This window comes from Chionomys nivalis, chromosome 2 (assembly GCF_950005125.1).
Source record: "Chionomys nivalis chromosome 2, mChiNiv1.1, whole genome shotgun sequence".
NCBI classification, from domain to species: domain Eukaryota; kingdom Metazoa; phylum Chordata; class Mammalia; order Rodentia; family Cricetidae; genus Chionomys; species Chionomys nivalis.
Genome location: NC_080087.1, coordinates 87024400 through 87096488, shown reverse-complemented (window position 1 = coordinate 87096488; position 72089 = coordinate 87024400). Strand labels below are relative to the sequence as shown.

Below are 72089 nucleotides of genomic sequence, written 5' to 3'. Positions count from 1 at the left end.
TCTTGTACATGTTCATCACTGCCTGCCTTGTTAGAACGCGGGCTACTGGAAAGCAAGAACCAATCTGTCTTGTTCTTTGCCCTTTCTTGAGTCCCCAGAACAGTCCCTGGAAGGCAGCAGAATCATTGGCTGTTTGATGAATGAACAAACGAAATAAGAAATATTTAGCACCATGGGCACGGGGTTATGCTGTTAAAGATGATTCCCTGAAAGTGGAATGCCTGTGCCAGGGGACGTGTTCATCTCACAGTCTGATCCTCAGCATTTCCCCCAGTGACAGAAGTGGGGTTTCTGTCCCCCTGATCTACAGTCGTCATGTATGCACACACAAATAGTCATGAGCACACACACATCCAGGCACATGAAGAGACCTGATACCCCAGCACTGTCATGACCAGGCATTCAGCCTGTGACACTCAGGGGCACACAACTTAAAGGCAGGGGTAAGTGAGAGAGAGGCCCTTCTTACCCAACTAAGGAGGGCGATTGGTCATGGTGCTATCCCCTCCCACGATTCTCTGCAGGACAGACCAAGGTTTGCAAATTACCTTTCAGGTCCCCAACCATCAGACACAGCAAAGCAGCAGCTAGCACTGCCCTGGCCCAATAAATGTTTAATTAATTAATCAATCAAGCCAAATCAAACATGAGTGTGATTACCTAGATATTTCTATCTATACTCCACGAGGTGGCTCATTAATTCTTTTTTCTCTTCTCTTAAGCTTTTCTACTAAAATGAGAATGTGTTTGGGAATTGTGTAGAGGTGGCCTTAGAGATTTAAAAAAAAAAAAACTGATAAGTATGAAATATTCTCAGGGTATCCACCAGAGCAGATTACTGATAAAACAATCGTTGTTATCCTAAAGTCAGTGCCTTACTGTTCATAATGCTGAGGTAATAGAATCCTACAGCTTGTGAGAAGACAAGTTTTAAAAAAAAACCGACAAATATGGGTCTATGAACATAAAAAGCCAAACTCAAGAGAACCTACATCAGCACTATTTGGCCCAGGGTGAATGTCCTCACTTCCGCTAATCACAAGGACAAAGGGATGCTCTGCTGCATGAGATTCTTAATTGTGCCTCTCCCTGTGGGATTCCGTCAAAATCTCCAGCACTGCAGCTCCGTAAGAAAATATTGCATTGGGTCAAATGTAGGAAAGCGAAAGCCTTAGAATCAAATAAGCACACTAGGCAGAAGCGCTGTCTGGCTCCTGTGCTTAATAAACTTACTGTGGGAAACACCCCACAGTTCGAAGCAGCTCCACTGGGTTCCGCGTCTTCACACAGTCACTTGAGACCATAAATTAGCTGCCTTGGTTTCATTTACAGATCATAAGATGCTGGGATTTTGTACTGTTTATTTTGAGCTATAAAAACTAGCCGTGGTCTTTCCGGGTATTAATGTGACGGTAATTGTGTCCCTGGTGGATTTGGGATGGAATAAATGAATGACATTTCTAAGACCCACAAACCAGCGGTACTCAGGGCAGACGCTGCTTCTGCTCTGGCCATGGCTCAACCCAAAAACCCCTGCCCTAAGGAAGGTGCGATAGCATGAAACCCTACCAGGTTTAGTACAGAAGGAAATTTCAGATAGCTTCCAGAAGGTAGAATAATAGTAATAATTCAAAAAAGCATATTTTCCCTTACTCTCTCAAGATTTGCCTTGAATCTTTTCTTTTCTTTTTTTTTTTAAGCTCTTCTGGGTTGAGTTCGAGCGCTCAGTCACTCGCACATTCGTCTGGGAGGCAGTGATCTGGCAGCAGCCCATGGCTCCGAGATGTGCCAGGAGGACTCCAGCAACTCATTGAGGCCTCCGATTCCTCACAGACTGAGCCCCAGCCCAGAGACGCGTGATCCCGACCATAAGCGCTGCCTTCACAGGCTGTCGGGGAGTGTGAACCCGGGACAGCAGAGCTGGCTGGAAGCCCAGCAATAGCCACTTCCTCCCTCGCCTCAGCAACGCAAACACGCAGATCGATGCTGTTGCTTTGGAATCTGCCTCGTTCCAACATTGTCAACACACGTTCAGCCACACATAGTCCACAAATACACATGCCAACACACACAGCCATCACACGTCCATCTCCACCATCAACTCTTTACCTTTAAATGATGCAAGGCGTGTGTCCTAGTTTGCTTTATTGTTCCTGGAATAAACATTGACCAAAATGAAGTTGGGGGAGAAAGGGCTTGCAGGTCACAGTCCACAATCAAAGAAAACCAAGGTAGGAACTCAAGGTTCCTGGAGGCAGGAACTGAAAAAGAGATCACAAAGGAACACTACTGACAGGCTTGTGCCCCGTGGCTTGCTCAGCTACCTTTCTCCTATAGACAAAACCCTGCACAGGGATAGCACTGCTCACAGTGCCCCCACCCATCAATCATTCATCAAGAAAAACCCCACAGGCCAATCTTATGGAGGCAATTCCCCAATGCAGGTTCCCTCTTCCCAGGTCTGTCTAGGTTTGAATCAAGTTGGCAGAAATTATGACAGTGTACAAAGGAGTAGCCAAATCAGGCCTGCCACCATCTCCCAAGGGCTCTAACCAAAAGCCATCCAAGTGCTTGATCTACTTCAGACAACTTATCCCACAGGATCTCAAGGGGTCTGAAATCTAATCAAGTCACCCAGGCTTTGATGAGTAATCTGGGAACCTTGCAACCCTGAAAAATCACCTGTGCTTTTTACAAGCCTGGGTCATGGGTGAAGAACATGCACCCCAAGACCTATCTATGCACCCCAGGATCTGAGCATGTGCCCCAGGATCTGAGCATGTCATCTAGGCTCTGAGCATGCAACCCAGGATCTGAGCATGAACCCCAGGATCTGAGCCTGCCTTTAGTATCTAAGCATGCACTCCAGGATCTAAGCCTGTCTCTACGATCTGAGCATACACTCCAGGATCTGAGCCTATTCTCTAGTATCTGAGTCTGTCCTCTAGAATCTGAGTCTGTCCTCTATGATTTGAGTCTGCACCCCAAGATCTGAGCATGCACCCCAGGATCTGAGCCTATTCTCTAGAACCTGAGTCTGTCCTCTATGATTTGAGCCTGTACCCCAAGATCTGAGCATGACAGGATCTAAGCCTGCCTCTAGGAGCTGCACCTTTGAAGAAACACTGAGGCATCATACAGAGGGGGAAAACTTTGATGTGTGGAACCCCAAAGCAGCCACTTCCCCTCCCATAGGATTTGCATTTTCATACCTGATTCCTTTTCCACTGAGTGTGGTTAATCCAGGGGACAGCACTGGAAGAACTAGGTTCCAGAGAATCTATGTCATCTATGTTTTTTTTTTTTTTTTAAAAAAAAGAAAAAAAAGGCAGAACTAAAAATGGTATTGTACACTTATGCTCTCAGGTCTGAAAAGACTGAAACAAGATCACACATCCAAGGCCAACCTGGAGTACATAGAAATAATTCTTCTCAAAAAGAAAGTGGGGGAGAGGGGATACTAAACATTTTAAATTTTCTTTTTGTTTGGCATGGTGGCATCCATTTTTAATCCTGGCACTCAGGAGGCTGAAGCAGGAGGCTCTCCAGTTTAGGCTAGCTTGGACACACAGTGAGTTCAAGATCAGCCTTGCTACAGTGAGATCCTGTCTCCAAAAATATTTAAAAAAAAAAAAAGATTGACAGATGATTGATAGATCAATCAATAGGTAGACAGATTATAGACAGACAGGCAGCTGGGGGATAGATAATAGATCAATGGTAGATGAGAGAGAGCAAGAAAACAAGAGGAGAGGGTGAGGGAGGGATAATACCAATAAACAAGAGGGTGACAAATAATACCATCTCTCCTGGAGGCTCTAACATAAAGGCGCCCAAGTTCCGTGGAAAGTGTGCAATGTTGGCAACTGGTAGACATGAGTTCAACTCTAGCTCCATCATTAATAACAAACTGGCTGGGGCTGGAGAGATAGCTCAGAGGTTAAGAGCACTGCCTGCTCTTCCAAAGGTCCTGAGTTCAATTCCCAGCAACACATGGTGGCTCACAACCATCTGTAATAGGGTCTGGTGCCCTCTTCTGGCCTGCAGGCATACATACAGACAGAATATTGTATAACAAATAAACAAATATTTTTAAAAAATAACAAAATGGCTTTGAACAACTAATCTTTAAAACGGAGACAACAGCCTCCACGCCTTTTGTTTGTGGTGAGGATTAAAAACGCTGTGCTTGCAATCCTTACCACCTCTCCCCATGGAAGCCTGGCACATGGAGGTGGGAGGGGGCAAACAGTCAACCCACTGAGCAAGTAACTTCAGCTTCCTCCTGCAGGGCCACCCTGCCCAAGGTGCTGCAGAAGCAGGGATGGGGCCTGAACGCAGCTCCGTGGAAGAATGCACTTGCCTCTGAATGTGTGAGACCCCTGCTTCAATTGCCACACACAAAAGCAACTGAAATTAGTAAGTTAGAAGCACAGATAAGAACCATGTACAGGTTTGCAGCTTTGGGACCAACCGTGGAAAGGAGAGCTAGCATTTGGAGTTGAGGCTAAGGGACCCAGTGTGGGCAGAGGGCAGAGAAGGCCTGGACTAAGAACAACACGACACCCTTTGCTATGTGTGCCTCTCGCAGGCTCTCAGTAGAAGACATGGGCGGTGATGAGTGACTCCGTAAAGATGCCACTGAGGCACCCAGGAGCCTCATGACTGGAGTCTTCACTGCAGCTCCCCACTCCTCTGACCCATTCATGCCCACAGGATGAACCTTCAGCCGCAGATCCTCCAGCTCCATTTTCTCATAAAAAAAAAAAAAAAGTGAGGATTGGTCCTCTCTCTGCAGGTCACCAGTTGGCTCTCCTGAAATAATTTAGTCTCTGCTGTATTATCTAAGACTACGGTGAAAACAAAGACCTCTGGAGACTGAGACTTAGCAGGATCATGGAGAAGGAGCTTCCCTGGTAGCATGGATGAATCGAGAGGATGCTGGCACCTCCGGGTGGGCTGTACACACCCCATCACAGAGACAGCTGAAGAGAGGGCCTCTGACATTGAAGATCTAGTCTGATGGGATCTGAGCACACACAGGGAGGTGGCCGGACAGGTTCCCAGAGCAGAGACTGAAAGGCCCCTGGGAACACAACTTAGGAGCCTACATAATAGAAGAGATATATGCAGCTAAGTGTTACACCCTTTCTTGAGCATGCTCAAGGTCCTGGGCTAGACTCCCCAGCACCACTGGAAAAGGAAGAGAGGACAAGAGGAAGGTGTAATTTCATTTTAGACTTTATCCTCCTGGGGTGAGGGGTGGGAAAGCATGTCTGGTTGGGTATTACGGCATACAGCTGTAACTCCAGTGTACAGGGAGCTGAGATAGGATGAGAGTGAGAGCTGGGATATATTATTTAGCAAAACACTATCTTAAAAAACAAAAACAAAACAAAACAATAACCTGCATAGAGGAAATCCTTGGATGGGCTTCATGTGATGTGGGGTGACACTCTAGGAGCATGCTGTGTGCTAGAGATGAGAAAACCTCCCTCTGACATCATGATGTGGGGTGCCTAGAGGATGCTTTCTTCTCTTGGTGTGTGAACATAGGACCAAGGGAAGACCCAAGTCACGTGTTGTAGACAAGAAAGAGATCTCATATCCTGATGTGATGGACATCTAGGTTCATTTAGGTAGTCACTAAAATCTAGAAACATCTGTAGAGGGTTCTACAAAGTCTTCATGCTAAGAATTGGGACCCTGCATGTGTGGGTTCTCCACAGCAAGCCATTTGTCCAACCCAAACGTCAGGCCCCACCAGACCCCTGCTTCAGGCCTTGATTACAGGTAGTGGTAGGAACGCTGACTTACACATACACCAGAGGTTCCCACAGCCCCCCCAACACACACACACACACACACACACACACACACATCTGGCTCATCAATTTGTCATAATGCAACTCAAGGAGAACCATTACTTATGAACGCTGACTTGTGAGAAAAAACATGAATGAGTGACCGGACGAAGGAGTAACACACTGAGAAAAGACTGGGAGGAGGGGACTGCTGCCCCCTAGAGCTGGGAGGAGGGGACTGCTGCCCCTAGAGCTGGGAAGAGGGGACTGCTGTCCCAGAGAGCTGGGAGGAGGGGACTGCTGCCCCTAGAGTTGGGAGGAGGGGACTGCTGTCCCAGAGAGCTGGGAGCAGGATGTGTTCACAGATCTGACAGCTCATCAAATCTCCTTAGGGTAAGAGTTGTTAGAATTTAATCCCAAGGCCTCCTCATCTTCCCAGAGGTCAGTTGGTGAGGCAGAATATTCCGCCCGTCTAATTATTTGGTCTTTCTGTGACCAATCCCTTAGAAGTTCAACCTCAGTCACCTCATCAACATAAACTCAGATGTCACTGACAGGGGCTACTTGTAGATAACCCTATCACTCTGAAAACTCAAGATTTTGGCAGCTCTGAGCCAGGACTTTAGGACTAAGACAAATATTGTGCTGTTTTGTTTTGTTTTGACTTGGGGGCAGTGAGGGAGACAGGATCTTACCATGTGAACCAGTGTGATCTTGAACTTGCTACATTGCCCTGGCTAAACTTGAACTCACGGTCCCCTGCCTCAGTCTCCCAAGTGCTGATATCAACCGTATGCACCCCCATGCCTGGGTCTTGAACTTGTTCTCATTAGCTTACAGACAGTCTTTGCCATCACAGCGATCATTAAAGCTTTGTGGGCTTTCATGATTTAGGGATGTCTAAGAGCAATGGCTAAGTTGCCCTGTGAGCCAAATGCACACAGAACACACTCAGACGAGGAGTCGAGGATAAGGGCGGAGATAACGCCTGCACTGGAGGGAGAGGCAAGTCGAGGACAGGGGCTCCTGTGCAGCCTGGGCTCTGCAGCGGAGCCCTTGGGGTTCCAGAGATGTTCCCAACCTGCAGACTGCAGCGTGAGGCAGTGGTGATTAGCAGAGCAGCCGTATATTGCTATAAAGTGTGCTTAATGCCACAATATAATGCACTCTCTCACCAACTCTGTGCACAAAGCATTGCTCAGATTGAACTGTAAGATCACTTCGGATGCACTATTGATTTTCATTATTTTAGTTTTCTCCATCCCTGAATTCCTTGAAGCCATTCTCCAGTTTAATTTTTTTTTTTATCCAGCAGAACGATCTTCACTTCCTCTTTCTAGTCAGCAGTTCATAAAATCTCAGGACTTGGGAGTCTGAGGAAGGAAGCTGATTTACATGGAAGCTCGGCCTTCCGGAAGGATGATGGTTTCTGATCTCCTGGAGTCTGTGGAAACCTCTCCCACTGACACGATAGATGTGTTGTGTAGCATTTTGCTCCGAAATAAAACATTCTGTTTTGTGGGGAAGCTCATGAAGACGGAGAGTATTCTAAGGGGTGGGGTAAAGCGTTCGGTCCTGCAGGGGTAGCTCCTGAAGCTCCAGAAGAAACAGTTCAAAGGCTTCAGGAAGTCCCTGAAACTGCCCAGACACAGGAAACAGCTCCCTCCCCAAGTGCGCATAAGCAGGAAGGACCACTGAGAAACTCTCTCAGACCCGATGAGCCCCCTGGAAGAGGTTCAGACCAACTGAGGACACCCCAACCTCTGAACTGCCTGCAGATTGTGCGCTGTGCTCCAGGTTGCCAGCTTTTGTGAACTGTCCCCCATGCTGGGGTGATACAGCTGTCTTTGAGTCATTTCTGTTCCTGTAAGTAACCCCAGTAAAGCCCACTGGGTCACCAGTTAGACTTTGGTGGTATCCTGACTGTGGTCTGTCATCATTTCCCTATATGGGAGGAGTAGACCTTTATTCACATCTCCTCAGGAATAGTGTCACGTGACAGAGTGCCCTCAGGGAATCACCAGTCAAGTGTGTGTACACACTCTTCCTAAATAATAATGAATGCAATTTCTGTGATGAAGAAACATCCTCCCAGTTTTCAGGTGCCTCTACAGAGGCATAAAGCCATAGGCTGCCCATAGGCAGCACTGAGCAGCCCTGATGCATGGGGCTCTTGCAGGGCTCATGTCCCCACCCACTCCATCCTTCTTGCCCCGTTTCCTGTAGCAACCGGGACACACAGCATCAAGACAGAACCAGTCCTTCAAAGATAAGCATGGTAATTTCCCAGCAGAGGCCTCTTCCGACTTTGCAGGGGCCATCCAGGAGGCTGGAATCCCTGGGGTACCTCGGCAGTCTCTTCTCTGATTCACTGTCATCGTGGAACAGATTACCTCTGCATACAAGCAGCGAGATATTAAAATTGGACACCACTCTGCCTCTGATATTGGGGAACAATCACAGATGGCTTTGTGCAGAATGACTTCTATGACAGAGCAACAAGATGTACAACTCCACGGCTGTTCAAAATAAAGCCACAGACAGGGAAGCCGGAAGGGCTGTGCAGGCAATGACTCTCAAGTGAACAGAGACTAAGTTGAGAGACTGTGCAGAGAAAGACATCACCGACAGAGGACACCGTGGCTCCCTGAGGGTGGGGAAGCCTGGTGGTGGCAGGGGGCTCATTCATGGCCATCCATCTGTCCTGGGTGCTGCATGTAGTAAGGAGGGGGGGCTGCTTGTTGGTTCCCGGCCCCTAACCCCCAAAATAATCACACAGAAACTGTATTAATTAAATCACTGCTTGGCCCATTAGCTCTAGCTCCTTGTTGGTGAACTCTTACATATAATTTAACCTATTTCTATTAATCTGTGTATGGCCACGTGGCTGTGGCTTATAGGCTAAAGTTTCAGCACATCTGTCTGCAGTGGCTCCATGGCTTCTTTCTGACTCTGCCTTCCTTCTCCCAGCATTCAGTTTAGTTTTCCCCACCTTGCTCTGTTCCTCTATAGCTCTGCTATAGGCCCAAAGCAGCTCCTTTATTAACCAATAGTATTCATAGCATACAAAGGAGAATCCCACATCAGCTGCATCCCTACCCTGCTCAGAGCAGTCCATTCTGATACACACAGCTAAGAAAAAAGAGGTGGGAAATCATGCTGTAAACATACCAAATAACAAGACTTCAAAAAATTGTAAATGTGGGCTGGAGAGACGACTCAGAGGTGACGAGCTCTTCCTGTTCTTGTAGAGGACCTGGGTTCAAGTACTCATATCAAGTGTCTCACAACCATCTGTAATTCCAGTTCCAGGGGTCTCCACAGGCACCAGGACATGTGCACTATGTCCATGCAGACAAAACACTCATACATAGGAAATAAAAAACCTTTTTTTTTTTCAATTGCAAAGGCACCAGGCATGCTGATTCACTCCTTTAATCCCCAGCACTCAGGAGGCAGAGGCAGACAGATCTCTTTTTTTTTTTCAAAATATTTATTTATTATGTATACAATATTCTTTCTGTGTGTATGCCTGAAGGCCAGAAGAGGGCACCAGACCTCATTACAGATGGTTGTGAGCCACCATGTGGTTGCTGGGAATTGAACTCAGGATCTTTGGAAGAGCAGGCAATGCTCTTAACCGCTCAGCCATCTCTCTAGCCCCCCAGACAGATCTCTATAAGTCCAAGGCCAGTCTGGTCTATAGAGGACTATCTAGTGAGACCTTGTCTCAAAAGAAATGTAAATCCTAGGAGGAAAAGAACAGGGTTAAATTATGAGGAAGTACTGGCAAGGTTAGAATGACTGTTCCTATAGTCTGGGAGATGGGGCCATGCCTGTGAGGAGAAAGCATCTAAAATAGATTTGGAAAAAGAAAACAAATTCAGGGATTTGTGGTGTTTGAGGGGATCTTGTGCAACTTGCTGGAGACAAGTTCTGAATGTCAAGGTTAACCATCAACCTTTCTTAGGGTCTGGAGGCGGCTCAAAGGTTAAAAGCACTGACTGCTCTTGCAGAGGATGTGGGTCCAGTTCCCAGCACCCACATGACAGCTCAAAATCATGTATAACTCTGATTTCAGAGAGTCTGACGACCTCTTCTGGCCTCCTCAGGCATTGCACACACACACACACACACACACACATGCACAATACTCATATACATGGAATGGAAATAAAGAAATAAGCCCCCTTTTTAAGGTATTTTCAGGTATTTCCAGTGGTTCTGGTGCTTGTTTTTAGACGTTTAGGAGCCAGCTCATATGAGATGTGAGTGGTGGTTAGCACTTGGCTCCACAACACGAGAAATATTTTAAATTTTGTTTGCATATGACGATTTTTTTAACCTACTTCTTCAGCAGAACAAATGCCAAGCAGAGGTTAGAAAGAAATGTTAGCATAAACGTAAACATCAACTTGGTGAAAATTCAAGCAAAGGCAGGCCCTTTCTCTGCCAAAACAATTTTTTTTTCATTTCTTATCTGCAAAGGTTAGACAAGGCCTTCACCTAACTGTTGGGTTGGGAATCCAAACTTCAAACGCAAACCTGTGGGTCTCGAAACAAATGGAAGGGAGAAGAGAGTGTCCTTGGTGGAGACCCCACTGTGTGTGATGGAAGGGAGTAGGCTAAAGCAAACTGAGGGTGCTGGGGAGGGAGAAGATTTCTCGAAGAGGCAAGGGTGCTGAGGAAGAGAAACTGCAAACAGATTAGTGCGAAGCTACTGGCTGCCTAACACAAACAGCACTTCCTCCCTCTGCGAAGGAATCACACCGCCTAGTTCCAAGTGCTTTGGGTTGCTGTGTGAGTGGCCTCTGCCTAATGAGACACAGTTGCCCGCCTGTTGGATTTCACACCGTTTGGTGCCAGCTTGGCAATTTGTTTTGAATCAAACTCTAAAGCCTGTTAACCTGGTGGGTAAGTCTTCTGGGTGGGCAGCCAGAATCCTGCATGGTATTTCGCTGTTCTTAAAGGAAAAAAAAAAGAAGTAGAAGAGGATAGTGGTGATGGTAGCAGTGAGCATAATGATAGTGGTTCAGAGGTGGGCATCGTGGTGCACACCTGTAATTCTGATGATGTGTCAAGAGGCTGAGGCAGGAGGATCACAAGTTTAAGGTCACCCTGGACTTACATAACAAGACCTATCAAGATGTAAAGGGGAGGGAGAGAGGGAAGGAGGGGGAAAAAGAAGAGTACAGTCAGGTTGTTGTCTTGAAATTTTCAGCCCAGCAACAGGGTCTTACCACATGCTTGCAGTGGGTAGTGAAGGGCAATGGTGAGAGCCTGTGTTATTTTGGAGACCTCCCTGTTATTTTGCCTCCCTGACCAATGTCTTCTATGGAGATATCCCATGCCCTGCACGCCATGTTTCATTCAATACCTCACATCTTCTGGAAGAGGCATCATCCAGCCAGGCATCGTATTTCCACTTGAATTCTCTTTTCTTTAAATTGTAGTTTATAATTACCCTATCACCTAGGAAGCAAGACACTTTAGTCCACAGCTAAGGAGACAAGTCCTCTGCCATAGGTAACTGTGATTATCAGCTTGATCAGAGTAGAGAACGCCTCAGGAGTTCACAAAGCCCACCTCTGGGTGAGGCAATGTGCCATTTCCAGTGACAATGAGACCATGAGGGCTCTGACCTACACTAGAGGATTATCCAATAAGGGCTTAAAAGACAATGGAAATACTGGGAGGTGGTGTGGCTCAGGAGGTGGGGGCTGGGTTTGAAGGTGTAGGTCAATGTAGGTGTGTTCTTACAGCTGTATGTCCCCCCCAATCCTTTTCTGTGTCCTTTTTCCTCTGCTTCCTCTCCACTATCAGTAAGCCGTTCTGACGAGCATCCCTGTCACCATGATACACTGCTTAAGAAAATGGGACCAAGTGACTACGGACTGAAGCATTGGAAACTGTGAGCCTCCATAACAACCCCCGTGCCTGAAGCTCTGACTGCGTCCAGATCACATCACAGCAGGAGCAAAAAAAAGGTAGCTAGCAAAGACTCTAACCTCATTCATTATAATGGCTAATACCCATACCCAAGTCCCCTAATACCCCCCATGAGATGGCTCAGTGGGAAAAGTTCTTGCTGCACCGGCCTGAGGACCTGAGTTTGATGCCCAGATCCTATGCAAAAAAAGGACACAGTGGCACTGTAACCCCAGGATGCCTGAGGCAAGGTGGGAAGTGGTAACGGAATTACCTAGACACTCAGGAGCCAGTTAGCCTGGAGTACACAGGGACAGAAACAAGAAAAACCCTAAAAAGAAAGGAAAAGGTCTTGTTAGCCTTGACATTGGAAGCTTTGGATGGTGTAGTGTAGACGGCTGGAAACCCTCACCTCAAGGAGGTCCAGGGGCAAGAGTGGCTGTTTCAAACCCTTCCCATAAGGTCCGGAGTCAGGCAGAGAGGATGTATCACTACAGAACTAAAATCTCCCATCTTCCTCAGCATCTACTCCACTGAGAGCTACACAGAGCTGACGGCCCCCCAGGCTGCTGAGACAAGACAATGAAAGCTGCTCTCCATCAGCACGTGAAACCGAAATGACAATTATCCAGGGCTCAGGCAGGACAGCAACAAATGCCTCTGACTCACGGGGAAAGAGAAAGGCTTTCTTAGCCTAGAGAGGTCGTGCAAATGAGTGTGCCCACACTCTAAGGAGCATGTGTTTGAGGGGTTATGGTCTTTAACACACATGCTGTGTGTGTGTGTGTGTGTGTGTGTGTGTGTGTGTGTGTGTGTGTGTGTGTATGTTTCAGAGCTTCAGAAGCTCAACAACTGTCTATTGATTTTCTGACAAGCTGCATGGTCCGTTTCAGCTACTTTCAAAGACAGAAAGATGACCCTGAGCTGTGGAATACTGTCAAGAAAGTTCTAGAAGTGCACACGAGAAAGCACTGAGCACTTGATTTGACTCAACACTGGCGATTGATCCCAACAGTGTCTGCTCACGATGCAGTCAACCCTCCAGGCACCGTGGTCCCCTGGGCTGAGACCAGAAGCTGCAGAGCTCACTGGTTTTAAGCCAATGTGTGCTGATTGAAAAATTGAAGCCCAGAGAACCAGGAATTTTCAAATGTATTTTTATTGTCTATTCTCTTTAAATCAGGACAAATGCAACCAATTTTTGAAAACTGTGTCTTTTATGGATTATATTTGTGTATCACTGTGACCAAAACACCTGAAAAAAAAAAGTGTGAGAGAGGGAAAATGTATTTGAGCTCGTGGTTTCAGGGGGATTTCAGTCCATCATGGAGGGAACAGACTCTCGCATGGCAGAGACCACTCACTTCATAACAGACCACAGAGAGAGGTGTAAAATGGTCAGGCTACAGCCTTTAAAGCTCCCTTCCTCCCAACCTCCACCAATTAGGTCCTACCTCTAAAAGTACCACAGCCTCCCTGTGTTCAAAACATGAGCCTTGGGCTGGAGATATGGCTCAGTGATTAAGAGCACTGTTTGCTCTTTCAGAGGATCTGAGTTCGATTCCCAGCACCCACATCAGGTGGCTCACAACCACCTGTAACTCCAGTTCCAGGGAGATCCAACTCCTCTGGCCTCTTCAGGCATGTGCACATACCCACACATGGACACACACATATATACACAATTCAAAATAACATTTAAAATTTAATTTTGGGGGGTAGTAGAGATGGCTCATTAGTTAAGAGCACTGACTGCTCTTGCAGAGGACCTAGGTTCAGTTCCCAGCACCCACATGATAGTTTACAATCATCTGTAACTCTAGTTTCAGGGGCTACAATGCCCTCTTCTGACCTCCTTGGGTACCAGGCATGTATATAATACATAGACTTAAGGTCAGACAAAACACCCATACACATAAAATTTTTTTTTAAAAAAAAAAAAAAAGCATGAGCAGCATAGGGACCCTGGACAATGCCCCTCACCTTCCCTGTTTAGATATCTATCCCTGTGTCTTCCCACCATGACTCCTTTGCACGAATTCTGGGAACAAGAAACTGATAGCTTAGCTGCTCTCAACCCCATGCCTGCCTGACACTCTGCTTCTCTCAGGACCTTCTGCATAGGACGTCACAGCCATAATGCAGGTCAATTCTGAGATACACACACATGCACACACACGTACACGCACACAACTCTGACACAAACATGCTGTTGTTAGTGCAAGGCTAAGAACTTGTCTTGTTAGACCATTTTACTCAAATACTTCCCACCATAGTCAATCAAGTCCCTCAAATTGACATTGTCACCCAAATTAAATCAATACTTCTTTGCAAGAGCGGAATAAGTATTTCATCTAATAACCAGCTTATTGGAGATTTGCAGTGCTGGCTACTGTGACCAAAAGGCATTTCTCAATTATTTACATTTAACCCTACATTATTCCCATCTCTGTATCAATTGCACTCAGATAAAATGTGAGCATCTAATTGAATTCTGGTTTGGATCGCCTATGACATATCTATCTATAGCAATTTCCCAGGAGGAAAAGACCATCAGTCAAAGCAGTGGTTATAGAAAACACTTATCAAGCACTTTTTACACAGCAGACTCTGGGCTTGAGCCATAGTGCAAGCAGGCTATCTGTGCCTTGGTTGTATCATGTGTTAACTAAGCTGATCAGGCTGGTCCCCTACGAGGCTGGTCAGGCACACGTGGTGGGGGGTGGATATTTCTAGAGTATTTTAACCTTCTGGCCTCCTAGCCATCCTGCATGTACATGACATAAGTGGTGCACATAAACTCAGGAAGTCACACACACACACACACACACGATTGCATGCTTACACCAGTCCCAACATACTGTACATACCAAAGCAATGCTAAGCTTAAGGAGAAAAAGGCCCTGAGTCGACAGAACCGCAACCATCTGATTGCTAGTCCAAATCTTGTCCAGTGTCTGTACACCCCAGCAGAGCACCTCACGCTGGAGTTTTTAAAAACGCCGTATTGAGCTTGCCATGGTGGCACATGCCTGGAATCCTGGCACTGGAGAGTTCAAAGCCAGTCTGAACTACAGAGAGATAAAGAAACAAACAAACAAAAACCAAACCAGTTACACAGTCTGAATTTACCTTTCCAACATCCCGTAAATGACATGTCAGCAACCTCTTCTTAAGATTAAAGAGTAAAAGTGGGGAATATGGGTGTAAAGACTGTAGTGTCTTGTGTCTTATGAAATTATACAGCAATTCTGTGATAATCTGATAGCAATCGAGAAGATACAAATGTGTGGTGATCAGGACTGTGCCTGAAGCAAGCAGAATGGTGCCACCTAACACCCTGTCTCTCCTGTCGCTGGCTCGCTGCTTGGACACCCCTCCCCGTGACGAATATGTTAGTAAGGAGGTTTGTATTCGTGTGCTTCTACCATAGCCATTTCTCAATAGATTTCTCCGACTCCTCTCATAAGTGCATTTCATTATCTCTCACTTTTAAAAAAAATCGCCTTCTTCCCTTCTGAAGGGATGTCACATAAGAGATGACCCTTCCTATGCAAAACCACAAATAACAACGGCTCAGACGATAAGAAGCCATGTAAGCAGACAACAGGACACGAAATGCAGCAAGGCAGACGTAAGGCATGATGGGTACGTTAACATCTTCAAAAGGAATATTTTACAAAGCAAAAAAATCGAGTTTTACTACAGCATAAGACAGGTCCCAGTTTGCACACAATTTGTCACTGATTTCTTCATCCCGTTGCTTTAAACGTACTTTTAGGACACGCTGGGCAACTAGTAAAAACCGTATACAATGCAAACGATGTTTTAGATAAGTTTTATTGACTTAATGCTCGGATAATAAAATTATAACAATCAGTGTTATTCTGATCTATTGCGATTTTTACTTTCGCTTTGTAATGGACCCGGAGCACTGGCAGAATTGAGTGTGATGCTGCTGCCACCTCAAGGTCACTCCCTGGAAATGAGGTGGCTGCCTGCAACCTATGCACACGCACATAAGTAACCAAGGACTTTATGGATGGGAAGACCGCCTTCCAAGCACGTCGCGGTAAATCTAAACTTTTATTTGCAATGAAACCCTGGGTTTTCTATGCAGTTTCCAGTGAAAACACATTCCAGAAATGCCAGTGTGCACTGTGAATGCCAGGACCAGGAAGAAAAGAACTGTCTGTGCAAAGAAACATCGGGAGAGCAAACAGAATAGTCACCTGTGCACAGTTGCCACGTTGGGGTGGCTCAATCCAGATGCAGCGGCTTCTTTAAAAAAAATGGTATAGAAGTGTGCTTCTCTTTTATAAAGCCTCCTTGGCTCTTTCCTTATCTCCAGTCTTTCTCTGTTGGTGACCTCTATGCGTTTGACACTTCCCCGTCTGTATTTTTCTGAAGTAGCCTTCATACCGCAAAGGAAGTAGCAAAGCACTAACTCTCTCATAGAAACCCAAGTTATTTGATTTTGTTTTTTTAATTTAGGCTTTACTTGGATTTGTGTGGGCGTGTGCAACGAGGGCAGATGCCTTCAGAGGTCACAAGAGGGAGTGTTGGATTCCCCCTGAGCTGGAGTTCCAGGTGGTTGTGAGTCACCTAAGAGGAATGCTGGGAAGCAAACTCAAGCCCTCTGCCAGAGCCGAGTCAACTAGCTCCAAGCCCCTGAGCCATCTTTCCAGCCGCAAGTCTGAAGTTTTGTTAACAGGCTATCAGAGATCAACTTTGGATAACATTGGTGTTGCAAGATGGAACTGTAAATCAGAAAAAAAAAATATCAGAAATAAAGGAAATGTGTCCATATGATTTTTCCAAATTTTAAAACGCTTATACCTTCTAATCAGAAACCCCGTGTTCTAGCAATGTATTCTTCCAGCACATTTCACATGTGTCTCAAGACGCATCTACAGGGTAACGCACCACAGCAAGGGATTGACAACCAAGTAAGAGTCCTTCAACACAAGACTTGTAAAGGATGATGAAGCCTTAAATGGGATTCTGTACCAACTTTGCAGTCAGCAACGCAGCTCTGTGCGTACCAATATGGCACCATTTCCCAAATCATATGGCTGAGTAAGGCGGGGGTGGGGGAAATGTGTAAAACAGTGCGCATGTGTAGCATGTATGTATTTACAAAGAGTCTCTGAAAAAAAATACAATAAATCATTAGCAATGGTTCCTTTGTAGAGGGGCTGGTAGTGAGTATAAGGAGGACCTCTGTGTCACTAGGTGTCCGTTTCTGTCTTGAATTTATTCTGGGTATGCTTATTAATGACTGAGAATGTGTAAATAAAAATAAAACCTTTAGAAAACTGCATTGAATTGCAATTCATCATGGAAGTCAATAGCTGTGAAGGAAAGACAAAGGAGGCTTGGAAGTGGGGAAAGGGAGACGAGTTATAGGGACCAAGAGAAGGAAAGACTGTCGGCCAGGAGTGGAGTCTTCTGGAAGCACTGTCTTCCGAACCAGCCTGAACCCACGTTCCTTCCCAGTCTCGCCACTTTCCCCCACTCCTCTGATTCGCCATCCATTTCCCTTCTAGTCATCCACTCGCATTTCAACTTCTCTGAGTCCGTGTGCTCTGCCTGCCTCTGAGGAGCCTCCATCTCCACCAGGAGGCTCAGCGCCAGCCCTCCTGCTCCTGGTGCCAGTACATGGCCGCGCTTGCCAGGTACACACTTCGTGCACCCTGGACGTACAAAGAGTGTGAAGGAACGGCATGAAGATTAACAGCCCCATCTGCCATCCGCCCTCTACTGGAACTCAAAGTAGTCTGCGGAGTTGTCTGCACGTCGCTTCTTCCATAAGAAGCCACAACCATGAACTTATCCTCCCATTGAGCGAACAGGCGGCCAGCATTGCAGGAGGACGCACCCACCGGGGAGGTTGAGAAATCTAGAGAAATGAAATGCCACAAACTTGGGACTCGCGGCGTTATGCACGGATTCTGAAATGTCTCCCACATTTTTTAAGTTTTGGACCCTAGCTGGCAGTGCTATTTTGGGAGGTTCTGGATAGGAGGTGGGGTCTGGCTGGAGGAGAGCAGGCCCTTGAAAGGTATATTTATCCTCCTCCCTCTCCCTCTTCCTCTCCCTCCCCCCAGCTTCTTCCTGTCCTTCCCTCCTTTCCCCCTTCCCCTTCCCCCTCCCTCTCCTCTTCCTGTCAGCCCCCATTAGAACAGCTATCCTCCACCACAAGCTCCCCCAGCCATAGTGTCCTGTTCAGGTGCAAGGAACCAGGCAACCATGAGTGGAATGCTCCGAAACCATGAGCCCAAATGAGTCTTGTCCCTGGTTCCCATTAGGCATTTTGGTCGCAGTGACACAACTCTCACAAACGAACCCAGGGTCACAGCAAACTAACTAGATGTCTGCATTGGAGATCTCTGCAGAGAAGCCAAGGCCATCACCAAGGACAAGAAGAGGAAGGAGGGAGGCCAAGCTCCTGGCTTCATGCCTTGACTGGGTTTCCTTTCCTCTTGTATTGTTATTTTATTTTTATTATCATTGATCCTTCTATAACTCCCTTCCATGGCATATCACCAAGTGAAGGCAAAATTGCGGTCGGTATTTTGTACTAACCCAAAGCCCGCCAAACGCCCATCTGAACACTTTCATAAGTCACGGGGAAGCAGCATTTCACAAGCACATACACTTCTGTTACCCAGCTCTCCCACGCACGCATGGATAGATTCTCTTTCGTTACTAACTTAAAATGCTACAACTCGAAGTCATCCCAGCACTAACCCAGTGGGTTTTTACAAATTTCACCCGCTTTAAAAACAGGCATTGTCTTCACTACATTTCGGAGGTTATTGGAAAAGCTAGACGCAGAGGCTGGAGAGATGACTAAGTGGTTAAGAGCACATTTTGCTCTTGCAAAGGACCCAAATTTGGTTCCCAGCACCTAGACCAGGTAACTTCTGCAGCTCCAGCTCCAGAGGGAATCTGATGCTCCCTTCTGGACGATAAGGGCACTGCGCACTCATGTACACACACACACACACACACACAAACTATTAAAAAGAAAAATGAACCTAAGGTCTAGCAGGCAATGGCCTTACTGACCCAAGGTTGGCTCCCAGCACCCACACTGGGCAGTTAACAATCACCTATAACTTCAGCCCAGAAGATCTGATGCCCTCTTCTGGCCTCCGTAGGCACCTGCTTGCATATGATAAACATGTAGACTCAGACAAACACATGCACACACATAAAATAGTTGACAAATAAATTTTAAAGTTAGAAGCGAGCGAATAAAGCATTTGCTTTGCCTTACGGGATGCCATGGCGGGTTTTTCTCCCATATGGAAATCTATTACTTTTCTTACACCCTCCGGAGAAGATTAACAAGCTAAACCCTGCCACACCCTATGTCCTAGATAGCTTTAACTGTCGACTTGATGCGGCCTAGGGCCGCCTGAGAAGAGAGTCTCAATTGAAGCATCACCCAGATTAGATAAACCCGTGGACATGTTTGTTGGGAGCATGTCTTGATTTTTAATTAATACAGCATCACGCCCTAGCCAGGTGGCTCTGGGCTACTATAAGAAAGCTAGCTAAGCACGAACCTGTGAAAGTCAGCAAACAGCCTCTTCTGTGGTCCCTTGTGTATGTCTTTGCGAAATGAGATACTTGGCGGGAGATGATGCTGTGTGGACCAGCAAGACTGTCCGCCTTAGGATCCCTGTTTGCAGTCTCACTATGCTTCATCCAGTGATGGACCGGATCCCGTAAGCTGAAATAAAATCTCCCCTCGCCTAAGCTGCTCTTGTTCACAGTGTTCTGTGAGAACAACAGAAAGGAAATGTCCAGAAACGAAGGGCCAAGACAGGCCGGCTGAATCCAGGTAGAGGCTAGGTGCTCCAGTGGTCCTGGACACACCATCTAACAGACTGACAGCTCTCCCCCTAGGACATAAATTCTGAGATAAACAATTAAAGAACAGGAGAACAGAGCAGTGAAGACATTTTCCAAAGTTTAAATCAAGCCTGTGCCCAGCCAAAGATAGGAAATAAATGTCCTTCCTCCCTCTTTATTTTCTTTCTCCTTTCCTTCCTTCTCTTTCTCCTTCTTTCTTTCCTCTTTACTTCCCTTCTTCCTTCCTTTCTTTTCAAAATGCACATGAATTAAGAGACTATTTCAAAAGCATTTTTGCCTCCACATCCACCCTTCTCTTTCTTCCTAATATTTTGTGATCCCCAACATACGAGTGGAGACATCTAAAAATATCCCCCACCTGAGCAGGTGATGCAGACCTGGTTCTGAAATCTGAGTCCTACGGAAGATGTAAGGTTTGTCAACAGAGGTGGAGAAGGGGCAGACTCGGTCTCCAAAACCACGGCTGGAGCCTCAGAGAGCTGACCCCTGAGCACAGCAAGCAAGCATGGTGAGCATAGAATGATCACCCCTGGGAGAGCAGAAAGGGGGAGCTAGGGGTAAAAGGACACCCAAAGACAATGAGTGCCTGGGGGGTGGTTCCCTATAATGGAAGAACTGAGGAAACTTTATGGTGAGCAGTTGGCTTGGTGACCAAGTCTCTGACCTGACATCTGCCATGATTGTCAATGGCTGTCATTAACCTGATGTGACATCTCCCTGTCCACTGCATCCCAGCACCGTGGCAAAGTGGATCGGACGGTCCTTCTACAACATCATTGGTGTGCCAGGGTTTCAAAGATTTTTATTCCACATTTAAGGCGTTTACAGGAAATCTCCAGGCAGTCAAGCAGAGGAGCTCAGGCTGCCTTTCATCTGGCTGGAAGCCAGCCACTTGGAGGGTGGCTTTAATTCCTGGGATATGGAGTCACACAGTCAGGAAGCAGCCCTGACCCCAATAAGGTCAGTGCCGTGGCCAACTACCCTGGGCTCAATTTAGAGACATAACTATAGCAACGACTGTGCCCAATCGGTTATTAGAGGAGATTTATTGACGGATATGCTTGAATAGCAGGGCCATTAATTGCAATTACCAGACAAGACACTTTGCTCATCTTGGGGGACTGAATGCCAAAATGCCCTAACAACTTTAAAATCCCATTTGCTCTTGGGCTCTCCTCTGGTCTCACAGTTTGCTCCAGATTCCCAGTCCCAGGGGCTGGGGAGGTGGGCAGAGATGGAGGAGAGAAGAGAGAAAGGGGCATCACTTGAGATGGTACCACATGAAAAAGACAGCAAGAACTCGGTGCTGGGGCAGGAGCTTAAGAATTGCATGCAGTCCCTACGTGACCCCTCACAAAGAGAAGGCAAAAGCGGTCCCATCCACTCCCCACCCTCTGGGTCCCACCAACTTTGCTCATCCCAAGCATCCCAAGCCTGGAAACTCATCTCTGGGTTTCATACTTCTGGTTTACCTCAAGGTGGTCTCCCCTGAACACCCCCTCTTGTAGTACATGGTCTTTCTATGTAGCCTGGCTGTGCTAGAACTCACTATATAGACCAGGCTGGCCCCAAACTCACAAAAAATTTGCCTGCCTCTTCCTCCCAACTGCATAAAAGTGTGTATCAGCACATCCAGCCTTCTTGTACCTTCTTCCTATTTCTTCTTAGCCCTGAAGGTGTATGGTGCATTGGTCTGTCTGTTCACTGGCCTCTTCCTATGTCCCTGTTAGACTCTTAAGTCCATGAGAGCAGACATTCGCTCTGTTCTTTCTACTGTTGAACTGTGAGTGCCAGACACAACACCCACCACACAGTTCACACTCAAGAAATAGTTATTAAGGGCCAATGAGGTGGCTCAGTGGGTAGAAGTGTTAACATGCAGGCATGATGGCCTGGGTTCAGTCCCTGCATCCCACAAGGTAGAAGTGAACCAATCCAGAGAGTTGTCCTCTAGCCTATATACACACACGGTGGCATGCGCGTGCCTAATTTCACACACTCTTGCAAGCACACACACACTCATGAATAAGTATTTGTTAAAAGTCACGTCTGGTGGCACACACCTGTCATCTCAGCACTCAAGAGTTCCCAAGGCAGGAGGACTACGAGTTCAAGGCTATGGTGCACATATAAACATACGTCCACCCACATAAAGTAAAATGAAGAAAAATAATTAAAAAATAAAATAATTATTTTCAAAAATGTACTGTCTAGGTGGCTGAAGAGATAGCCCAGTGGTTAAAAGCATGAATTGCACTTCCTGAGTTTGCTCCCCAGCAATCATGCTTTGTGGATTGCCACCACCTGTAACTCCAGAAACAGGGGATCTGACAACCTCTTCTGGCCTCTTCGGACATCTCAGCATGTGACATACACAGAGAGACACACAAATACACACCATGTAAGGACAGCTCTTGATAATTTCTTCTTTACAGGAAAATCATCAAAATTGTACTTAGAATGAAGTTAATAAAGTGACAATGGTTTAGGAGTCTTTCAAAAGAGAGTTGAATACGGTTCTTCCACCCAACGCTGTGGTAAGACAACCCCCACTCCTTGAACTATCTGCCAAGGGTCTGAACTAGAAGAATTCTTAAATAACCAACCCGAACATCTCACAGATGCAAAAGGGCTGTACCAGGCAATCCTTTATCCTTCGTCTTGCAGCTAACAGGCAGGAGGATCTTTGATGAATGGGGTGACTCGAGAAACTGGAACTTCCCAGACACGTCATTGAGGGCCACTTTCTAAGTTAGGGTAACTATTGCTATGATGAAACTCATAACCGAATCCTCAGATCAGCAGGATGGAAAGGAGTTGACACTGATTTATAAGACACACGTAAACTAGAGCTGTGGGTTTGTTTTTGAATGTGAACAAGGAGAATAAGACATGAGGCGTGGGTAAGACATCAACCTGGTCAGAAAGGTCAAGGAAGACTCCCCCAAGAAATAACTTGTTTTGTCAAGACTGAAAGACTGAGAGAAGCACTCTGGAGGACAGGGAAGGAAGCATCTAGAAAGATGAAACACTTCACGGGGATGGGCAGTGATTGTCTTAGTTGCAGTTTCTATTGCTGTGAAGAGACACCGTGACCACCACAATTCTTTTTTTCCTAACTTTTTACTGATTCTTTGTGGATTTCACATCACGCATCCTGATTCCCACGTATCTCCCTGTCCCCTTGCAACCTCCCCCTTCAAAAAAAAAAATGTAAAGTAAAACCAAAAAAAAGAAAAAGAAAGAAAGAAAAAGAAAATCATAAAACAAGTAAAAAAAAAAAAAAAGCCTGGTGGTGGTGGCACACGCCTTTAATCCCAGCAGTCAGGAGGCAAAAGCAGGAGGATCTCTGTGAGTTCAAAGCCAGCCTGGTCTATAAGGTGAGTTCCAGGATAGGCTCCAAAGCTACACAGAGAAACCTGTCATTAAAAATATAATAATAATAATAATAATAATAATAATAATAATAATAATAATAAATAAAAACCTCAGCATGGAAGTTGTCGTGTGGCCCAGTGAGTCACACTGCATAACCTTTAGGCTATACATTACTTGTAAGTGTTCACTGCAATGAGTCATTGGTCTGGTTCAAGGCCTCTGGCTTTTTCTACACTGCCGATGCTGGGCCCTGACTGGGACTCCTCTTGAATACACTGTTGTTGCCCTGTGTCATGGAGATTCTATTGCTTTGGATCTGCAGGTCTGGCCCCTTCACGTGCTCCAGCAGTTCATAGATGAGGTGGATGTTGGGGGTGGAACAACTCATGGCCCTGGTGCTGTGAGACAGACCAGCTGGGTTGGTCAGACAGACAGCTTTCCCTCGTCCTTACTACCCAGGTGAGCTCTCCAGCACTGCCCCCTCTAGCTCACCCATTGCAACAGACAGCAAGGAGCAGGCCCAGTTCTCCTGCTCTCACACCCTCGGGTCTGGCTCACACCCACACTCACACCACCAGGACAAGCTCTAATGCTTTGCCCAGGAGAGGTGCAGGGCCTTCTCTTTAGACTGCGGCACTTGGTGAGGGGCAGGGCCAGCTCTTCCCTTCTCATGTCCCTGAAGCCAGCTCTCCCACCTGTCACAGGTAGCAAAGGGTGGGGGAGGGCATATTTTCTTTGCCCTTACCACCTCATGGCATACCAGGGAAGGGGCAGGGAGCTCTCCTGCTCTCACACCCACAGGCCTGGCTCACCTGCACCCCCACCAACAGGGTCAACTCTGTTGTGTTGTTACTCAGGCAAGGTGCCGTGCCTGCTCTCCTGGACCATAGCAACTCTTATAAAGAAAAGCATTTAACTGGGACTGGCTTATGATTTCAGAGGTTTCTTCCATCATCATCATGGTGGCATGTAGACAGACATGCTGGAGAAGGAGCTGCTCTACATCTTGAGCCAAAGGCAGTGGAAGCAACTGTGCCACACTGAATGTATCCTGAGCATAGAAGAACTCAAACCCCACCCCCACAGTGACACACTTCCTCCAACAAGGGCACACCTACTCCAACAAGGTCACACCTCCTAATTGTGCCACTCCCAATGGGGGCCATTTTCTCTCAAACCACCACAGGCAGACATGATGGAGTTAAGACTGGGGCAGCGCCAGAGACATCAGGCTGGATCTCATGCTCAGATTGAAGGACTATTGCTGTCATTGCTGTCCTCCAAAAGCCCACATATAGGGAAGCAGTGGAACCTTCATAGCTGGAGAGGAATGCAATGGTAAGAAATGGGGTGACAGCATGTCCTCTTCAGGTATTAGCCCCCCAAGTCCCCCTTCTTGTTTCTCTCCACTTCTCAGTCACCACAAGGCCAACAGTTATGCCCTGTCACATGTTCCTGCCGCAATGTCCTGTTTGGCTACAGGACCAAAGCAACAGGGTCAGGTGACCAAGTAAGCAAACCTTGAGTTGCTTGTTTGCGACAGTAATAGAAAGCTTATCATAGACTAACACACTTATCCCAAAGGTTAAATCAACAACTTGCTGGGTGTTAGATCTGTGCATTCTATTTGCTGTAGTAGGAAACTGGAAAATAGACTAAGGAGATCACAAAGAAAGGTCAACAGCAAGGATTTAAATGAAAAGCATTCTATAGTCCTTTTAAAATAATCAGAAAAGAGGGATGGAGATGGTTCATAATTTAAGAGCTCTTCCAGCTCTTCCAGAGAACTATAGGTCATTTCCTAGCACCCACACCAGGCAGCTCACAGTTGCATGCAACTCCAGCTCCAGGTGAGTATCTGTCGCCCTCTTCTGGCATCCACAGGCACCTGCACTCACACATGCACATACCCACACAAGATATACACATATACACATAACTTAAAATCAATGGAAATCAGAAGAGATAGCATTCAGGGAACACATCCTGGCCTACTTAGGCCAGGTTTAGCCACACCCCTAACTGCAGGGCTTACAAATGAGTGGGAAATGAACCTCAAAGCACATTAGCACCAAGCATCAATTTAGTCACCCAAGGAACTGGATTCCACTTTACATTATCCCCTTCAACTAACACACAGAAAGACAATGGGGTAGCTGTGTTTCTTGTACTGATGCCAATATTACGAGGCATCAATATAGCAGGGTGCTAATTTTAATCTGCACAGAGATCACAAAATATTCCTGCTGGGAGGAACCTTAAACGGCATCTGAGTATTTGTGCATTTCCCCAGCATACTCGCAGATGCTTTCATGAATATTTTATGTCTTATTAACATGCATGTTTGAAACAGTTTTTAAAGTTTTTTGTAATTTTATTTATTTTCCCTTTATGTGTATTAGTATTTTGCCTACTTGTGTACCACATGTGTATTACAAGGTATACACAGAGGTCAGAAGAGGGAGTAAGATCCCTAGAATGGGAGTTGCATACAGTCATGAATCATTATGTGGGTGCTGGGAATTGAACCCAGATCCTCTGAAGGAGTAGTCAGTGCTTTTCACCATTGAGCCATCTCTCTAGCACGTGTTTGGAACAATTTAAATAAGATGTATATTTTTTCATGGACTGGGCCTATGTGTGTGTGCTTCCAAGCCTTCCTTACTCACATAATGGATACACACACACACACACACACAGTGTACCCAGAAGGTGCTCAATAGATGCTATTAGCTGACTGACTTACAGACAATAAACCAAAGACTGATAATGAACCTAATGGTCAATGCTACACAATGGAGAGATTGATCTTACTCCCATTTAGAAGAATCTGATTCTTAAAAAGCAATAGGCTAGAAGTATAGCTTAGTGATGGAGTGCTCAACCAGCAAGCACAAGGCCCTGGGTTCAAGGCCCAGCATTGGAAATAACAACAAAAGAAGAAGAGACTAATATGAACTTCCAAAACATGTTCCACAGGCTCCTCAAAGAATGAAGAGACAGAGACAGAGAGAGAGAGAGAGAGAGAGAGAGAGAGAGAGAGAGAGAGAGAGAATATCTAGAAGCCAAGGCTTGGCCCCCTCCCACACAGGGAAGATAGGTCCTTCCATCTGGCAGAATGGACTTGGATCAAACAGAATACAAAGTGTGCCATGTGGCTGACTTACAGGTCAAAGGGAAATAAGAACAGTAAGCAATGTGGGGCATGCTGTCACTGCAGAGAGGGAGCCGTGTTCTTAGGTGACAGCTGAGGCCACTGCCACTTGCCTTTCATTGATCCCTGAGTGTCACCGTGGCTACCGACCAAGTTCAAGTGTTCTGAGCTGACATTCTACGCATCGTAGATGTGTTGGTGCCCTCACTTTCCCAAACAGAGAACAGACATCTTGGATGAAACCTGGAGAAACCAACCCCTAGATGTCATTGTTGCTGATGAAATAGCAAATCTGGAGCCTTCGAACATTTAAATCTGAAGAGAAAGCAGCGTGGATCTGGGGAAGCCACTTAAATCATGTAAATTCTATTCGCTTTCAACACGTCAGCGTCAGTCCAAAGGCTTCCGGACTTCTTAACCAAATGCATCTAAGTCGCAGGGTGTTAGGGTGCAACTCGGTTGCCAACAAAATCCATCCATAGGAACAATAGGCCGGGCCCCACGTGGTCATATGTGACCTGGCTCTGAAGCTCACACCAAAACGCTAAGCTGAGGACAGAGTGGCTGGGTGACCCCACCCACTTTTCCTCCTCTGTGTGTCCACTGAGGTCTGCTTCTGTCTGTCACTGGTGTGCACTACCCACTAAAGCTTCCTGCCCAGGGCACGCCAAAGGAGCAGCAGGGCCGACCAACGCTCAGCTCCACTCCTTATTCCCAATCAGCCATCAAAGAAAGTGCATGGTCTCCTTCATGGTGCCCCTTCACTCCGGGTCACCCTTCTCTGAATCTTTTACAAATATACTATTTATTGATTGCTTTCCATCAATCACTCACATCAGTACCTCATATAAAGTATATCCTTTAAACTGTTTTAAGGTGTATGTGTTTTTACCCACATATATGGACATGCACCATGTGCTTATAGCCAAGGAGGCCAGGAGAGGGTGTTGGATCCCATGAACTGGAGTTATAGACAGGTGTGAGCTACCATGTGGGTGCTGGGAATTGAACCCCATTCCTCTGGGGAAACAGCCAGTGCTCTTAATTGCTGAGCCATCTCTCCAACCCTCTTTAAACTTTTAACAACACTGAGTATCACAGTCCCCATACTATAACATAAGGCACAGAGGGGTTGAGTAATACACTGGGGCTCACAGCTAGCAGATGCTAGAAGGTTCTGACACTAGAACAGAACCCAGCCCACAGTGGGCTCTTAGGACTCTCAAGTCATCTCTCCTAAGCCAACCCTTACCCTGCAAACTTCCTTTGAGGCTGGTATTAGTTCACTGAGAACTATGTAGCCTAGGCTGGCCTCAAACTCTGTAATCCTCCTGCCTCACTTCCCCAATGGCTAGTATCACAGACGTGCCCCATCACACCCAGACCCGAAAGGCGGCTGTCAAGTGGCCTCCTCTAGCCAATCTACGCCTAGGAGCGTGTCTGCTGAGCGAAACCACCGCCTCCTTCGATCGCTGACTGTCCTCAGCCAGAGGGAATATCAGTGAATAAGACTGGCAGGCTCCTGGAGCCCAGGGGGAACTCAGTCCCACCAGAGCAGACAGATGCTGAGGCAGCAACGGCACCTGTGACTAATGACGGACCAGCACACAAAAAGGTGGGGAAAAAGCGTGGCAGAGCCCCAGGCATGGAGCCTCCACCTGCAAAGCCCCCCTGAGATGGTTTCTACCTGGTTCGGCCTCAAGTCCAAGATGCCTTTCCAGTTGCCCCATTGTCCCCACATTGAGTCCTGCGTGCCACTCAGAGGACCCTCCAGCATCCGGGTACTTGTTCTGTATCACATCACACAATTCTGTATTCATGATGGCCTGTTGCCTTCACAACAGGTTTTTAATTCTACTTCATGTGTATGGGTGTTTTTCTGCATTTCTGTGCACCATGTGCATGCCGTGTCCATCGAGGCCAGAAGAAAGCACGGGATCCCATGGGGCTGGGGCCATAGACAATTGTGAACCACCCTGTGGGTGCTGAGAATTTATCCCGGGTCCTCTCTAAGAGCAGCAAGGGCCCTTAACAGCTGAACCATCTCACCAGTCCCTGAGATGATGGCCTATTTTTGAGGCTTCTTGCTACCAAAAGCTAATCACAAGGTCATCCCTAAAGGTGACTCTGAGACAGGAGCTGAAAGAAAACGGCAGATCAGCCAGATGAATGTCACAGGAGCCTGGTCACCTCTTCACAAAAAGCCTAAGGCCACCCACGTGCCTGGTGCTGAACACGCCACACTCAGCTCAGGATGCACGGCAGCAGGGCCCTCCCACCTGTGCCATCACTTATGATAAGCCAGAAAGGGCATGGAAACTGTGCCCTGGGCTTTCTCTGGCACTAAGTGTCTTTCTCCTCCCTTCCCCAATGTTCCCCAGCCTTGCTTTTTCGTGGTATATGAAGAAATAAAAGCTGAGTTCCTAAAGGTTACTTGCTATCTCTGGCTATCTATTTAGCGTGTGTGTGTGTGTGTGTGTGTGTGCGCGCGCGCGCGCTGTTGTTGTTGTTGTTGTTGTGACTCTTTGGTTTGTTTTTAATACTGGAGATTGAGCCTGGAACCTCCTAAAGGCTAAGCAAGCATTCCACTACTGAACTGTTTGTTTTGTTTTGTTTGGAATTTTTGAGATGAAAGTCTTACTAGGTGGTCCAGGATGGCCTTGAACTTGCCATCCTCTTGCCTCAGCTTTCTGAGTACCTGGGATTACAGGCCTGCACCACCTGGCCTGGTTATCCTTTTGATGATGTCTTCTTTACTGGAAGACTGGATCTCACTATGTAGCCCAGGCTGGCCTTGAGTTTACAGTCCTCCACTTCAGCTCCCTCTAAGAGCCAGAAATACTGGCATCCACCTCCACACCAGCTTTCTTAGTCACTGGAAGAAGCAAGAATCGGAACGCTATGCTGGCAGCTGCTGCTGCTGCCTCCACCACCGCTGGCTCCTCCTAGTCTATCACGTCAAGAAGAGCTGTCAAAATAACGAATGACATATTTGGAAGTCCAGGATTACCCCTCAGCTAGACTTCCTTGTCATGATAGGCAGTTACCTCTCCTGTTAGTGTCTTCCTTCATCTCCCGCTTTTCATTTCCTTCCTCTGCCGCGCTCATCAATAAAGGTCTCTGCTTTGAGGAAAGCGCTTCTTCTTTGGGAAGAAGTCGGCAATGTCCTCTTACAACCCTCCTCGGAAGGAGGCAGATGCTATTACATGTCACCAGGGTTGGGGGCCTAGCCAAGAGCTCCCACCCGCTCTCAGCTGGGCTCCTACCTGACTTCCTAGTCAGATAAAGTGGCAAGAGGAGACAGTCCTTTTGGAGACCTCAAAATCTCATTTCCATTCCCCTTGCAGAGAAGAGAGTGGCTTTATTGACAGAGACGACTGAAAATTGCTTAAAAATTGCCAATAACCAGTCTGCACTGAGGCAAAGAGACAGTCTGGCTGAGGCTTGCTCCCTGCTCCAGCGGGCGGCCCTGCCCTGCCTCTTTTTGCTGCAGCCCAAGTCTACAGCACATCCAGACTCGCCTGCACGGAGCCTCCTGTCGGCCTCAAAAGCTGCCCCCTGCTGAGGTTTCCTGGACCCCACCACACAGCCTCATGCGTTCAGGGAACTGCTGCCAGAAACCAAACTCCTGGACTGATTCAAGGACCCCAAGGTCACGCCTGTGCATTGGGCTAGCTGGACAAGGGAAATGGCTCACTTCCCAGTGGAGTGCCTGGTGGCAAAACTGCATATCCAAGATGAGCCACTAGATGTCACTACCATAGATTTTTCTTTTTCTTTTCTTTTTCCTTTCTTTCTTCTTTTCTTTTCTTTTCTTTTTTTTTTTTTTCTTTTGCCTCGAACTCATCCTCCTCCCGTGCCACCTCCCTGGTACCTCGAACTCATCCTTCTTCTACATCACCACCCTGGTACTGGAGGACTTACAGGGGTGTGTATCACTACAAAGTAACTTTTTCTTTTTTTCTTTTTCTTCTTCTTTTTTTCAATGCGAGGGATAGAATCCGGGACATTGTCCAGTGAGGCCATCCTCACCCTAAATTCATATCCTTCTGCCCAGATCCTAGAGACAGATCCTCTAGGCAAGGAGCGCTCTAGACTAAGTTCCCCCTCAGCCTCAATGGCACAACCTCTCTGCTTATTATGACTGTGTTCCACGGGGAAATTTTTCTAAATGAGTCAGGATGGAAGCAGCTGAGCTGAAACTTAAGCCAGATCCACATCTGCAAAAGCAAACACCAGCTGTCACAATAGGCCTCTCTGGACGTTCTCCTCTTCTTCCTGACCGTGGATGATGGCTGCACATTCTTCCACTTTCTTTAGAACCTCAGAGGAAACAAGTTAAGGGACTGGAGAGATGGCTCAGTGGTTAAGAGCACTGGCTGAGGAGTGTTTATGCAGAGGACCCAGGTTCAGATCCCAGCACCTACCTGGTGGTTCACAAACATCTCTAGTTCCCGTTTCAGGGGACCAGACGCCCTCTTCTGGCTTCTGCAGGCACCAGGCATGCATATGGTACACAGATATACAAGCAGGCAAAACACACATAAAATAAAAATAAGTAATTCCTTTAAGAAAAGATTAAAGCCAGGCATGCTGACTTGCACCTGTCATTCCAAGGCAACCCAGGAGAGTGAGGCAAGAGGGTCAAGGGTTCAAGGTCAGCTTGGGCAGCATCCCATCTCAAAGGAGAAAAAAGGAGGTACGGACAGAAGGGCCTCACAACACTAGAGATTCTATGCCTCTTATTTATTTGTGGTTTTGTGCATTGTGTATGTGTGCCATGTATATGTGTACCATGTGTATGTGTCTTATGTGTCAACATTAATGTGGACACACATGTGCCATGGCACAGGTACAGACGTCAGAGGACACCTTAGGTGTTGGCTGCTGCCTTTCATCTCATCCGAGACAGGGTCCCTCATTGGCCCGTGACATTCTGGAGGTTCCCCTGTTTCTGCCTCCCACCCTCTCCTAGGAGTGCTGGGAACTGCAGACACTCACACTAGGTGTCCAGCTTGTCATGGGTTCTGGGGATTCAAACTCGGGTCCTTGCACTTGCACAGAAAACACTTTTAACCCACTGAGCTCACTTCCTGCCTCCAGCGCCAGCGATTTCACATGCCGATGTATCGCATTAGTCCCAGGGGTCGGCGGCTCTTACAGAGAATGAATGACAGGTGGATAATTTACGATGGTCCTCAAGACCTGAACTATAATTATGAAGTATTCCTAGGTATATATTCAGGATGCAAAGTGTACAGAATCCAGAACTAATGTTAATTTATTACTGACAGCTAGATATATGATAATATATCATGCCTTTTAATCGTACATTCCTTCTGACTTACATCGAGCAAACTTTTCATTCATTAATAAAGTCAAGACTTGCCATTACTCTTCATGATGAAGCTCCATTTTGAACCCAGAGGACCTCCTGTAATTAAACTCTATACCTCCACAGACTAGACATCCACAGCTTAGAGGAAGGATAAATTGAACTTCTGGTTTTACAAGAGAGGTGAAAATGTCAGAAAGACGGAGCCCACCTGCTCACAAAGTCAGAAGGGAATTGCTGACACCAGACAGTGTTCTTCGCCCTCCATGCCAATGCTGCCTCTCCCATGCTCTCCTTCTTTTCTGTGTCTGGTATGGGGACTGTATGACAGGCAAAGGCTCTACCCCTAGTTACAATCCCAAGCATCCTTTTACTGTTTGAGATAGGCTGACTTTGAACTCATCATAATCCTCCTGCCTCTGCCTCCTGATTAGCTGAGATTACAACGATCTTTTCTTTTTAAAAATAATTTTTAAAGATTAATTTTTATTGTATACGTATGAATTTTACCTGTATGTAAGAGTACCTCATACATGCCAGATACTCTTAGAGGCCAAAGAGAGTATCCAATCCCCTGGAACTACAGTTATAGGCACTTGTGAGCCACCATATTGGTGCTGGGAACCAAACCTGGGTTCTCTAGAAGAGCAACAAATACTCTTAAACATGAGACATCGCTTTATGCCCAATCTTCCATTTTTTTCTGAAACAATATATTTACTTTAAGATCACAATACAAAAAAATATATATTACCACAGTCAGATGTGGTTGCAAATGTCTGTGCTTTCAGCAGCTGAGAAGCCGATGTAGAAAAATCTGCAGGTCCAGGCCAGACACTAACTCAGATAGATAGATAGATAGATAGATAGATAGATAGATAGATAGATAGATGATAGATAGATAGATAGATAGATAGATAGATAGATGATTGATAGATGATTGATAGATAGATAGATAGATGATTGATAGATAGATAGATGATAGATACATAGATAGATAGATGATAGATACATAGATAGATAGATGATAGATACATAGATACATAGATGATAGATAGATAGATACATAGATGATAGATATATAGATAGATAGATGATAGATAGATAGATAGATACATAGATACATAGATAGTAGATAGATAGATAGATAGATAGATAGATAGATAGATAGATACATAGATACATAGATACATAGATAGATACATAGATAGTAGATAGATAGATAGATAGATAGATACATACATACATACATACATACATACATATGATGGAGGAGGGTCATCTTTCTATCTGTTGTTTCATTGGTTAATTGATAAAGAAAACTGCTTGACCTTTGATAGGACAGAAAATTAGGTAGGCGGAGAAAACAGAACAGAATGCTGGGAGAAAGAAGCTGAGTCAGGCAGTCGCCATGACTCTCCGCTCCAAGATGGATGCCCGTTAGACTCGTCCTGGTAAGCCACACCCAAATGGCAATACGGATATTAGAAATGGGTTAAATCAATATGTAAGAGCTAGCCAATAAGAGGTTAAAACTAATGGGTCAAGCAGTGTTTAAAAGAATACAGTTTCCGTGTAATTATTTCGGGGCATTAGCTAGCTGGTGGCCAGGAGCCAGGCGGCAGGAACGTGGCCCACAGCTTGTACAACATACATAGATAGATACATAGATAGATAGATGATAGATAGATAGATACATAGATACATAGATAATAAAAAAGATTCTTAATTACTGTATTTTTTATACAGTCCTCTTGCCTCATTCAATTCCCTGTACTGTTCAGAAGACTTACACGCTAATCCTTCTACGGGAAAGCTAATCTAAATTTATTTTACCAAAGACAAGATGTTCTTCAGAGATACCATCGCTTGAAAGACTTGCGTTTATTTATTGCACGTGTATTGCTTGTTCGTGCGTGTAGTCACACACATCATGGCACATGTGATGGGGTGTAAACGACCAGCAAATAGGATTAATCAGGCTAGCTTTAATATCAGCTTTATTAAGGGGAAGAAGGGAATAACTTACAAAACCAAGGTTCCAACGAAGAGCAGGAAACAGAAGGGAAGGCGGGGAGCACACCCGCAACATTTATCAGTAAATATTAGCCCAAGGGGATCCCGTCCTTCAAGCAAGGTGATTGGCTGGGCTTCCCCTACATACACGTGTAGAGGTTAAAGAACAATATTCAGGTATGGGTTCTATGCCCTTCTACCAGGTTATTCAGGTCAGCAGCCTAGGCAACAGGCACCTTTGGGCCATCTCACCCATACAGAAACAAAACTCCCTCAGGGTAAGTGCTCGAGTGTCTCATTCAGTTTCTGGCCAGTTACCAGCTTGCCACGTACTACACTGTCTTTTGCATCCCCAAATTTTAATAGTGGGCTGGTTTAAGTTGTATCAGACTTTACGGTCACTTTAGAAGATACAGACAGATCCGTGATACTTGCAGGAGTGAAACCTTTAACCTTATCAGCTAATTAATGACCCCAAAGTAGAATAATGAGGTGTGTGGAGACAGGGACTTGGTTATCAAGGTCATCGCTCATCCGAGAACAGAATCAGATCCCATTGAACAAGTACTAGATAATTGACTAAGCAAGTTCCCTATCTGGAACATGAAATCTTGCTACGGCTGGTTAATTAAATCATGATAAAACATTCTGGGGCAGGTGCAAGGTGCTGGGAGTTTATTGAGATGTCCACAAGCTCAATGGAACGATGCCTGGATCTTTGCATTCCTTCAACCCTAAGAAACATTTGCTGCAGTCTTTTTGTAGAGGTTTCTATGTTGTTGTTGCTGCTGCTGTTGTTTGGTTTTTTTGTTTTGTTTTTTAGAAAAAGTCGTATTAGGCAGAACAGGCAATGCAGGCCTTTAATACAAGCTCCTCAGAAATAGTCACAGGAGAATGGAAGATTCCAGGTCAGCCTGGGTTACAGACAAGAGTTCAAGGCTAGCCTGGGTAATTCTGTGAGACTCAATCTCAAAATAAAACATGAAAGGGAACCTGGGAACGTAGTTAGTGGCAGAACACTTGGATAGCAAGAATGAAGCCTTGGATTCCAGCCCCAGCACTGCAAAAGTAGGGGGTGGGAAGGTGTGTGTGTGTTTAGATATTTACATGGGTACATGTACATATGTATGTGTGTGTATACATGTATGTATGAAATTGCTGAAGTTTTGTGTCACAGGGTTTTTGAAGTTGTCTGCATTTTTCAGAGTCTCCATTTCATTCCTTTGTATTAGTTGGTTTTTATTCCTATGATAAAGCATTGACCAAAGCCAACTTGGGGAAAATAGGGTTGATTTGGTTGGTCCGTTATAGTATATCATTAGAGAAGCAAGGGCAGGAACTGAATCAGAGACCATAGAGGAACACTGCTTATTGGCTTGCTCCCAACTGATTTGTTCAGCCTGCTTTCTTATAGAACCCAGGACCACCCGCCCTGGTATGGCACTGCTCACAATGAGCTGGGCCCTCCCCATTGATCATCAGTCAAGAAAATGTCCCACAGGCCAATCTAACAGAGACATTTTCTCCATTATTAGCTCCTCATCCTGGACGACTCCACATATGTCAAATAATCAAAAACAAACAAAACAAACAAATAAACAAACCAACAAACAAACAGCACACCCTTCTCTCCTAATTCTACCCACCTACCCCCAAGAAGGTGTGAGTCTCAGCGTTATTTCCTGATTATTTTATTAACATTCCTTTCCACCTGGAATGGTTTATTCCTCTGCCTCTTCCAGTTGCTTCCATGATACCTTGGTCGTCGCTAGGCATGATGCAGTAACAAAGCTCCCAGAGCTCAGGGAATGATGACCCTCAGATCTATGTGCAATGAATCAGCTAGGCCCACTGTCACCCTGTGATACAGACTGACAGGGTATCCCCCATCTATCTCAAAAACTGCCAGTCACCAAACCAATGGAAAAGAAGACCGTAGAAGGCATTGCACTGGCAGCCTGAAGTTCCAATATTGGGGTGACTCACTCTTCACACGCCTCATTAGCCCACATCAGTCACAGGCCACACCCCCAAGCCACTAGGCCAGGAAGTTTGATTTAACTGTGTGGAAGACAGACAATGGCAAGCGGTGAATCCCAGGAACAAGGGCCAGAACTTCAGACAAAGCCACATCGGGTCATCTCACTTTCCTCAGAAGTCTTCTGTTTCCTCTGGGTGGTACTTTCTGTGTTTGGGATTGGGACGCACATGGGCCTGGCACTGGATTCTGAACCCAGGGCCTTGTGTGCTCGAGGCAAGCACCACCTCTGATCTGCAGCCACAGTCTGCCTTCTCTAACATGTTTGTGCTCTGCCCCTTGAACCATGAAATCCTTGATTTCTTTTGTATCAACTTTCAGATCCATGGATACCACAATAGACATCAGCACTTACAACCTTGAGGAGATGGGGGGGTTCCTTTTTTTGTTTGTTTGTTTGTCAATAACACCAGGGAAGGAAAAGGAAAGTGGGGAGGGGAGCAAAGGGGAAGGGAAGTGATAGAGGAAGAGATGGAGAAGGGGGAGGGGGAGGGAAGGGAAAGTTAGAAAGGTAGGGGAAGAGGTAGGGAACAGAGGGGAAAGAAAGGAGGGGATGACATTTTCGTATTTGTCACTTGTTTCCCCCTTTCATGCTTCCCTATATGGGGCTGACCCATTTTTTTCCTCCTTCTACCCTTCCGTGCTGATAACCTGCCACCGTGCTCCCCCTCGAACCACTCAGTCATTTATCTTTGCTTTTTCACTATTTGGTCCAAATGGTGAAGGAGTCTGGGAAGCAACAGACAGAATTCTTTTTTTTTTTAATATTTATTTATTTATTATGTGTACAATATTCTGCCTGTGTGTATGCCTGCAGGCCAGAAGAGGGCACCAGACCTCATTACAGATGGTTGTGAGCCACCATGCGGTTGCCGGGAATTGAACTCAGGACCTTTGGAAGAACAGGCAATGCTCTTAACCACTGAGCCATCTCTCCAGCCCCAACAGACAGAATTCTAACTTCTTTGGTTTTCCAACTCTCAAAGGCTGGTAACCTGCTCTCAAAGATTTGCTTTTATTATTTAGAATGTATGTTTGGGGAGAAGTATGTGCAAGTGAGTGAAGGTTGCCCATGGAATCTATAGGTGCCAGATTGCCCTGGAGCAGGGGATGCAGGTGACTGCGCCTGGCCTGGGTGCTGAGAACCAAGAGGTCTTCTAGAAGAGTAGAAGGCACTCTTAACCATTCAACCACCTCTGCAACCCCCGCTGGAGAATTTTTATCCAGAGATACAGTAAATACAATGGCAGCCACAACTAAACTCTAGTATATTCTAGACCACTATTTTAAGACATGTTACATTTGTTTATGCTGTGAAACATTTGGTTAATGATACAAAGATGTGTTGCATTCTTTTATGTTGCATTTGTTTGACTCTGTAAAACTCTTATTACTTTGCCTACTTAAAACACCGGATTGGTCTAATAAAGAGCTGAATGGCCAATAGCAAGGCAGGAGAAAGGATAAGGGGGGTTGGCAGGCAGAGAGAATAAATAGAAGGAAAAATTGGGAGAAAGGAGGAGGAGCAAGAGCTCAAGGACTGAAAAGAGAGAGAGCCAGCCACTCAGTTACACAGCCAGCCATGGAGGGAGAGTGAAAGTAAGATACACAGAAGTAGGAAAAAGAAAAAGGCCAGAGGCAAAAGATAGATGGGATCATTTCAGAAAAGCTGACTAGCAACAAGCCAAGCTAAGGCTGGGCATTTATAAGTAATAGTAAGCCTCTGTACATGTATTTATTTGGGAGCTAGGTGGCGGCCCCCACAAAGAGTAAAGAGTAGAAACAACCAACAACACCAGGACACATTTTTTGCACATATTTTGGGTCTTCCTCTCATTTGGTAACTGATGACTCAAAAGCCAAAATGCTTGACAGGGTTTCTAAATATATAAATACCCAAAAGATACCTCACCTCTCAAGTCCCCCTGAGACCGTCCCCATAATTCTCTCCAACTGCCTTCATGTGCATGCCCACCCACTGAGTGCAGACCCTCCTAGCTCTGTCGCTCCTGCTGTCCTCTAACTGCCTGCTTATTCCAGGCTTAGAAGCTTCACTCCCCTTTGCATTTCACAATATCAGCACACAGCCCACGAGGGCTTGTTACAGCACGGTGCGGACTTCATGAAACAGATCCCATCAGCAAATCGAATGGTTCACAAGCTCACCAAAGCTCCTACAACCCCTGAAAATCTTTCAAGAATCTCAAGATGGCTCAGCAAGTGAAGGAAGTTTCGGCCAAGCCTGACAACCTGAGTTCAATCCTTGGAACCCACACTGTAGAAGAAGTCAACTCCTGACCTCCACGCACAGGCTGTGGGACACTCACACACAAATAAATAAATGCAATTTTTTCTCATTTTAAACTTTTTTTTAAAGGAAAAGTATTTTCAAGCAAAGAGAGTCCCCAGAGCCAGTGCTGCCAGACGCCTGAAGAGCACACGGTTAAGACCTCTACATTTTCCAAATACAGAGCCTCAAAGACAATAGTTCCAAGCAGAGCCTGACACGGTGGGGGCACAACTACACTCCTGGCTACCCTGGAGGACTGAGGCAGGAGGATCACAACTTCAAGATCTGCCTGGGCTACATAAGGAATAAGAAGCCAGACCAAACCATCTGTCTCAAAAACTCAAAGAAGAGGAGGGCTAGGAGATACAGATCAGAGGAAGAGCCCTTACCTAGTGTGTGCAAGGCCCTGGGCTCGATCCTCAGTACTCAGGTAGGATATATGGTTCAATGGTAAAGGCGCTTGCTGCCAAGCCAGAAGGCCTGAGTTTGATCTCAGGACCCATATCATGGAAGGAAAGAACAGACTCCCAAAAGTTGTCCTCTGGCTAGCAAAAGCCTCCACAAACACAAATAAATAAGTAAATAATAATTAAAAATATTTAGCTTTATTTTGTGTGCCTGAATGGTTTACCTACATGTCTGTCTGTACCATGTATGTGTCTGGTGTCTGTACAGGTCAGAAGACAATAAGAGCTTCAGGTCCCCTGGAACTGGAGTCAGACATAGTCCTTAGCCACCATATGGGTGTTGGGAACCAAACCCAGGTCCTCTACAAGAACAAGAGCTCTTAAGCACTGAGCCATCTCTCCAGCCCCCACATTGTTTTAAAAGAATAGTCCAACCAGATTCACACACACAGGGTGAAAAAAAAAGATGGGGTAAATAAGGGGATGAAGAATGCCCCAGCAGGTTGAGGCCAAAGTGCATGTTCATTGAGTTCTACACTACCTACCTACACTAGGGCTGACAGGAATACGCCCGGGCCGCTGGAGGGCGGGGCCGGTGATGGCCCCGCCCCCGTCATGGCTCCGCCCCCGCCGCGCGCCTCCCTGCTCACCTGACCCGCCCGCCGCTCACGTGATCCGTCTCGGCGCCGCCATCTTGGAGCCACGGCCGAGGAGGGGGCAAGTCGGGGAAAAGAGAGGGAAAAGAGTCAGTAGCGAGGCGGGCGAGGACGAGGGCGAGGGCACGGCCGGCCAAAGGAGGCTCGCAGAAGCAGCAGCCCGCCACCTGACCGCAGGTACCGAGCCCCGGGCCGTCCCTCCGCTTGAGCGCCGCGGGCCATGTGCGGCCTCGCCGGTGACGCCCGCTTCCTCCTCGTCGGTGACGCCCGCGGCGCTGCCACGTACCGGAGCGCCAGGGCCCCGTGTGCACTGTCGTCCCTCTGCCGGGCTTGTGGAGACCCCCCGGGCCCGCCGTGCCGCTGGGGGTGGGGGCCCGCTGCTCCTCAGGCCCCGCTGAGGCGGCTTTTGCTTCCTGAGACGTGAAACCGCTTCGCCCAGCCTGGATGGAGCTTAAATTTCTTTAATCCCCGGCCCTTTGCCCACTGCGTGATGTAGGAAAAAACGAGTGCAAAAGATAGAAATCTTGGCCTCCCACACTCACACATCCTCTGGGATGATATTCCCAGAGAGCGCTGAGACCGCTGGGGAGAACGTCCACCTTTCCAGACCTGGGGCAATCCCGATCGTTTGTTTGGAGTGCGAGGCCTGGGTGATTAATTAGGCCCAGGCAGCCCCTCAACCCCAAGGCGGCCTTTTTAGGTTCCTGCAGTGGACTGGAATTTGCTATCAGTCTGCATCGCTCAAAGCAATTACTGGATTTATCACCTTTTCTGAGTTTGTACTTTCCACTGTACTGAAGTCTGATTCAGCGTATGGATTGTTTTATTGATTAAAAGAAAAAGCCCGGCCCTTTTCTTTACCCCGGTAACTCCCTGGAAATTAACTTAAGAGGACGCCCTAGCAGTGAACTAATTTTACTTAACTATAATTGCTAAGTTACTTTCTACGCGAACCGAAGAAGCATACTTTAACTTAAAGCAGCTATCGGAAACGGTAGCAAAGAAATGGAGGACCAGGGCAGGAAACTGCACTGGAAGATATATATATATAGGTCAAGCCACGCCGTCATCTCTGGTCATGCTACCCTTCTGCCCACTGTGTTTGACTAGTTTACATAATCATGCCTTAGGCTGTAATTTCGGTTAAAGTTACAATAGCAATATGTCATTTATTATTGCGTATTGGTTAGAAAATTATGTCAGTAAAACCACTAGTTTGCGGAGTAAATTACTTCCAAGGTGGGGGGGGGAGGCTTAAAATACACAAGTGTTTCCAGACTCATTCGTTTTAGCTTCTGCAGAATCCTCTACTTGTTAAGTGAATTATGTAAATTTGTCTCACGTAATTACATTGCGTGAACAGCCTTCTGAAATTTCCTTTCAATGTTAAGTATTGGAAGTTTCTTCATCGCCAAAATAAGTTATTTGTTTCACAAAGAGAATTGCTTGATTCTATTTACTTTCCTTCTTGACCGCAGCTGGATTGTGAAGATTGATCCAGGAGACTGCCTTAATTTCAGGAATTGATTGGAAAGACACTGGCTCTGCCGCTAACAGCCATGTAACCTTGGGTAAGTCACTTCCACCTCACTGAGTTGCTTTATTTATAAACCGTGGCATCTTCATAACTAGACCCAAAGAATTCTGGGGATCTAGTACAGGGAGCTGCACCCAAGGTGGGTGCCTTGTTCACCTTGAGAATGGAAATTGGTACGGTAGAGAAAGCATAGGCTTAGAATACCATTGGCATGGTTTCCAGTCCCTCAACCTCCCCTCTGTGAGCCTCAAGTGTGTTGCTTTATATACCCAGCTCCAAAGCAGGGGCTGGATACCAGGAATTTTCAGAATGTTACAGGAAATGGATGAAGGCCCGACCTTGAGTTCTCAGCTCAAAAACAGTGGTCTCCGACACTGTGCTTGGCCTTAGATGTTTCATAAGTTACACTGAGCTGAATACTGCTTGATGTTCGTCGGGCCTGTGTATTAGTTATAGCCACTAAGTCAGAATATTGTCTCAGGCTAGGTGCCAGCTCAGAAACTCAAGACTATGAAACCCATGTCCTTGTAGTTATACTTTGGTTTTCTCTTAGTAGCTATTATTCCATTGAGCTGAGAAAATTTAAATAAAGTATAGCCAACATTAGGGAGGTCTAAAGTATAAGTAGCTTTTAGGTTACTTTTAACAGTTTGTCGTTCCATGCTCTAACAGTTAGTTACCCGGCTTGTTAAATGATGTCACATTTAACATCAGAAAACTCTAAAACAGTAACTTGCCCAGAGTCACACAGCTGAGGGCACTTCAGAGGAGGGAGGGGCCCTACCTTCTTTTGGTTGAAACAAATGTCAAAGAGGTATTTTAAATATCTGAGAATCTGAAAGAGTGTGAGGTTCATTGGCCATCACTTCTATTGTTTCGAGCTTGGGGTTTTTGTTTGTTTATTTGCCTAGCTGGAAAAAAAAGATCCTTAGTGTAAAAGAGACTGTTCTTTACTTAATCTTGTTCTGTCTTCACATATACCAGAATTACAGCCTTCCTCCAAGCCCACATGAATTGTAATCATACTGCTATAACTAAAAGGAACTAATTAGATACACAAATACACCAAATAGCAAATTATAAGAAAATAAAGACAACTGGATTTGTTCACTTTTCTTGGGAAAGACACTAATTACCAGCTTTTTCCTGTGGATTACTGTTGTCAAGGTCGGATCTGAGAGGCTTGATAGGAAAGACTGTAGAGCATCTCTGCTTTGGGAAAGTAGTTTGTTTACTTGCACTGACTTGATCTTTTGATCTAATGGTGTAGCTAGTGATTCCAAAGGAAAAAGCTCCTACTTGGCTATCTCTAGACTTGGGTCCTAGTGAACCTTCCTCAGGTCCCTGCCTCAGGGAGAGTGCTTCTTCCTACTTGTAAGAAGATGTTCATGTTAGAGCATGCTTCCTCCTCTCTCAGCCTTTCTTGTTATTCTTACCCTGTGGTTAACAGTAGAGAAGCAGACAACAGCAAACTCACATCAGGGTAACTCAGGGAAGCCGTATTTACAAAAATAATATTAATCTGGGTATTGGGCTCCTCTAGGCAGGCCACAGGAATGGTAGAGTTAATGGAAGCAGCAGCATCAGTAGAAAGGCAGTACCAAACCCAGAACCAGATTTGTGGAGAGCAGCTGGCTGGGAAGAACTGGCCTTTTGTTAAGAAGCAGCCAATCCAGGGTGACCTCGAAGTAGGGAACCAGGACATTGACTGTGCTTCTGATCCTCATGTCTCTCCATTGGCAGTACCCACCCAGGCAGAGGACCAGGGAGCATAGTGATAAAATCCCTCCTGGGATAGAAAGTCCCATAGAAAGGAGGGCACAGAGAGCAATATGTGCCATGCTCCTAGATGCTGGGATCTGGTGGATATCCTTCCTCTTTAAGAAACTCTGTGCCTGCTCTCTCCCCAGTGGAGCCTGTCAGTCTCTCAGGACTGGCCATTATGTGCTTAGCCTTGATATTACTACAGTATTGGAAAGTTGGCGCTTGGTCTTTATCCATCTGTGAGTAGCTGAGTGGGCGTAAAATGCTGCTGTCCTACCTAGTTGCTTTGAACCTTGCACATGATTGTGGGTTTGCTTTTTTCAGGGCAGAGTTGTGTTTTGATTTTTTTGGTTGTTTCTGTAATGAAAACCTTTAGGCATTTGCACGAGTACAAAGAGTATAATGAACAGGTAATCATCCCACCTTCACTGACAGAATCTGTTGACTTACCCTATCACATCTCCCTAGTCCCAGCCTACTTCCATCCCCCGTGATCATTTCTTTGAATTGTTTACATCTGTCTCTTAAGTCCAAGAGTGGTGTTCAGATGATTCATTGTGTTCTGTGCTATGATTTGAGTCACATGCTGTGATTTGGGGCTGTATGCTGACTTTTAGTCAAATGAAGTTTAACTTATTTGACACATATAATGTACAAATAAATATCTACATTTTACATGTACTATGTGTATAATACACATGGACTGCATGAATGGTCTAAGAAAAAATTATGGAAATTGAAGAGTTGGTTTTAGTGACCTCTCCTGTGTACTTTACTCGGGGCTGTTTGTGACCTTTTATTTAACAGGCTTTTCTTTTAATGAGTTTCTGCTTGCTTGTTGGTTTTGCCTGCAGACATAAACTGGCTTTTTCAGGTGTTTCTTGATGCGTTTTATGTTGTCATATCAGTTTGATAGCTGCCTTACTGTACTTATCCCGAAATGTATGCAGCCTCTAAAATGAGATACTTACATAAACGTTCTGGGGAAATTGGAGCATCTGCTGCAAGTTGCCATTAGCTCTTACTGCCTGAGCACACACAGCTTTAAAAGTGAGTGCTGTGTCAAATTCTTTTGTATTAGTCTTTTTCTTGAGCTTTGATGAACTCCTCCTCTTGATTTCACTTTCTAAGGAACACACTGAACAGTGGAAACAATTTGCACTGCTCTGTCTCCTATTGGATCATTCAGTAGAAGGGAGAAATCAGGAGTCCCCTTTGTAACACTAGGTGTGAGGTCGGAGCAAACATCAACTGTTCTCTTGGTTATCAGTTAGCCTGTATGACTGTTACACACATGGGAAGGGAGACCTTGGCTTTACAGTAGTACAGAGTTGGATCAGACCCTGAAACTGGAAATGTGTGCGGATTTTGTTACTTTTATTATGTAACTAATACACCTTTAACAGTTGAACTGAATGACAAGAATCCCTCAGTTGTGGCCCCTTGGGAAATAAGCATGCACATGAAGAGTCACAGCTCCCTTTAACCAAAATCACTGGATTCTTGTTTTGTTTGGGGTGGTATGTGCATAACACCTGCTTGAGTGGAGGTCAGAGGTCAGTGTCAAGTGTCTTCCTCTCTTGATTTCCATATCATCCTCCTACCCCCACCCTGCTGAAACAAGGTTTCTTGTAACAGCTCTGGGATTATAGGTGTGTGCCACCCTGTCCAGTACCCAGGTTTTACATGGGTACTGGGAATCCAGACTCAGGCCCTCATGCATGCAGCAAGCACTTTCTCCATTGAGCCATCTCTCTCCAGTCCCTAAAACTGGAATCTTAAGACAGTGAGATGTTTTGCAGAAACCACAGAAAGGATTTTTTGTTTTTTCCTGAAGAACAACTGCATTGTCCTGTATCAGTCTCTTCTGTAGCGGCTGGAAATTTGGTGTAGAAATCTAAAAAGACTTGTTCTTTCTGAGGATAACAAAAAGACACAAATGTTCTGAAGGGGTTTTTTTCAGAGCTGGAATGGCTATGTTATAGCTCTGGAATATGCCCCTCCATTAGGTGGCTGTTACAGGCCAACCCTAGAAGAAGAAAAGCTGATGTTAGCTTTTAAAATAAAACACTTGTGTTTTTATCCAGCATGGACCTAGGTAAAGAATGCTTATGTTGGAAAGAGTGGGATATAGAGGAAAAGCCATACAATGTGGCCAGAAACTGGGAAGAGCAGACGCAAAGTGCAGGTGGGGAGCACTGAGGAGTCTGATGGGTTAGGTGTGATCCTGCCTGGTGGATTAGGTGTGATCCTGGCTTAGAGCTAAAGGGCCCTTATATGCAGGATTCAGCCATCTGACGAAAAGAGTGTGAAGCCTGTTCCTAGAGTTTAAGAATGGTGCCTAGTTTGTGGTCTATGGCTTGTGGCACTGAAAATCTTGCTGGCATTTATTGAATGTTGTGAGTAAGGTTCCAGAATGTACCTAAAATGTGGAAAAACAAAACTTGTTGCTGGAAAAGAGCCTAAACTTAAAAATGTGATCCAAGTCAACAAAATAATCTCACTTTAAGTCAAAGGAAATGTCTGAAGTGAGAGGGCTGCCAGAATAAAGAATATTCAGAGGCCTAGAAGGAGGGTGATTTCGGGGTATGTTGTGCTTACAAAGTTCCAGGCCTTGCTGCATTATTCAAGCCTACCATAACCCCCTAACTGACCTTCTTTCTAGAACTGACCTGGAACTGGAGTGGCAGCATTTTCCTTCTCTGACCCCCTTCCCTGTTCAGGAAGGAGAAACATGTCTGGGAATGAGGAACAGTTGACCACTGATGTGACCTCTAAAAAGCCACAGCGTAGTTTGTGGTTTATCTGGTGTACCATAAGTCGAAGGAAAAGGGGGAAGTGGATCATTGCTCTTATTTAGTTTCATTTGCATAGTACTTCCCAAAATTCAGTGGCCTTTCTAGTAGATTAAAATGAATATATTTTCAGAATTTCAAAGATTTGAGCAGAGAAGTGTGATTTTCTTATCTACAGTTAAAATTTGGCATAAGAAATAGTTTATCCAGAGTTGTATCAAATCATGTTGGCTTCACCAACCAATGCTTCCCAGTAGCTTGCAGTGACTCCGAAGGCCCTGGGGATGGCTGTTTCTTTAAACAAAGAATCCGTGTCTCCCTAGTTCTAGAATTTTAGGGGAGAGACAGAACAGTGCGGGGATGCAGGATAAAGTTATTCCCAAGGAACTTGAGGTCTCCTTCAACTGTGTCTAGGATAGTACTTCTTTGCCTGTGGGTCATGGCCCCTTTGGCAAACCTCTGTCTACAAGAATATTTACAAAATCATGACAGTAGCAAAATTACAATTATGAAGTAGCAACAAAAATAATTTTATGCTTGGGAGATCACCACAACATGAGGAACTGTTAAAAGATTGCAGCATTAGGAAGGTTGAGAACCACTGCTCTGGGAGATTGCATTTCAAAGTGGAATTCTGAATTGTTTAAGTCTGGTATGGGGACAGTCAGGTGCATTGATGGGGACTCCCAACTTAAAGGATATTTAAGCATTTCAATTAGACACCAGAGGTGACGTTGGTTTTCTGCATTACATGCATGTGATTGTCCTATAACCCATGCTCTCTTCTGTGCACTGTCTCTAGATATGGAAGAAAGAACCAGCATTGCCATGTTGGTGCCAGAGATTGAAGAACAGGAGGCTGTGTTAACTGCTGAAGGAGTCCTCAGTCCTGCCTCGGAAGTTAACGAACAAAGAAAAGCCAAAGCAGATCCTTTGGTCCATGTCATCCAGAAGTTAAGCAAGATAGTGGGGCATGAAAAGTCGCAAAAATGTCTACTGATTGGGAAAAAGCGCCCACGCCCGAGTGTCACATCACGCTGTCTTGAAACCCTAGAGCATTGTGAGGTTCCAGCTAAAACAACCAAGTCCCCTGCTGCTAAGATTAGGAAATCTGAGATGTCACAAGCAAATTCCACTGCAGACTCTCTTGCCTCCATTGATGGGAAGGCTATGTCCTACCAGTGTAGCCTTTGTAAGTTCCTGTCGTCATCCTTCTCTGTGTTGAAAGAGCACATCAAACAGCACGGGCAGCAGAACGATGTGATGCTAATGTGCTCAGAGTGCCACGTCACCTCCAGAAGCCAGGAGGAACTCGAAGCTCATGTGGTGAATGAACACGAAAACAGTGCCAGTAGCCAAGCCCAGTCCAGCTCCTCCTGCCTTGGAGTCACAGAAAGAAAGAATGAAACCATGGTGGACATCCCAGTGAGCATGGGTAGTCCACAGACCCATGCTGTCCAAAGTGTAGCCGTGGCAGAGATGGGCAAGAGGAAGTGGTATGCGTACGAGCAGTATGGCATGTACCGGTGCTTGTTTTGTAGTTACACCTGCGGCCAGCAACGGATGTTGAAGACACATGCTTGGAAACATGCAGGGGAAGTTAACTGCTCCTATCCAATCTTTGAGAATGAAAATGAACCCCTCGGCCTTCTCACTTCTTCGGTGTCCACTGCACCTGGCGGGGTCGATGCAGTCGTCATTGCTATTGGGGACAGCGAACTGAGCATCCACAATGGGCCATCTGTACAAGTACAGATTTGCAGCTCCGAGCCACTGTCCTCTTCATCTCCTTTAGAGGAGAGCACAGAGGAAGGAGTACACCTAAGCCAGTCAGTCACCCTTGACTCTAATGAGGAGGAGATGCTGGAGATGATGTCTGATTCTGAGGAGAACCTGTTTGCTGATAGTTTGCTCTCATCAGCACAGAAAATCATTAGCAGCAGCCCAAACAAAAAAGGGCACGTGAATGTCATTGTGGAACGTTTGCCAAGTGCAGAAGAAACCCTCCCGCCAAAACATTTCCTAATGAATACCGAAATGGAAGAGGGGAAGAGCCTGAGCTCTGCCGATGCCCAGACTGGGTGTGGAGGAGCAGGAGACATCTACCATGCTGATAAATGTACTGTTGATATTGGGGGCTTGATCATCGGCTGGGGCAGCGCAGAGAAGAAAGACAGTGAGCTAAGTAAGAGCCTGGCTGCTGATGAGAATGCCCCACCAGGACGGAGAAGGACGAATTCTGAGTCTCTCAGACTGCACTCCTTAGCTGCAGAAGCCCTTGTCACCATGCCAATAAGAGCTGCTGAACTAACAAGAGCCAGCCTTGGGCACTATGGGGACATAAACCTTTTAGATCCAGATACTGGACAAAGGCAGGTCAGTGGTCCATTGACAGCATACTCAAAAAAAATCATGTCTCCTCTTAAGAACTCTTCAGATGGATTGGCAAGTTTTAACCAAAGCAGTTCCACTGTAGTAGCACTCCCAGAGGGAAGGCAGGAATTGTCAGATGGGCAAGTTAAGACAGGCATCAGCATGTCCCTTCTTACTGTAATAGAAAAACTGAGAGAAAGGACAGACCAGAATGCGTCAGATGACGACATTTTGAAAGAGTTGCAGGACAATGCCCAGTGTCAGCCCAACAGTGATGGGAGTTTGTTAGGGTCCAACGTGGTGGAATACATCCCAGATGCTGAGCGGCCCTACCGCTGCCGCCTGTGCCACTACTCAAGTGGCAACAGGGGCTACATCAAGCAGCACCTACGTGTCCATCGGCAGAGGCAGCCTTACCAGTGTCCTATCTGTGAGCACATAGCTGAGAACAGCAAAGACTTGGAAAGCCACATGATCAACCACTGTAAAACCAGAATCCACCAGTGTAAGCAGTGCAAAATGTCTTTCCATTACAAGGTGAGCGGCGGGCATGAGGGTTGGCAGGGACTTTGTAGATGTAGTCCAGCCACTTCATTTTGTATATCAGGAAAATGAGTTCCAGGGACATTTGATAATTTGCCCAGAGATACCTTCAACAAATTAGCATTGAAGGTGGGTCTGAAAGCTGAGTCTCCACAGTTGGCTGTCCAGAACTCACACTTAGTCTGCTACCCACCTCCTTTGGAACCTCAGCACCTGTTGCTTTCATCATGTTTTCACGTGTGTGTGTTTTTTAGGTGCTGGTTTTCACTTAAAGGAATGTAGAGTAGACTGACAGGCATGCATTTGGCATAAGGGGCTATATCAGCTGCCACACAGCCAGCAGAAAGTGATTTGTGTCACTGCAGAAGGGAAGCGGGCAATGAGACTTACTGGGAGGCAGCGATATTTATTGTTGCTGGACAGCTGAGGGACCTGCTGGGGATCAGGCCAGAGCTTCACACCCTCTAGGCATGCACTCGGCTGCAGACGTACATCCCCAGTCCTTGGTTTTGTGAAAGTCTTGCTGAATGTCCCAGGCAGCACTTGAACTTGCAGTCTTTTTCAGGCTTCCTCCTGTGTGCTGAGATTACAGGGTTATGCCCCCACACGTGGCCATTGAATGGGTATTCAAGGCAGATGTTTATCTTATGTATTGAGCTAGCAGCCAGTATAAAATGCTACTTATTACCCTTTGTGAAAGGTGCCTTCAGCCTTCAGCCAATCCTGGGATCATGACTTAGATCTCCTTCAGTGTGCCAGGGATTGAAAACGAATCTTTATGGGCCAACTGGGTCATAGGCTGTGTCTCACAGATTACCTATAGGTGGGGTCAAGGTGGTGAATTTTTTTAAAAAGGAACAAAAGTTGCTTCGTTGAAACTTGGATTAATTGGACTCATGAAATTCCAAATAGCACATCCAGAGAGGCTCTGGTAGCAAGTTCCAGAAATAGCAGGAATTGCTTTGCTGCCACTGTCCTTCTAGCTTGGGCACATCTAACTGGTGTCAGAAGGTAGACGTTGACAAGGCCTGTGGTTGCCGGGAAGCTTTCTCTTTGCAGGCATTTATGTCAAGTTATCCCCTCACCGTCTGCTCCTTAGTCTCCAGCCCTTGAAGACAGAGAACTCTGTTCAGAGAACATGAAAAGAGATGGACTTTTGATGAGGTTGCAATCACCTAGTGTCTGTCTTTCTATGATTTCACATGTGCCAAATGGTTTTTTGTAGACCTGACTTTAAAATATTAACTTTTTAAAAAGCAAGTAGTAAATTAGTAAGGACTTGGCTGCAACTGAGCAAATAGATGGGGTCCAGGTGGTGATTTTTTTTTTTTTAAAGAAAAAGTTGCTAAAGAAAGAAAGAAAAAAGAAAGAGCCCTAAAATCCAGTTGGTAATAGGTTCTTAGCCAAAGCCAAAGGTCCCAAAAGCAGTCAACCCCTTGCATAGCCACCTGGTAACCATAAAGGTGTATTTGCTGGGTGTTATGGGTTAATTTTTTTGCCTTTTTTTTTTTTTTTAAAGAGCCAACTGAGGAATCATGAGAGAGAACAGCACTTTCTGCCCAACACCTTGTCAGTAGCTTCAAACGAGCCAAGAATTTCCCGTGATGCCACTGATGGAAAGTGTGTTCAGGAAGGTATCTGCATTTTCATTAGCATTTATTAACTGTAGAGGATGGTTTTTTCATTGGGACGTTTTTGTAAATGCCCGGAATGTACTTTGATCATGCTCACACACACACCATCATCCTCACGTGTCTTGTTAAATGCAGGCTGCACTGACAAGCTTATGAGGTGAACGTGGAACAGAGTATATTCTGTTTCTGTGCTGGGAGTGGGAATGAGTCTTCCCTTTGTTCATCAGGACATTCTGAGAAGTGACCAAAGTAACTTACATCTAGTTCTGGGGCAGAAGTACTAAATGTGCAAGGACTGCAGTCAGGCAGGTAGATGTTCTGGTTATAATTTGTAGGGGTCTGTAAGAGCCAGGCTGCAGCAGAGACTCTTAGAAGGTTGGATGAGTAAGCCAGAGAAGCCACAGCAGGAAAACAAGCCTACACCTCTTCTCCAGCACCAGATGACCTGCCGAGGCAAAGCTTTTGCAGATGGCAGCCCCCACCTCAAACTTTAACTGAGGCTTCCTGCTGTGATCTTACTCTTCTCCGAGTATGACTGCCAAGACTTCATCTGCATTATTTAAACACAAACAGGAACTTTTTATGTACTAGTTAGGTGCTAGTCGGCTGAGTATCTGGTAATAGGAATATTAGAATCAAAAGATTTAATTAGAGTTCCATGAAAAGGCGAATGCCACATCCAGAGAATGAGGGATAGAGTGTAATAAGCTGTACTTACTGGCATTGGTTCGTGTAAATTGATGTGCTTTAAATGTCTCCAGTGTGGTACATAGTGTTTATGGGAAATAAAACATATTGGGGTGACTTTCCTTTTTAGATTTCCTAAGAATTAAAGTTAGAAACAACTGCAGAGCAAAATGTTTTACCATAATGTCTCATTAAATTATACCCCAGAAAGCATAACTGATTCCAGAATGTTTCTGAAGGAACTGATTTTGACACCACCCTAGCACCACAATCCCCTTGTCAAACAGATGCCATCCCCGTAAAACCATCCCGAACAAAAGGAGTTTATGACATGGCATCTGCTTTCGAGGTGGATGGCTGAACGAAAACAGTTTCGTTTCCATTCTAGAGAATAGCCCTAAATGCCTCTTTTTATTTTAATTCATTATGTTTCCATATCCCCTCTAAAGGAGACATTAAGCATTAGACATGATTGGCCCGTAAATCCTAATGAGGGAATAAAGTACATGTGACTCAGTAGCGCCACCTGCAGTTGACTCCAGTGCTGGTACTATCTTTCCAGCAGCATCAGCAAAAGCAAGGGCTTAAAGCTACCCAGTGTTTTTTTAGCAGATTCAATGACGACTTCAACGTGGCCACTCCAAAGTCATTGTATGCACCTTACCCTGATCTGCATTTTTATCTGTGACTTAATATGCTTGCTTCTGGGATTAAAGATGCATAGATTTAAAATTGTATGCCATTATCATCCTGAGGTTTGGTTTGGGAGTTTTGTTTTTTTATTTGTTATTTATTTATTTTTGTGGTGCTGAGCAAGCACCACACCATGTTTTTAGTTTTAACCCCCACATAGCTACATTTGCTGTTCTGTCATAGTAGTGTAGCGGCATAGCTGATCTCTTCCTGCATACTCTCCTGGATGGGGAATTGATTAATTCAGTATTGTGAGTCATGCTTTGCTACAGTTCTCTTGATTATTCTGTAAGCTTATTAAACAATATGAGAGGAAGGTACATGACTGTCACCCCCAGTCTTTGCTGTTGTATAGTACGGACTCCACTCAGTATGTTTTCCATACAAAGACCTGATGTAACAGTACTGCAGACATTTGGTCAGGCAAAAGCATGCCCTGCCTATCCTGAGCAGGCTGTCTTGCCAGGTGCTGGGAGTGCAGTGAAGGGCATCAGTGCCCTTGAGGAAGTCAGAACTGAACAAGTAGGAATGACATCAGCAAATGTCCTGGCCTGGCACTTCCAGACTTACAGTGTCTCTTTATGAAGTTTAAGTTGTCCTTTCTTAGAGACCTGTCATTTGTGTACCCTGGGTTTGTTTTATTTATTTATTTATTTATTTATTTATTTATTTATTTATTTATTTATTTTGGAAAGTGTTAGCGTTTAATTGGCCTCCCTGAGTGGCTTCAAGCCACCAGAACACAGGCACCTCCAACACCCTTTATCTTCTCTTCAGTTCTTCTGCTGAAAAATTTGGCTTTCACAATGACAGGCTGCTTAGGGAGCTTTCCCTTCCCCAGAACTTTGTAGTAGCCCGATCGCACGACATCAATGATGGGAGCAACTCCAGTCTTGTTCTTGGCAGCGTTGACCCAGGTCTGCTCACTGACCAGTGTCCACAGTTTACCCAGGTTGACAGTCGGGCAGAAGCTCTGGTTCCTCTTTAAGTGGTAATGCCTCATCCCAACTTTGCCGAAGTAACCTGGATGATATTTGTCGAAGTTGATCCTGTGATGATGCATGCCTCCAGCGTTCCGCGTCCTCCTGGATGCTTGCGGTGTTTACCGATGCGGCCATGGCCCTGGCTCACGTGGTCCCGGAGTTTCCGGGTCTTCCTCAGTCTGGATGGCATGGCGGTGGCAGAAAGGAAAGAGGCTACCCTGGATTTTAATGCAAACATTGCAGAAACTGTGCCTAGACGTGTACAAAAAGAGTACAAGCCTTATTCAAGCCATTTCTTCCCATTCTGTCAAAAAGATAAATGAGGCCTCAAGAGGTGACATGATTTGCTCATTCTCAGACCAGTGGCAGAGCAAAAATTAGGCCCAAATTGTTAAACTTTAAATCCAGTCTTGATTCTATTGGAAACATTTGCTTAAAGTAGCACAGACTCTCATTCTGTGCTATATTAGGCTTTTCCATCTGTCAGTTTTATTAGTTGTCATTGATCTGTAATATTTCTCACAAAAAGCCATTATCCAATATTTCACACTTCATTTTTTTCAGGTCTTTTTTTTAAAACTATATTTGGAACAATGCCATTTATAATCAAGTCCAAGTTTTTAACCTACCAATTAAGAGTAATACTTAGATTGTAATTATGATTAGTGTATTAATGTTATAGATTTATACCAGGAAATTGGGACATTTTGTTCTGCCTGGCAGTAGTTATTAGCCAAAGAAAATTTCAATTTTAGAAAGCTTAAATTTAACTTAAGAATTTTCTTTGTTGAAACTGCAGCGTGGGTTTTCTTTTCTTCTATGATTTTACTTTGATGCTGTGTGCACTCCTTCCCACCTAGGCTCACTTCATGGCTCGCTTCTTGTCAAGAGCACACACTCTTTGCACTCTCCCCGATCCTTGAGCTTCCATGTTTCCCTGCTGTCTAAAAGTAACACAGAGTGAAGATGCGCTGGGCACCTGTAAACACAGCAAACAGTGTTTACGATGGAATTTGTGGCTTATGTTGTTATGTGTGAGCTACTCATTTGCAGAATGAGCGAGTAATAGGATCCAAGTTTGACACATGTGAGGGAGCTGTGGATTTATAGCCTTTGTCCCCCAAAATTTGTCATCCTATTAGGTGTGACTGCTGAATTGTAGAGTGCTTCAAAATTGGCAGCTGTTTTCCTCCTCAGTTTAGTTGAAGGCTGATATTTAGCAGTAAGCTGAGAAAACCCACAGGGTAAAAACTTTAGATTTTCTGTAAGTAGCTTGCTATGTATGATTTGTGACCACACCTTATTTTTGCTTTATGTGAATCGCTGTTTTGCTGCATATATGTATGTGTGCTGCATGAATTCAGTGCCTATACAGACAAAAAAGAAAAAAAAATCCCCTAGAACTCAGGTCATGGATGAACCACCAAGTAGGTGATTGGAACTAAGTCTAAGTCCCTTGCAAAACCAGCCAGTGCTTTTAACTGAGCCATCTCTTCAGGCTCTGGCCACACTTTATAATACTTTATTATTTTAACCTGTTGACAAATAAATGTTTCTTTAAGACTTGGTGCCAGTTATTGGTTAGAATAACATCTTTCAAATTCCCAGTCTATCTTGGTTAATTTAGCTGCTAGACAGTCAGCACAGCCCCGAGAGCAAGTTCATTCTACTGTAGAACTTGAAACATGGTTACACAGAAGCAGCCTGACCTGCCCATGTTTGCAGATCAGATGGTGTTCCTCTCATGCCTGCTGATGACCTGGGTGCAGGAGAGTCTAGGGAGCTGCTTAACACTTGAGAGTTGTACTGTGGGAGAGCCTTGATTAAAATGTTGGTAGGTTGTATTGTAATTAATTGTTAATAAGTACTGCCATGTGAGTCTTACCAAGTCATGTTTCTAACCCTCTCTCCTTGAAGGGAACAAGTCTTCAACCCAGAAGCAGTATAAGTGCGATGTGTGCGATTACACAAGTACTACATATGTTGGTGTCCGAAACCACAGACGAATCCATAACTCAGATAAGCCATACAGGTAAGTGTGATGACTCTAGAATTCTAATGCTTATATTAAAGCAATAATTTGATGATGATGATGATAATTATTTTAGAAATAGTTTTGGAGCTGGGCGGTGGTGGTGCATCCTTTAATCCCAGCACTCAGGAGGCAGAAGCAGGTGGATCTCTGTGAGTTCGAGGCCTGCTCTAAAAGGCTCCAAAGCTACAAAGAAACCCTGTCTCGAAAATCCAAAAAAAAAAAAATTAAAATTAAAAAAAAAACTTAGAAACAGTTACAAACTGGTTTCTTAAATCTCATTAATCATGAGTCTTAGTGCAGAAGATATTTGGGGGCATTTGGGTTTATTGGAAGATATCCATGTCCACTTGAGTTAAAATTATAGCAGTTTCCAGTGCTTAGAGCCCATTACCATGAAATAAGGATTAGGTACTTGTGTATCACAGCAAAAGGTTGTAAAGCATGAAGGTCGTCAACATTACTGGAAGAGAAAAGTTTTGTTTCTGAAAATTAAGCTACTGTGGCTTGAACAGTGTCGTTTGATAAGTTTTATTACAAAAGCTAATTCTGGCTAATGTGCATTTAGAGAAAATAAAGTATTCTTGGCTGGACAGAATCAGCTGCTAAGCAGTTACCGCTGTTTAATAAACTTTACCCTCACGGTAAAATGCTACTTAGAGTAAAGGTGTGAGCGTTTTCAGAGTTTGTCCGCCCGTCACAGAGCCACACCAGGCATTGTTCACATGAAAGTTTAACAAACCCTTAGCAAAGCAGCTTTTTCCCCAATTTAACTGTTTCTGGATTTTAGGCATGATACTGATGAGTCTGAACAGTCTGCTCCCTTAATCTAAACACTGGTTTTAACTTTTTCTGCTCATGACCCCTTCACTGAGAAATTTTTACACAGCTCCAGGTATGTGGGTATATAAAATAGGTATACAAATCAGATATTTACTGATAATCACAGGGAAACTTATGTTAAATGATGTTTGGTATTTGTATATTTTACCATTTATTAAAGACAGAAGCAATGTTAATGAGATACATGTACTTATTTATTCTACATAAAGAATTGCACCCTGGTTGAGCAATGGAAACTGAAGGACATAGATCATCTTCAGCATTTTTTGGAGTTGAACAATATTTTGATTTTATAATTGTCAAAGCTGAGAACATCACTTCATATAAATACCTAATACAAAGTAGCAGAAGTATGTTTGGGGCAATTTTAGGAGCTTTCAGAAATTCTGTCTTGATCCAAAGCCAAAATTCATTGAAGGACTTTCTTCTTCTTTTTTTTTTTCATAATGTTAATTCAAGTCAGTATTTCAAGCAACAATTCTTAAAAATCTTTCTGGTGAAGCATAATCTAAAGATAAATGGATTTGATAATTATATGCTGGCACTGGGAATGTAGCTCAGTTTATAGAGTATTTGCCTTGGAAGCATGAAGTCCTGTCATCCTTAGTGTTGCATAAACTGGGTGTGGTGGCATGGACAGAGTGGCAGCTCTTGGAAGTTAGAGTCAAGTGGATCAGAAGTTCAAGGTCATCCTCAGCTCCATGTGGAGTTTGGAGCCAGCATATGCTATATGAAACCATGTCTCAAAAAGAAAAGTTTGTTTTCTGTATCTAAACTGTGTGTGTCTAGCAGAAAGTTTTGCAGGTTCAGTAAAAAGCCCTGCAATTCATAACATCCCATAGTCTCGGGTCTCAGCTGAGGTGCATGAGGGAGTATCCATTGGCACTTCCTGACTTCTCGTCTACTCAGGACAGTATGTGCATGTGGAGTGTTCAGAGAGAAGACTGGTGAAGCTGCATAGTGTAGCACAGGCGAGTGCCGCCAGAAACAGCTCAAAGTCCTTACATGCTAGAATTAATATTGGATTGTTGTGTATTCAAAAACACTTTACTGCTGCCATGTTGTTCATTGTCCAGCATTCAGTGACCCAGCTTAAGAGACTGAGAGCAAATGAAAACCTGATATGCTGTTATCTCATACAATGTGGTTCTTGGACTGGGCTCAGTGGTTAACACGTCTGTTCTTCCAGAGGACCTAAGTTCAGTTCTCAGCACCCTTCGAGCAGCTCACAACCATCAGTGACTCCAGTTCTGAGCCATCCAAAGCTCCCTTTCAGCAACACGCACACATGGTGAATAGACATACCTACAGACAAACACCCATACACATTAAATAATTTTTAATGTGGTTCTAAAATGTAGTGTGCTTGTGCTCTCATGCAGTGTGTGAGTGTGTGTGCGTGTGCGCTTGTGTATTGTTATCCTCAGGCCTGCAGGCATCTGCTGGTGTTGGAGCTCTGGGAGACACTAAGCTTTGCATAGAAAATACCTCTATTTTTAAGGTAAAGGATTTTTACCAAAACATGATGGCCATCCATTACTGATAGTCACTCAAGTGCTGTACATTCTAAGTGAAGAGTGGTATTTGGGGTGAACATGGGTTACCCATGATCACACAGGGAAACACCTAAGAGAACCTGATAGAGATAGGCCTGGCTTTCCTGACATCAGAAAGCTTTCCCTTTAAATCTCAGTGCCTTTATTCTCTAATAGTAGGTGAACCAAATACACATGATTTGGGCAGGAAATGTCTCAGGTCTAGAATTAGATCATACAGTCACTTTTTGAGAAATATATTGCAAATGTTATATCCCAGGTGCTTTGCAAGGTTTGTGAGCTGTGTTCCTAACAGAAAAGGCATCTTCACCATCACAGGGTTCGTGGTAAACTTACAGTCTCAGACACAGGCTATAGGCTCTGACCCATAGGACTGGGCAAGACCTCCAATTCAACTGAGTAACAGCATGATGGAACAAGAATTATTCATGTATTACACATCTTAGCCAAAATGGGAACTCAAAAAATACTTTACAAAAGTACCCTCAATGTGCATATAAGGTATATATGAAACATGGGTGGGTTCGCTTAGATTTGAATCTCATTATACATACATCAATACTCCAAAATGCTGAGTCTGAGCCACTTCTGCTCTACTCTTTAGCAAAGGTTTCACCTAAGTAGATTAGGCTCACAATTATCTGCTGTTGGCATCTTGAGGAGAGTCACAGCTATTCTAGTCTTGCTTTCTGGCCTTGCCACTGTCTTTTGAACCATCAATTCTTTGTTTCAGTGCATGCCCTGTCCTGCTGCATGGGTTTATGTACTGTTGTTGGAAGAGGCTGTGGGCTGCATCCTTCTACCCTGCTAGCTTAGCCCCCCCCCCCCCCGAAATAACCTCACAGAAATTGTATTAATTGAATTACTGCCTGGCCCATTATCTCTAGCCTCTTATTGGCTAACTCTCACATCTTGCTTTAACCCATATCTAGTAATCTGTGTAGCACCATGGGTCATGGTTTACCAGGGAAGAGTCTAGCTTATGTCCATCTCAGGCAGGAGAATCATGGCATCTGCCACATTGCCTTCTTCCCAGCATTCTGTTCTGTCTACTCCACCCACCTAAGGGCTGCCCTATCAAAAGGCCAAGATAGCTTCTTTATTCAACCAATGAAAGCAATACAAATACAGAAGGACCTCCTACACCAGAATACTCTGCCAGGACTTTGTTTCCATTGGTATAGTTCTGTGAGTTGCTGAGCTGGGAAGTACAACCTTCTTGGTGTGTAGTTTTACCCAAGGACCATAGCAGTCCTTTCTGATTACTTCATAACCAATCTGGTTCCCTTTTATTGCCTGGCAACTTATGGTCAGTATTTGGGCTTCATTTTGTAAATGGAGACTGAGCGTTCATTTCCTAGCCACACAGACCCAAATAATCACACAAAAACTATATTAATTACAACATTGCTTGGCTGATGGCTCAGGTGTATTTCTATCTAGCTCTTACATTTTAAATTAGCCCATTTCTATTAATCTGTTTATCACCATGAGGTTGTGGCCTACCAATAAGGTTCCAGCGTTTTTTCTCCTTCAGTAGCTACATGGCATCTCCCTGACTGCCTTTTTTCTCCTCTATCTTTGCTTGAGTTTCCTGCCTTACTATATTCTGCCCTGCTGTAGGCCAAAGTAGCTTCTTGATTAACCAATGGTGATAAAACATATCACAGCATACAGAGGGGAATCCCACATCACCACCTTGTGCACATTTCTGATTATTACTTTGTTTTCTCTCTTAAGAAAAATGTAGTAAATTCTCACTGAGCAAGAATGCCTTTTTGTATATTAGTTGGTCTTTGTACAATGCGCAGGGAGCTCCTCATGTATTTGAGCAGCCTCTGGTGTTAAAGCTTTTCTACAATGGCAACATCTTCCTTGTTTGCTTTTTGATTTTCTCTGTTGTTCCAATCAATCCCAGCCTGTCTATGTGATCTGGCAGGTACCCTGTTATGTGTGAGTGCTCTGCCTGAGCCAGCATTAATCCTGGTCTTCAGTCTGACCCCTCCAACTTAACAGGGTTTGGGCTAAATTCTGAGCCCCTAACTAACATGCAGTAGATGCTCAGTAAAGACTCTCTCATAGTTCCTGATATGTCTCAGTTTTGCTCATTTATAAAATGGCTCTGGTTTGCTATATAATTTTTATTGAAAAATAAATTCATGTTAGTATTTCTGTACCTTTTTAAAGAACTGGTCAAATATACATGCTAAATTATATACTATCCTGTCCAAAAATATTGCTGGATTTTCCTATAAACGTTAGTTTGCTCGAATCAGTAACCTTACAAGGTCAAGTTTGATTGTTAGGTTCCCCTTCCTTCTTTACTCCCTTCCTTTCTCCTTTCCTTCTTTTCTTCCTTCCTTTCTTCCTTTTTTGTGATGTGTATAGGTGTTTTACCTACATGTATGCCTGTGCATCACATGTGTTCAGTGCCTGTGGGGGCCAGAACAGTTAGATTCCCTGGGGCTGAAATTAAAGAAGGTTTGAGCTGTTACCTAAGTGTTGAGAATTGAACTCGGGGTTTGTGGGAGAGCAGCCAATGTGTTTAACTGTGTCCATCTCTCTAACTCCTTTGGTTAGGTTTTTATCTCTTTGTCCCCACCCATTTTCTCTCCTCTCCCTCTCCCTCCTTCCTTCCCCTCCCTTTCTAAATGTCTTAAATCGACTTGTTGATTAAAACTATCGTACATCCTGGAAATTACATAAATCCCAAATTCACACTTGTAAATAATCACAAATTCTTCAGCTTTTGACAGCACACCCTTCTTGCCTTCCTGTCATTAAGTACCCTCACCCCTTTCTCACGTGCACCATCTTGACTGGTAGCATCATAAATTACTTTTGTGTGTTTTGAACTTAATAGAAACAGAACCATATGGTGCATAGACGTTTATGCCTTTTTACTCATTATTGTGTGTTTGGATGCTAATAAATTACATCTCTATATTACATTCTATTATAAGACCATAATACATAGCTGGAGGTGTAGCTGAGAGGCAGGTTACTTGCCTATGTGCACAAACCCACAAACCCCTGTGTTTAATCCCTGGAGCTACCAGAAACAATTATTTTCTCATTCTGTTAGTGATACACATTTGGATTGCCACTAGGTTTTCTCCCTTGTTATGAAAATTTTTATCTTGAATATTCCTTCACTTGTTTGGGGTGCACATAGGAAACAAGCTCATTTCTGGTTGGTTGATACATAGGAATAGGGTTTCTGAACCTAAGGTGGAGGCACTGTGTTTAGCGTGAACAGTCGCTGGTATGCAGGAGTACATCTTTATTCTGCATGAAAGTTCTTTGCTTGTGCACTGCTGATGTCCTGTCCTGTGCAGGGTCTTCCCTGTTATCTGATGTACAGAAATTTCTAGTTTTCTTGTGGACAGATTTGTTCATTTGTATCTGGGACTTTTATGTATTTAACTCTGAAAGTGGCTTTGCTTTTTCTCAGGAATCCAAGAAGTAATGCTGTAGAGGTAAAAATATGGCATAATAACTAGCATAAATAATTAAGCCTATGAACAACAATGGGAAGAAAACAAAACAAAACCTAGGTTTCTGGCAGTGGGAATAACAGAGTGGCTGTGGGCAGGGTCAGACACTGTGGCCAGTGTTAGCAGTGATAAGTGGTGTGTTAGAGAACCCTGGGCCATGCCATGTACTAAACGAGTGCTCATTTATCTAGGATCATCTTCCTGTCATCTGTCGTGGGCAGGCAAACAGGCTGGGGTACATGAAGTGCCTTTTCCCCAAGCTGTCCATGAAGTAGAGCTTGAACCCTTGCTCCTGTGGACCTGCCTGCCTGTGCTGTGCCCTGGAGGCAGCATGCCAGGCCACACCACATCACTAGTGTGAGACAGCAGACACTTCCCTGTGCTCAGGGACTCTGGGTCAGAAATGTGGAAAGGACACATTCCACATGACAGGTCTGGGGCTTCTGCAGGGAAGGGTTAAGACTGGAGAGGAGCAGACAGCTGGGGTCCTTTGTCGAAGGCTTCCTAACCAGTTTATAGCTAGTACTGTGTTGGCTGCTCCTCAGCTGGAACACATCCACAGGTGCCCCAGTCTACAGATCATGTCCCTTATAACAAATGACACAGTGTTTCCACATAGCCTGTGCACATACTCCTGTGTGTGTGTCAATCAACTATAGATTATTTCTAATACAGTGTCAGTGCTGGCTGAGTGAGTATTATTTAGGGGATAACAGGTAGATTTAATACAAATGAAGTTGTTTTTCCACCTGTGGTTGTGGAGGGCTGACCACACTGTCTTCTATGACTTGAAAGCCACATTCCATCACCACCACCACAGTTAGACTTGTGCATACTTTCATCTATAGATGTTGAGTCATAAATCAGTGCTATTAGCCTAGGGGAGAACTCACATTTTAGAGATGTGGGTTAGTTTTAAAGAACACCATTTACCTGATAATTTAATCTGAACAGTGGTGTGGGTGATGGTAGTTTGAAGGGACAAGCCGAAGCAACTCTTTTCCATGATGATGGGAACCTTTAAAGGTTCTCAGGCTTATCGCATAACTTGAATCACCATTTTTCTAGGTCTTTTCTTTTTCTTTCTTTGATTTCTCAAGACAGGGTTTCCCTATATAGCTTTCCTTGGCTATCCTAGAACTCACAGAGATCTGCTTGCCTCTGCCTTCCAAGTGCTGGGATTAAAGGCATGCACCACCACCGCCTTACCAGGTGTTATTTCTTAAAGCATAGAAAATGAGGGCTGGGGACTTGGATCAGCAGTTAAGAGCATTGGCCACTCATGCAAGGACCTGGGTTCACCCCCAGCACATACATGGTGATTCACAACTGTTAGGGAGTCATAGGCCTTCTTCTGACTTCTGTGGACGCCAAGCATGCACTGGTGCATCCATGCACATAAAACAAAATAAATAAATCCAACAAAAAGAAAGTGAGACTAGCATGGTGATGCGTTCCTTTAATCCCAGGACTCAGAAGGCAGAGACAGGCCAATCTCTGTGAGTTCAAAACCAGTCTGGTCTATATAATCAGTTCCAGAACAACCAGAGCTATGCAGGTTTTTTACCTAAAAAAACAACAAATGCATAGAAAATGAATTTTGTGTGATAATACAAACTTGGTTGCAATATTTCTATTGAAATGTTTAGTTTATTAAAAACATACTCAGTGGCCCTAATATTTCATAAGACATTCAGCTTCTCCCTGTCTTCATCTGGCCCTCTCACAGCAGCTGTTTTGTTACCCCAGACTTTGGAGCCTAACTAAGGAAGGGCCCAGACCAGGGAAGTAGTTATTCCAACCAGCAGCTGCCTTCTCTGAGGTTCTGGAACTGTATTAACTGCCTTACTAATGATGAGGCAGTGATGAAAAGCCTGTAGAACAATTCTGGCCTGTTTTTTTAGCCAAGACATGAGAAGCACTAAGTCTCCTCTTTGACGTTCTTTGATGACAACATTGTTTTCTAGTATCAAGAAAAAATGTTTTGTGCAGTTATGGGCGGGGCATTATTATCAGCTTAAAAAGTGGTTGGTTCTGTCATTCCAGGGCGACAAGCCAACAGTGGCTTATTGACAGGTTGTCAGCGGCTGACTGTTAGAATGTTTGCTTGTCTTCTCATGTCATGGGGATGATCTTGCCTGGACAGATAGGCATAGTTGAAGTGCTCGTGGCTCTGTCACCAGCAGCAACAGGCAGCTCCTCTAAAGGAACAGAATAGATTAGTGGCAACTGAAGCCAAGACAGATGTGCCCAGGCTGCTGCTACCTGGGTACTTCACCCTGTGCTCCCAAGGGATGTTGTCCCTGATGGAGGTAGGCTGTTGCCGCCCGCCTCTGTGGTGAGTAGATGTGCTCTATTAGGCTCTGTTTTAAACACATTCTTTCTCCCTTCTCCGGGAACTTAGGGATTGTGTTCAGATTGAAATAGGGTCAGTGCTTCACAATCTGACTCAGCAGAGCATGTGACCATGAAAGTTACATCAGAGTGGTGATGTGACATTACTTCCCTATTTGCTGAAATGAAACACCAGGTAGAACCAACTTAGGGAAGAAGTTCCATCTGGCTCTCATTTGGTAGCATGATGGCATGGTAGAATCCATGGTGATAGGAGCAGCTTTCAACCACAAAGACAGAAACAGAAGTTGGCCTGTTCATACCTCAGTGGACCAGGAAGCAGAGAGCTTACAAGAACTTGGGCCATGTTGGAACCCTTGAGCCCCTCCTCTGTGCTCCTACTCCTACCCAAAGCAATGCTGTCAGCAGAGGCAGCTCATACTAGAGACATGACGTGGGCAAATCCTGATGACCCCAGAACCCACATGTGGGAGGAGAGAACCAGCTCCCACAAGATGTTCTTTACACCTATGCCATAGCACACACATACGTGCTTGCATATTTACATTCTCTCACCCTCCCTCCTTCCTCCCTTTCTCCCTCTCTCTCCCTTTTAATCCTCTCCCTCACTTCTCTCTCCCCCTCTCTGTCTCTCTCTCGAATAAATAAATGTAAAAATAAACCATAACTGTGATTCATTCTCAGTTTAAAATTGATTATGAATGTGTGAGTGAGAAGTTTCTTGTGGGAACATGTGTCAGTGTGCATGTGGATATCAGGACAATTTTGTGAAATTGACTTTTTCCCTCCAACTTTATGTGGGTCCCAGGGGTTCAGCAAGCACACTGAGCCATCTTGCCACTCCTCCTCCACTGTCGCGGTCCCCCTCAGCCAGCAAGAAGGACGCAACACCAGAGCTCTTCCTGCTGTAGTTTATTCAGGACCTTTATTCACAACTTCTTTCTCTTTCCCTTTCTCTCTCTCTCTCCTTCTCGGGGCAAACCTCTCCCAGCCCTTAAATAGGCCTGGGCCATCAACCCCAGATTGCCAGGTGGGCACTGCCCATAGGTCCACGCATATGCAAGCAGCTGACAATCATTGCGTGATAATAGCATAAGTCAGGCCTAGTTGATATTAGGAGTTGATTATCACAGAGAGCACTCGCTTTCGGGATCGCGGAGGGCGGAAGCCAGCACCATCAGGTGTGGCTCCACGCAGCTCTCTACACATTGCCATCAGGTGTGACTCCACACAGCTCTCTACACTCCTCCTCTGCTTCTTCTGCTTTTGCTTCTGCTTCTTCTACTCCTCCTCCCCCTCTCCCTCCTCCCTCCCTTTCCCTTCTCTTCCTCCTCCTCCTTTCTTTAAAGCTATGGAAAATGCTAAGGAAACAAACACATTCTTAGAAGAATGTGTGGATGGCATTCAGGTCTCCTTCCTGAAGCTAAGGTCCTCCTCTAATCAAGTGGGCATTGTTTCTTGTTCAGCCTCTTCAGTTTGTCCCTATCATCTTCACCCAGAACTCCTGTCTTAATAGCCACTTGTTGTAGTTAGGAAAGGGTTCCTGGAATCGTGGCTTCATTATGGAACAGAACAGCCTTCACTGTCTTCATAGTAAAGTATGGTGATGAGCCAGATCAGAAGAGTTTACAGATGTGTCTGCTCAGTAGAGAGGGTGGAGAACTTTATACAGAGATTGAGAAAGCAGAGGACGCTTTTGATGCTTCAGGTACAGCTGAGCAAATAAAGTGCTCTGTGTGAGTCACCAAGGAGCGTTTCTGCTTATAAGATTTCGCATAAAGTTTTATTCGAAAAATCTTTGTTATGATTATTCTTTTGTTTTATTTGTTTTGTTTTCTGAGACAGGTTTTTTTTCTGTGTAGCTCTGGCTGTCCTGGAACTAGCTCTGTAGACCAGGCTGGCCTCGAGCTCATTAGAGATCCACTTACCTCTCCCTCCTGAGTGCTGGAATTAAAGACGTGAGCCACCATGCCCGGCTCCCCAAACTCTTTCCATATGTTTGTTCTTCACAGACCTCCAAAAGTAATTTGTATGTTTATATCTAAAATAATGTGATTTGCTCCCTACATACCTTTTAATCTAAAAAGTGGTTATGTCATCATTCCTGACACTATAAATGCTGAAAATGCTTTCCAAGTGCTCTGCCCAGAGCTGGAGAGAGAGCTCAGTGGTTAAGAGCACTGACTGTTCTCACAGAGGACAAGTTTGATTCCCATCACCACAGAACTGTCTATATCTCCAGTTCCAGGAGGTGTGAGGATCTCGTCTGACCTCCACAGGCACCAGGTACACATTTGGTACACACACATACATGCAGGCAAAATATCCATACATATAAAATAAAAATAAATAAATGGCAAAAAAAAGAAAAAAAGTCTTTTAAGTGCTATGCTCCACGTTCCAGGAAAGATGAGGGATGCCAAGAAGATGGCCCACACAGAGGCCCTGTGTCTTAGGTGTAGAAGTACAGTTTTCTCCTTTTTTCTTCTCATGAATTGCAGGTGGAAATAGACGCCTTGTAAGAATGGTAGGTGAGGGCTGGAGAGATGGCTCAGAGGTTAAGAGCATTGCCTGCTCTTCCAAAGGTACTGAGTTCAATTCCCAGCAACCACATGGTGGCTCACAACCATCTGTAATGAGGTCTGGTGCCCTCTTCTGGCCTGCAGACATACACACAGACAGAATATTGTATACATAACAAATAAATAAATAAATATTTTTTTTAAAAAAGAATGGTAGGTGATATGTTTGTTTGATGTTTTTTATTAATGTATTGTTTAGGTGTCTGTTATGGCATGTCATATAACAACAAAAGCAGCTCTACAGTGTTGGTAGAATAATTTCCCTGGGGTAAAATGTTACACCCCATTGAAATACATAATTTTAGTCAGAAAATATTCAGAACTGGCTGATTATAGCTCTGGGTACGGGTTAACATCTACCTTAGAAGTTTTATATCTGCAGTTTCTCCCAAAGAAATTAAGAACCACAGAAAATCAGAGTAGAAACAGGCACCCTGTAAACTAAATAAGCTCCACACAGTCGTGTGGATGAATCTCAGAGATAGCAAAGGGCAAAGAAGTGAGCCACAGTGGTGCAGAAGGTAGGATGGAGGAGTGCATGGATGTCAAACAAGGAATAAAGCAAGTGATACGATGAAAACATCAGAAAATCGATGTCTCCTCTGGGGGAGGATAGGCTTGACGTCTGGGAGACACTGCTCCCTCCAGGTGGGATGTTACTCTTCTTCAACAGCGGTTACGTGCCATGTTTATCATTTTGCGAATTACATTCATACCACTTTCCCATGATGAGTTTCCAAATAAAACATTTCTTCAACTGAATATGAAAATTAAACATTTTATTGGAGGATTGGTAGTTAAGAAGTAGAGTTCAGGACCAGTGAGATGGCTCAGTGGGTAAAGGCACTTGCAGCCAAGCCTGGCAACCTGAGTTCAGTTCCCTTGATTTTTTTTCTTATTGTTTACACTCCTTTTTAGTACCCCTGTAAAGTCAATGTGTGCCTTAAAACCAGTGAAAATTTAAGTTCTGTGAGTGGTGGCTCAGCTGAGAACACTTAGGGGCTTACAGTTAGAACCATTGTGAGTTTTTAAAGACTTACTTTTTATTTATGCTTTTTATTTAAATGGTATAATATCACTTTCCCTCCTCCCTTTCTTCCCTTCAGTCTCTCCTAGCTATCCTCCCTCACACTTCTCTTATGTCCTCCATCATTCGAGTTGATAGCCCCTTTTCTTTGATAATCATTGTTACATGTATATATATTCACACATATATATAAATACAACTTACTGCGCCTGTTTTGTTGTTTGTGTATATATGCTTAGGCCTGACCACGCTGCATTGGACAACCAGTTTAAGGAGGCTCACTCATCCCTGGGAGCCTCTCTAAGCAGTCTTTAGTTGCCTGTAGTCCTTTGTCTAGGTGTGGGGTCCTGTGGAGTAGTCCCCTTCAACATTAACAAGACCATTGATAATTGCCTTTGTTCCAGTCTTGTTTATACAGTTATTTCTAGGAGAGACTGTTTCACAGCAGACTTCTGGTATTCGGGCTCTTAACAATCTTTTCTCCCTCTCTTTGGTGATGTTCCCTGGGCCATAGATGCAGAAACTGTGATATAAATGTGTTCAGTGTGGTTTTCTGCCATGATCCCCATTTGCTGTGAAGAGACATATTTATCCAGGAAAGGTAGCTCTCACCTAAAACCATCATGAATTTTCAATAGTGCTATGAGATGGTTGTGATTTCTCTGGCCCCTTGTCTTCCAGGTGCTCCTTGTGTGGGTACGTGTGCAGCCACCCCCCTTCTTTGAAGTCACACATGTGGAAGCACGCAAGTGACCAGAACTACAACTACGAGCAAGTTAACAAGGCCATCAACGATGCGATCTCACAAAGCAGCAGGTACACCATTATAGTGGGAGCTGCAGGCCTCTTCCCACAGTCTGGCTCCCTGGTCGCCTGGCTAGCTTATGCCCCGAAATAACAACACACAAACTGTATTCTTTTAAACACTGCTTGGCCCATTAGCTCTAGCCCTTACTGGCTAATTCTCATATCCCGATCAACCCATCTGATGGAGGAAGGTCATTGGCTAATAAAGAAACTGCCTTGGCCCATTTGATTGGCCAGCCTTTAGGTGGGTGGAGTAGACAGAATAGAATGCTGGGAGGAAGAGGAAGTGAGCTCAGATGCAGGGCAGCTCCTCTGAGAGACAGACGCCATGCTCTCCTCTCCAGAGCAGACGCAATGAAGCTCCGACCCAGGATGGACATAGGCTAGAATCTTCCCAGTAAGCGCACCTTGGGTGCTACACACATGAACAGAAATGGGCCAAGGCAGTTTCTTTATTAGCCAGTGACCTTCCTCCATCACCCATCTCTAATAATCTGTGTAGCACCAGTCTTACCGGGAAAGATTCAGCATGTCTGACCTGGCGACTTGCTTCATCGCATCTGGCTCTGAGAGAAGCTGCCCTGCATCTGAGCTTACTTCCTCTTCCTCCCAGCATTCTGTTCTGTTTACTCCACCCACCTATGTTCTAACTTATGAGGGCCAAGCAGTTTCTTTATTAACCAATGACCTTCCTCCATCACACCATCCCATCCCTCACTTGATTGCTAGCCACAAAATACGGCTAGGGGTCCATCTCCTAGCCTGTAGCACATCCCACTGAAAGTTTGCTGTGTTCTGTTTTTATAAGAGTTCTGGGGAAATCCCCTGGGAAACCCAGCAGTGGAGAGAGAGTTGATCCTACCACAGGCAGTCCAGAAGACGTGGTGTCATCCTCAGAGCTGACTTCCCAGCTGCCCAGCGAAGTCATAGATGCCAGCGAGCTTCAGAAACTGAGCCCCACAGGCAGTAGCTCTGACATCTCAGGAAGGAGCTGCAACCTGGCTACACCAGGCACTGAGTACTGCGTGCTGCTCTTCTGCTGTTGCATCTGTGGCTTTGAGTCGACCAGCAAGGAGAGCCTCCTGGATCACATGAAAGAACATGAGGGGGAGATTGTCAGCATCATCCTGAACAAGGACAATAGCACAGCCCTGAACGCCAACTAGCTGGGAGCATGTAGGAGGGACCCTCTGAACTGCAGGTTAACCTCAGTGCTGTCACTAACTCACTAGACACAGGGGAGCAGGTGGTGTGACTGATCTTTCAGTGTTTGAGTGAGGATATAGAGCTGTGACCCTGTGTGAGCCTCTGTCACCCCTTCTTAGTGTCAAGTGTTTATTATTAAAAGCTTACCATAGTTCAGAATCTGCAAGCAGATGAGTTGAGAAGGCCTTGCAGAGCCTAATGGCCAGCTCTACAGTGGCCGGAACTCTGGTAGGGAAAGGGTGGTCTCCACTGAGCAGAGCACTATGGAATGGGCAGCAGGGAGAGGGTGGTTTCTATCTCCAGTAGGCAGCAGGCTGTGGAATGAGCTTCATAAATCATTTTCCTTGTTGGTAAGAATTTATCAAAGACTCAGTGTAGGATATGGTCCTTTACTCCCTAAAAAAAGAGGGATTCCAGATCACATTTGAGAAGTTAATTATTGTTTCAAATTTACAGTGACTCCCCACAAGATTCAACCAAATCTCATGTTCACAGAAATGGGTGCCTTGGCAGAGGTTCTATGCAGTGTGAACACTGAGCCCACTCCTCCTCCACCAGCAGCAACAGTTACCTGACAACCTTCTCCAGCAACTGAGGACGAAGATGGTATTGAATTAACTTGAGCTCCAAGATAATGACCTTTGGGGAGGCTGGGTGTGGTGGCAGAGGCTCTGATTGCAGGCTTGAGGCCAGCCTGGGCTAGCAGTACTTGGCCTCATGGGGTTAAAAGGGAGGTCACTTGGAGAATAAGAGCTGAAAGTCAGATGCCTCAAAACTAGTACAGCTGTTGAGCTTTTCCCTTCTTAAAGTTTATTAGTGTAAATTTCAGAGAACAATATAGTATGACTTCAGACTATTTTAATAAGACACAGGTGAACTTCTGAGTTTGAGGCTAACCTGGTTTACATAGCAAGTTCCAGGCTAGCCAAGGCATCAAAGTGAGATCCTGTCTCAAAAAAAAAAAAAAAAAAAAAAACTGAACAAAATTTAAATTGAAAAGTTAATAATTTCAAAAAGGACTAGAGAGTTGGCTCAGCAGTTAAGAGCACTGGCTGTTCTACAGGATCTGAGTTTGATTCTCCGTAACCATATGGTGGTTCACAACCATCTGTAATTCTAGTTCTGGGTTATCTGGTACCCTCTGGCCCTCATCAGGTACCAGGTATGCATGTGGTACATAGTGATACACTCTAAAAAACAGAATTTTGGAGACTTGAGGGTGTGGCTCACAGGCTAGCCACAGAAAACCAACAAAAGCAATGTCTTGTCAGAAACACCATCTGGCAAATGGCTCGTGTGTTTCTAAGAGTCCATTTGTTAGCATGCAAGACATACTGAAAACTCAAGAGTCCATTCGTGCTAAAGTCTCCATCATGCAGACGTGACCTCATGTTTTGTGTCATAATTTCAGGTTGAGGCGAACAGGGTGTTGCAGTGTTTGTAGTTCCAGTCTCTTAGGTCCTATTCCATTAAAGGAAATTCTGCATTGCTGTAATGTAGGTGTTATTTACACACCCAGAGTCGAGGGACAGCTCCCGGAAGAAAAGGGTTGACAAGATTTACAGCTTTTGTTCCTAAAGTTCAAGTGTCCAGGAAATGAGTTCCTAGTTTTCATCTGGCACTGGGAGCTGTTGCATGGGGCCTGGTATTGGAAACACTTTCTGATTTGTTTTATCTTTTTCCCCTACTCATTTTGATGACACTAGAGAAAATTGGCTAAAACGTTACCACTCTGATTTGATTTTAGATAGCCTCTTTTTTTTTTCTTTCTTTCTTTTTTTTTTTTTTAAAAAAAAAGGTCTTTCTGTGTAACCTTGGCTGATTTGGAATTCACTATGTAGACCAGAACTCAGATTTCCACTTGCCTCGGCTTCCCAAGTGCTGGAATTAAAGACAAATACCACCATACTTGGCTGAGGTAAGCTTAATTTATTTGTGAAAGTTAATTCATTTCCAATACATGGATTTTAATAAGAAAATGAATTTGGTGATACTAATTAGATTCCCCTAAATTCACTCTGGATTTAAATAAATGTTCTCATATTTTCACAATTAAGTTTATACATTTATATTTAAATTTCATATTTATATTTAATGCCAAATGCAAATAATTTCCATTTTTATCACCCATTGCTGTTGCACACCTTAACAGATCAATTTTCCATTGTGCTGTTAGTCTAAATAGTATTAGCCTTCAGTGAGTTTCCTGTGGCTTAAATTTTCTACAATTGCTTAAAAAATAGTAATCACCCCAAACATTCCGCCATCCCAGCAGTGTGGCTCTTCAAATGGCACATCCCGGTCGTCACGCAATTGTGAGCATGAGTTTAGCATTTCCCCCACCCCATGGGGAAAATTATCCCAAAGGCTCAAAGCCAAAGCCCCCACACTGTCATCTATTGCTATGAGCTCTCTGGCCTGGACAAGGGACAGAGTACCTGGTATACTGCACACCACACAGTACTAACCTGCTGCTGCCAGTCTTAGCCAGTCTACCAAGAAGCAAGTTTCATAATAACAGAAGCGTGCATGTGCGGTTGTCATCAGTGGGGAGACACAGAGTCACTGGCCACAGGAGTGTGCTTGCTATTTCTGTGCTCTTTGGCCTGGGAACCCTGTGTCTGTCTTCTGCCTTGACCAGCTGTGGTTCTACGACTGAATGGGGAATATTGCTTTAAAGACATTTACAGACTAAGTAAACAGGAGATGCAGGAGTGATGGTTGTGATCATATTATTTTAGGACTTTCTCATCTTACCCCTTGCCGTGACCATAGGAATCTCGCAGCTGCCCCCCGGCCTGTCAGCCACATGCTTATTCAATTTTTATCTGTGACTAGAGCACATGGAGCAGCGACACCACATGAAGCTTTCGCCCTGGACCTTTCAGTCCTGTTTGAGAGAACCATTGGTGGCTTTGTACCTATTCTGTTTTTGTCCTCACAAACCAAATGTGAGCATCATGTTTACATCACACCTCCCCAGCATACTTGGCTAGACAGAGACGAGCAGGCATCTCTTTCCCAGTTTCACAAACAGTTAATCTTTTTTTTTAATTGTACAGCAAGGTGCTCAAAATAATAGTCTATAAATATATTTAATAGAAACTTGAGTTTGACATTCATGGGCGTAAAGATGTGTATTTTTTTAAAGAAATAAGTATTGTGTAACACTATGCTTTGCTTCTGTAGCCAAAGTAGAGAAACTTCTAGAATACCATGTAAAAAAGCAACAAATGATTCAAACAAATGTGTCATTAAAACTGGATGATTGGCACTTGGTCATTTTATGTTGCACATCGAGCTGCAAGCCTTAAAGCCAAAACTCTAGAATTGTTTGTGGTAGAACAGGCCACCTGTGCAGAAGAGTGCAGCAAGCCGCCAGGCATCTCTTTACCTTCAGAAGTACTGTGCAAAATTAGAATAATTTATTTTGCTTTACAGGGGTTTGTCATGTATTGACTTAAATACTGTATTTTGGTAATAAATTTTTTTGTTAAAAACACTCGTTTCTAAGTTTCATTAACAGCACATGTCCGTTCTTGTCTTGAGTTTATTAATTTAGAAACTTGTGCTTAAATCATTGAAAGCTTCCCAAGAGCTGCTTGGGGCTCATTAGTAGGCTCTGTTGACTCGCCGAGCTATCACCTGCTCGTAGTTACTACGTTTCACAGGCATCATTTAAAGGCTCTGGGTCCTCTCCCTTGTTAGACCTTTGGCATCAGCACAGAAATGCTTTCAGTGCTGATGTATGGGTGCTAGCTCCCTTACTCTAATTAGAACTCCACTGAAGGCCAGTGATTACAAGCTTGGGCTCATACTTTGATCCTTTTGTGGTCTATCACCAAATAATCATTTGACATGAGTCAATAAAGAGGCCAGGAATGCTTCACCTAACTACAGCACAATTTGTGCCCTGGAATCCCAGGCCTTCCCAGCTAGCAGTGACTAAAACCAAATATCTCCTTGGTAGCTATAACCTCTTGTCCTGTGCTCTGTAGGGTGCCTTGGTCCTATCTTTTACTTTTCAAGGACCAAATCTCAACACTGCCTTGACAAGTAGTTGTAGAAATCACAGCACGGGGACCAAGATCAGGATCACAAGTACCACATGACAGCCGTAGTCACATAACTACTGAAATCGAGAGATGGGACTCTGCACAAGTGTAAAAACCAACAGTTGCAAAGATTTAATTTTAAAAATGTACAGTATCTCAATAGTTTTATATATTGACTGTTAAAATAGTTGGGCTATATTAGGTTAAATAAAATGTTAAAGTCATTT

The 72089-nt window shown here is 44.8% G+C and overlaps 1 protein-coding gene and 1 pseudogene across 4 annotated transcripts; one reads left to right on the top strand and one right to left on the bottom strand.

The window, feature by feature from the left end:
• The first annotated feature begins 38930 nt into the window (after nt 1–38930).
• On the top strand, nt 38931–71603 carry Znf507 (zinc finger protein 507). Of its 4 annotated transcripts, none has more exons than XM_057762134.1 (8): nt 38931–39070; nt 40372–40464; nt 45792–47899; nt 49425–49539; nt 53820–53934; nt 66476–66610; nt 67410–67802; nt 68303–71603. In XM_057762134.1, the coding sequence occupies exons 3-7, from the start codon at nt 45794–45796 to the stop codon at nt 67765–67767; spliced, it is 2829 nt and encodes a 942-aa protein (XP_057618117.1). In that variant the 5' UTR covers nt 38931–39070; nt 40372–40464; nt 45792–45793; the 3' UTR covers nt 67768–67802; nt 68303–71603. The 4 variants fall into 4 exon arrangements, with proteins under 4 accessions (XP_057618117.1, XP_057618116.1, XP_057618115.1 ...); XM_057762133.1 differs by having other exon boundaries at nt 68264–71603; XM_057762132.1 differs by having other exon boundaries at nt 67410–71603.
• LOC130869728 (60S ribosomal protein L27a-like) lies at nt 51647–52092 on the bottom strand (annotated as a pseudogene).
• Nucleotides 71604–72089: the final 486 nt, after the last annotated feature.

Bases quoted from the DNA above. Each gene is read 5' to 3' on its own strand.
- Znf507 (XM_057762134.1), top strand. From the start codon at position 45,794: ATGGAAGAAAGAACCAGCATTGCCATGTTGGTGCCAGAGATTGAAGAA. The intron at 47,900-49,424 runs GTGAGCGGCGGG...TTTTTTTTAAAG, and splicing joins AAATGTCTTTCCATTACAAG to AGCCAACTGAGGAATCATGA. The intron at 49,540-53,819 runs GTATCTGCATTT...CTCTCCTTGAAG, and splicing joins TGGAAAGTGTGTTCAGGAAG to GGAACAAGTCTTCAACCCAG.